The sequence below is a fragment of the Haematobia irritans genome, chromosome 5 (assembly GCF_050003625.1).
Source record: "Haematobia irritans isolate KBUSLIRL chromosome 5, ASM5000362v1, whole genome shotgun sequence".
Classification (NCBI taxonomy): Eukaryota; Metazoa; Arthropoda; class Insecta; order Diptera; family Muscidae; genus Haematobia; species Haematobia irritans.
In genome coordinates, this window is record NC_134401.1 from 115,088,540 (window position 1) to 115,160,628 (window position 72,089).

The 72,089-nt window shown below is 27.6% G+C and overlaps 1 protein-coding gene across 13 annotated transcripts; it reads left to right on the forward strand.

The window, feature by feature from the left end:
- The first annotated feature begins 24,474 nt into the window (after positions 1–24,474).
- Mef2 (myocyte enhancer factor 2) lies at positions 24,475–57,931 on the forward strand. 13 transcript variants are annotated; one of them, XM_075309612.1, is made up of 9 exons: positions 24,478–24,936; positions 28,842–29,045; positions 35,927–36,263; positions 40,110–40,208; positions 45,770–45,900; positions 46,008–46,168; positions 46,243–46,742; positions 51,488–51,556; positions 57,720–57,931. In XM_075309612.1, exons 1-9 carry the CDS (start codon positions 24,883–24,885, stop codon positions 57,929–57,931), a joined length of 1,767 nt encoding a protein of 588 aa, XP_075165727.1. In that variant the 5' UTR covers positions 24,478–24,882. The 13 variants fall into 13 exon arrangements, with proteins under 13 accessions (XP_075165735.1, XP_075165736.1, XP_075165727.1 ...); XM_075309617.1 differs by having other exon boundaries at positions 46,053–46,168; XM_075309613.1 differs by having other exon boundaries at positions 35,927–36,245.
- The last annotated feature ends 14,158 nt before the right edge of the window (positions 57,932–72,089 follow it).

The window sequence follows — 72,089 nt, forward strand, 5'->3', positions numbered from 1 at the left end:
CAACCATGGAGGAATTGGTTCATATCAGTCTATAATTATATATAGCCCCATATAAACCGGACCCCAGAATTGACCTCCGGTGTCTTTTGGAGAAGCATAATTCATCCGATCTGGTTGAAATTTGGTACGTGGTGGTAGTATATGATATTTAACAACCATGCCAAAAGTGGTCCATATCAGTGAATAATCATATATAGCCCCCATATAAACCGAGCCCGAGATTTGGTTTTGAAGCCTCTTGGAGGAGCAAATTTCATCCGAGTCCGTTGATATTTGGTACATTGTGCTAGTATATGGCCGTTAACAACCATGCCTAACTAGGTCCATATCGGTCTATAGTTATATATAGCCCTCAGATAAATCGATCCCCAATCACACAAAAATTGGTCCATTCAAGTTCATAATTGTATATAGCCCCCATATAAGCGACCCCCATATTTCAATTCTGGCTCTCTACGTTCTGTGCAAAAGTCCATGTCGATTCGTAATTATTTGTAGACTTACCTATACATAACTTTTTTGTCTAATATATACCACGTGGACCATGGACTAACTCACAATTTAGAAAACGATGTTAAGAAGTTTTAAGAAGTTGGGTTAATACCACAACCCAAGTAATTCGATAGTGGATGACAGTCTTTCGTAGAAGTTTCTACGCAATCCATGGTGGAGGGTACATAAGATTCGGCCTGGCCGAACTTACGGCTTGTTTTTTACTTGTTTTTTTTTTTTTTTTGCTAAAGTATATTCCTCATTGCTTCATTTGTTCTATTATGAAACTTCCTCTCCTCACTTTCCTCAAAATGTTATGATGATATATCTTTGGAAATAATTTAAGTATATATCATTCGAATACACCCTTAAATAATCTCAATTTTAATTGCTATGTAGACCTATATGAATTATGGTAATTACACTTTTTGATTTTACAATGAGTGATATATTTTAAGTAATAACTAACTCAATAATTACTATATAGCCTAAAAATATACCACACAATTTCATGTTTGTTAAGTGGCTATAAATTGTATTTGTATTAAAGGTTCATTTTCATGACAATTAGAAGATAGATAATCTGTGTGAAGTTCAATAGAACTGTTGTTGTTAATGAAAATATTTTGAATGGTTTCTTCTTGGAATTTAAACATTTTTATATTTCAATTAGAACGTATGTTATTGAAAGCAAGCAAGCTTAAAGTAGATTTCCATGAAGAAGAGAATAATTTCCAGTGTTACTTATTTAGTTAGTAGAAATTTTATTGTAGTTATTGTACACAGAAAAAAATTTCATGAAATTTTTTCCAATTAAAGTCTTAATTGAGTTCTTAAAAATATTCAATTAAAAATTTAATTGATTCAACAATTGATTTTAATTGAAACAAAAATCAATCACAAAAATTAATAGTATCAATTAATTTTTTGATTGGATCAATTAATTTTTTAATTGACTTTCAATGAATTTTTTAATTATTTATTTATTACAAGATTTACAATCATAATAAATTATGAAAATAAATATAAAACAAACAACCTTGACCTAATTTATGTGATTGAAGACATTTCAATTAAAAAATTAAATGGATCAATTAATTTCGTGATTAAATTAGAGTTTTTTTGTGTATCTTCCCAGCAAAAAAATTTGGAGGTTCTCCCAAAGGCACAACTTTAAAAGCACTTCCAGAAGATTCACTCCCAATGATGTTCTTTTTTTAACTACCCAGGAAATTCTTTTAATTCAATTTGTTATAACATAGTTTTTCCATATTTTTAATGGGTAATTTTAACTTTCTTTGTTTCAAATAGGTTAAAAACAGAGTAAGAATTCGTAAAATGGTACAAATCATTTAAATTTTGTCGAAATAAATGCTAAATCCAATCTGAAAAAATTTTTGAAAATATTTGAGGTCAAACGTTTACGACAAGCGTTAGAATCCATTAAAAATTATTAAAAAATTATAAAAATTATTTATTTGACAAAATATCACAGAATTTTTTAATTTACATCCAAAACATTGAATTCGGATCACACTTAAAGAAGTGATGCAAATTCAGTGCAACCGCTATGACAAGCCCATGTTAAATTCATCGCTTCTGTGTCAATTTTGCACCACTTCCGGATCCAAAAAGAACATTTTCATTACTTTTTTGGCGACGCTTTTTTTGCTGGGAATTGTTTAGTAAAACGAAGCTAATGTCAGCGCAAACATTACACTAAACACAAATTTCAGTTTTTAGGTAAAACTTTTTTTTGTAAATATGAAAGACAATATTCTTTCGCCTAAAGTTAAAATTAAATTTTACCTTCAGCCTACACAGAAAAAAATATCACCAAAATATTTTCAATTAAAAAGTTAATTGAAGTTAAAAAATTTTTCAATTAATAAATTAATTGATAGTTAATAAATTAATTAAGTCAAGGATTGAACATTTTTAAATTTTTAATTAAAAAATTAATTGATAAATTAACTTTTCAATCAAACTAGGAACACTAAGGCTATGGTCACACTAGGCAAATATTTGGCCAAAATTAGTGACAAAAAATTTCCAGAACTATTTTCCAAATATCTGGATATGAGTTATGGAAAATAATCCTGCCATGATATTATGTATATGCAATATGAGCCCAAAGATGTTTGCTGGTTTGTGTGTGGCGACGTATTCGTTTTTGATTTCTGTCAAATATTTGCCTAATGTCACCATAGCATAAGTCACTTAAAAAAGTGATGAAAATTTTTTTTTATTCTTTAATAAAAATTTATTTAAAACAATCGATTTTTTTATCAAACTAAAAACACGAAGTCAGTTAAGAAAGTAATTGAAAATAGCCACGTTTTTAATTCAAGAAATTGAGTTTTGCAATCAACATCAAATAAATATTTAATTTTAAACAATTAAAAAATTAATTGAAATTTTCAAATCAAATTAATTAATTTTTTATTTTATTTTTTAATCAAATATTTTTTTATGCCCAATTAAAACTCTGATTGATTCGAACATTTTCGTGATTAAAGACATTTCAAAGAAAATAATTTGACCAATTAATTTCGTGATTGAATCAGAAAAAAAAAATTTATGTGTACACACAAAAAAATTTGTTTTCTGATTCAATCATGAAATTAATTGATTCAATTAATTGTTTAATTGAAATGAAGACATTTCATCAGGAAAATGTGCGAATCAATCACAGTTTTAATTGGGAATAAAAAAATATTCGCTTAAAAAATTAATCGATTTGATTTAAAAATTTCTATACATTTTTTTATTGATTCAATTAAAAATTTTATTGATGTTGAATGCAAAAATCAATTATTTTTTTTTTGTAATTGATTCAGACATTTCATCAGGAAAATGTTAGAATCAATCACAGTTTTAATTGGGAATAAAAAAATATTCGATTAAAAAAATTAATTGATTTGTTTTAAAAATTTCTATACATTTTTTTATTGATTTAATTAAAAATTTTATTGATGTTGATTGCAAAAATCAATTAATTTTTTTAATTGATTCAGTCAAACACTGCACTTGCTTTTGCTATCATAGTCAGTCCTGCTATCCGTACAAATATTTACCCTGTCTCGTTTTCATGCTGAAACATTGATTGGCATATATGTAGAGCCTATGTCAACTGACATTCATCTAAAACCTAAGTATATGACCTTTTGTGTGCCCCTAAATATATTCCATATAAATTGAAGTCATTACCTAAAATAGTTGTTGTAATTATTTCTAAATGCCTCAATTCAAAAATATATACGGTTTGACAAAATACACGTCAGTGCCAAGCCATACACAAGTTATCAAAGTTCATTGGAAATTGTTAGCGGTGAACCCTCTAATAACTAAACAGTTTTTTACTATAGTCATTTTAGAAAATAATTTTCAGAGTATATTTTCAGGAGCAAAAATTTTAATTACATATTTCAATAAGACTATCAATTAAATGACTTCCTTTCTAAAGGTCGGTATCATATGAAATATATATATTTTTTTTATATTACAAAACTTTACTTCAAGAGAAGGGAAAAGGGTTTCAACATGTTTGGGGGGAAACGTAAATAATTTATTATATCATATGGGAATATTATCAATAAGTTGGCCTAGTTTTTTAAAGAAGAAATGTTTGAAAGTTATTTTTTATCCAAGAGCCTAAAGCTATATGTTGTTAACTAACAAGGGGTGTTCAAATAAATATTTTATTTTTTGACAATGTTGGGTTAGGCATTAGTTTTCTAATCCTATGTCACCCGATATTACTCTGTGCCAGTATTTCAACATGTATGCGTTTGGTATAAAATAAATGTATATAAATTTAAGTTATTATTGTAGTTGTTGTCATTATTTCCGGTATATGTTAATCCAAAAAACTTATACCGGTTGATAAAATATACGACAGCAGTATCATAAATAAAACATATACAAATTATTAAAGTTCATTGAAAGTTGTTACAGGTTGAACCCATCAATGATTTTATATAAAATCATAGTATAACATACTCTTCGGGGCAAATATACTAATTACACATTTCTATAAGACTATCAACTAAATTACAGTAGCATGTTTCTATATGAATATTCATTTTGGAAAGTATTTCTCATAGTATACTTTTCGGGGCAAACATTCTAATAACATACTTCAATAAGACTATCAACTAAATTACTCTCTTGCTAACGGTCGATATCATACGAAAAGAAGTTTAATGGTCAATTATGTTGGTAAACTTTATTTCAATCGGACAAGCAAATGTTTTAACGTGTTTGAGGCAAACATAAATAAATAATTAGAGCATAGGTTTGGGAGTCACTCGTGAAAGTATTTTTCAGACTATTCTTTCTGAGGCCAAGATTCTAATAGCATATTTCAATAAGACTATTAACTAAATTACTCTCTTCCTAACGGTCGATATCATCATACGAAATGATATTTAATAGTCAATTATGTTAGTAAGCTTTAATTCAATCAAAGCAAATTGCTGAACATGTTTGAGGGAAACATAAATAAATAATTGGAGCATATGTTTGGGAGTCAATAACAAATGTGTCGTGTTGAACTATCCAAATGATATCCCATGAAAATAACATCAACCAATTGTCCTAATTTTAAGGAAGAAATGTTTAAAGTCTATTGTATTTATTAAAGTAATAGTTTAAAAAAGGATTAAACTTCAAATAAAAAATAACAATTTTAGTTTGGAAAGTTTAGGTTATGTTGATGAGAATAGTCAGGGTTTTACAAAATATAGCAATTATTGAAGTTCAATGAAAGTTGAAACTAATAATAAAGAAAAACAACAGTTGCTTTTTTTTACATAAATATTCGTTTCAGAAAGTATTTTTCAGAGTATACTTTTTGGGGCAAGAATTCTAATTAGAGTAAAATTTTTCTACAGTGAACAAATTTCAGAAGCACTGCTTTTTCGTTCCCATTTTCTTGTATTTTGATAGAATTTCTTTATAATGGAGTTTCTATATAATGACCCAGCAAAAAAAAAGCGTCACCAAAAAAGTAATGAAAATTTTCTTTTTGGATCCGGAAGTGGTGCAAAAGTGACGCAGAAGCGATGAATTTAACATTTTAAATATCAAAACACTTGTGTTTTTTACAATGCGCGCACCAAAGTAAAGAAAACGTCAAATTTGCAATCGCAGTGCACAGATACCATAGACTTTTTTCTAATTATTTTTTCACACAGGGATGCAGAATTTTGTTCTCTTTCGAACGGTACCCATCATGGATGGGTATCTTCGATTTGAATTTTTGAATTAATCACACAAATCGGTATGAAATACCCCAATGTGCGTTGCACTGAATTTGTATCACTTCTTTAGGTGTGAACAGAATTCAATGTTTTGGATGTAAATTAAAAAATTCTATCATATTTTGTCAAATAAATATTTTTTTTATACTTTTTTTTTAATTTTTAATGGATTTTAACTAACGCTTGTCGGAAAGTTTTGACCTCAAATATTTTCAAAAATTTACAATTTTTCCAGATTGGATTTAACATTTTTGTCGACAAAATTTAAATGATTTGTACCATTTTATGAATTCTTACTCTGTTTTTAACCTATTTGAAACCAAAAAAGTTAAAATAATCCATTAAAAGTATGAAAAAACAAGTTATAAAAAATTGAATTAAAAGAACTTCCTGGGTAGTTAAAATGAAGAACATCATTAGGAGTGCATCTTCTGGATGTGCTTTTAAAGTTGTGCCTTTGGAAGAACTTTCAAATTTCTTTGCTGGGGAAGTAATTTTCTGGTCCCGTTAAGATTCATTATAGGGAAATTCGACTATATGTAATTCGGTAAGGCTTTCAATTGAATGAAATATTTCTTTCTAAAGGGATCTGGCCCTGGCCTCGTAATAATGCTGAGCCATTTCTCACGCTAGTCTTCAGCCTGGCAGACGTACTAAGAGCTTTCGTTTTTGCTACCAATCCCGAGTGATCATCTACGGTCCAACTGCTCCACAATCAATGATAACTGTTTTCATGGCAGAAGCTTTTTTCCATCCTCCACATAATATTAAATTAATCCTAATTTAGTATTTTGCTTTTCATGTAGATCGAACCAAAAAGGAGATCTATATTTTGCGAAAAAAAAAGAAATGACTAGGCAGAACAACCAGCACAGCCATAGGTCGACTCAAAACATGATTTTGAGTTAATCAGATCTGAAGCAAACAACCAAAAACTGATATAATGAAAGTTTGATTTTATCCTTTGAAAATAAGTTGAATTCAAGCTTTTTAATTTAAAAACTAGTCGAATTCAAGCATTATTCAAATGTGTTTATTTAGTGTGTACCTTTCGTACTAACCTCAAATACTCACACTAAGGGGTCATAGTAAACAATAATAACTGGCTACACACAAAAAAATAATGTTTGCCTTCAATCACATATTAATTGATCCAATTAATTTTTAATTGAATTGTCTTCAATCACAGAAATGATAGCATCAATAAAAAAATTAATTGAAAGTATTTAAGTTCAAATGAAATGTATCATGGAATTTATGTTCAATAAAGAGAAAAAAAAAATTAATTGATACTATTAATTTTTCTAATTGATTTTTGTTTCAATTAAAAGATTTGTTGAATCAATCAAATTTTGAATTGAATATTTTTTAAAAGTCAATTAAGACTTTAATTGGAAAAACGTTCGTGAAATTTTTTTCTGTGTATGAGCTCTGAAGAAAAACACCCACACTTAACAAAATGAACCTTTAGGACACCAATTTAGCACATATTTTGGCTCATGGTTATTATTTTTTATTACATTATTTATTTTTATTAAATTTGAGACAGTTTCTTTGATTTTAATTATTTTTTTTTTAACTAAAAAATGGGGAAAAAATTATACACAAATGAAGATTTATTCGTATTTCCCATATTTTAATTTTACCACAAATGCGCCTACTATGAGCTTCATATGGTGCTAAAGCCATTTTTGCAATTTTCAACTCACATTTTCCCCTTAAAACAACTATAAATAAAATTTCTTGAAATTTTCGAAAAATATTGACTTATTTGTTGGCGAGGCTTCTTCGTAATTTTAACAGTTAAGTTAAAATTAACTTAATTTTTCTAAAATTAAACAAAATTTTTCTGCCTGGTGGGTTCACTGTTTTTTAATTTCAAGAATGGTTTAGAGAAAGCTAGTATTCATGATTTGAAAATGAGTTGAATTCATTTTTTTTAATTTTAAGCTGAGTTGAATTCAAGCATTATTCAAATGTGATTATTTACTTGAATTTATCGAAAAATATTTACTTAATTTTGTGACGTTTGCGTGACGTCAGCGTTAGTAATACAGTTAAGATTTTCTAAAATTAACTTAAATATTATTTTTTTTGTTTTTTAATTAATCAAAAATTTTCCAGTCCAATAATGGCTTATAGAAATTATGTATTTTGCTTTGGAAATGAGTTGAATTCAAGTTTTATTCAAATGTAATATTTACTATACTTTTAAGCTTCAAATACACAGTCAGCGGCCAGAGTCACCTCGGCTAAATGGTATATGATAACCGGCAATCCTCTTCATGATATTAATCCCCCATTTTAGCCTTTTGTTTTTTATGAAGATCGAATCAAAAATGAGACTTCTATCATGTGACAAATAAATAGATGAATAGATAGTCATAGCTAGTTCGAAGTGGTTCTGAATCCATCACCTCTGAGGTAAACCACCAAAGAATATTTTAGGGAAAAATTAGGGAGCCACCGTGGTGCAATGGTTAGCATGCCCGCCTTGCATACACAAGGTCGTGGGTTCGATTCCTGCTTCGACCGAACACCAAAAAGTTTTTCATCGGTGGATTATCCCACCTCAGTAATGCTGGTGACATTTCTGAGGGTTTTAAAGCTTCTCTAAGTGGTTTCACTGCAATGTGGAACGCCGTTCGGACTCGGCCATAAAAAGGAGGTCCCTTGTCATTGAGCTTAACATGGAATCGGGCAGCACTCAATGATAAGAGAGAAGTTCACCAATGTGGTATCACAATAGACTGAATAGTCTAAGTGAGCCTGATACATCAGGCTGCCACCTAACCTAACCTAACCTAGGGAAAAATTGGAATTTTGGCCTTTGAAAATGAGTTGAATTCAAATAAGGCGAGATAAATTCAAGCATTAGGGAAATGTTTCCATTTGCTCCACTATTTATACCCTGCGCCACACTGTGGAACAGGGTATTATAAGTTAGTGCATATGTTTGCAACATCCAGAAGGAGACGAAATAGACACATGGTGTCTTTGGCAAAAATGCTCAGGGTGGACTCCTGAGTCGATATAGCAATATCCGTCTGTACGTGAACACATTTTTGTAATCAAAGTCTAGGTCGCAGTTTTAGTCCAATCAAACTCAGATTTGGCACAAGTATGTGTTTTGGCACAGAATAGATCCCTATTGATTTTGGAAGAAATCGGTTCAGATTTAGATATAGCTCCCATATATATCTTTCGCCCGATATGGACTAATACGGTCCCAGAAGCCAGAGTTTTACCCCAATTTCGTTGAAATTTTGCCCTAGGAGTACAATTAGTAGTGTAGTCATGTGTGCCAAATTTTATTGAAATCGGTTCAGATTTAGATATAGCTCCCATATATATCGTTCGCCCGATTTACACTCATATGACCACAGAGGCCAATTTTTAACTCCGATTTAGTTGCAATTTTACACACGGAGTAGAATTAGGATTGTAGCTATGCGTGCCAAATTTGGTTGAAATCGGTTCAGATTTAGATATATCTCCCATATATAGCTTTCGCCCGATTTACACTCATATGACCACAGAGGCCAGTTTTTAACTCCGATTTAGTTGAAATTTTGCACAGGGAGTAGAATTAGCATTGTTGCTATGCTTGCCAAATTTGGTTGAAATCGGTTCAGATTTAGATATAGCTCCCATATATATGTTTTTCTGATTTCGACAAAAATGGTTAAAACACCAAAATTTTCCTTGTAAAATCGCCACTGCTTAGTCGAAAAGTTGTAAAAATGACTCTAATTTCCCCGCCTGACTTTAGACTTTTCTTACTTGTTTTTTTTTTTTTGTAATTTAAATTTGTACTTTATTATTCCTTCCTATACTTTCTAAGCCATTACGACAGTTAAATGCGTTTTTTTTTTTATTTTCTTATAACAAAAAAAAACAATGAAAAATCAATACTGTGATTATTGTATCAAATATTTGTAATATATCTATAATGATAAAAACATACACACTCACATATGTTGATACAGGATAAAGACACACACTTAATAGATACAAAAGACAGCGACAATTTAAGTATGAAGTAAAAACGAATTATGGGTTGAATATCTATACAACATCTAATAGGTGGTGCAGCAAAAAGGACACCAAACTAAAAAGTAGTCATTAAAAATGAAGACAGTGTTTCCAAAATGAGTAAACATATTTGGTGTTTTCATTAAAATTTAATAGGCATTTATTTAAAATCGTTAATTAATTATGTAAATAAAACATTTATAGAACATCATGACCTTTATAAATAATTATTTTATATTCAATAATAATTAATATAATTAATTTGACAATTATAATAATCGCTTTCATTTAAAAATTATTATTAAATTAATTAATAAAAAATAATTAGTTCACAAATCGATATGATTCTTCATCAATTAATATATTTCTTAATAATTTCTCTTCGGTATATACTTTTAAATACTGTACTTGAAAGGACCTTATAACCTTCACCTTGAGCCGGAAAATTAATGTGTAATTTCCTCAAGTCAAGAGCAAATGCGTATGCATGTTTAAAAGAGGGGGGTAAATGTGACCCTTTTCCATATTCAACCACAAAATGAAATAGAAATTCATATGAAGGCTATAATTTATTCACGACCATTGGCTTTTACCACTCATCCTTATTGTTACAATGTCATAGAATTGCTGTGTTTTCGTTGCACGATAAAAAAAATTCCCTAGCATTCCGATTTAATAGTGTTTCATACTTTCTAGGGTTATAAATATAATATAAAAAAATGTTATATAGCTATTTATATAAATATTTGCAATTCAAATAGAACAAAAAAACAATATAATAAAATTAGACATGTCCTTCTAATAGAATATGGAATTTGAGAAATTTCATTCATCAAGGAGTTTTAGAGAAATATGTAGATGATAGAAATACATAATTTTTTTAGGAATTTGGGCTAGTTAATTTTTTTGCAATGATTAATTTATGTTTATTAAAATTGGTTTCTTATTATAACTAAATATAGAGCATATTTTTTGTTAGCTACACAAAAAACACAATTTTGTTTGAAAACTTTCAAATTTACACAGAAAAAAATTTTTACCTAAATATTCCCAATTAAAATTTTAATTGAATTTTCAAAAATATTCAATTAAAAATTTAATTAAATCAAAAATTTATTTTTAATTAAAACAAAAATCAAACACAAAAGTTGATAGTATCAATAACATTTTAATTGACTTTGGTGATTGGTACACACAGAAAAAAAATTTACCTAAATATTCCTATATTAAAATTCCTATATTAAAATTTTAATTGAATTTTCAAAAATATTCAATTAAAAATTTAATTAATTTAACAATTTATTTTTAATTAAAACAAAAATCAAACACAAAAGTTGATAGTATCAATAAAATTTTAATTGACTTTGGTGATTGGTACACAAAAAACAGTTTTTTCTGATTCAATTACGAAATTAGTTGATCCAATTATTTTTTTAATTGAAATGTCCACAATCGCAGAAATGATAGTGTCAATTCAAAAATTATTTGAAAGTCAATTAAAAAATTAATTGATAGTCAATTCAAAAATTATTTGAAAGTCAATTAAAAAATTAATTGAAAGTCAATTAAAAAATTAATTGAAGTCAATTAAAAAAATAATTGAAAGTCAATTAAAAACATAATTGAAAGTCAATTAAAAACATAATTGAAAGTCAATTAAAAACATAATTGAAAGTCAATTAAAAAATTAATTGATCCAATTAATTTTTGTGATTGATTTTTGTTTCAATGAAACAATTTGTTTAATCAATTAAATTTTTAATTGAATATTTTTTAAAACTCAATTAAGACTTTAATTGGAAAAATTTCGTGAATTTTTTTTTCTGTGTACTTTCATTTCTCATTTCAATTCATTAGCCCGATAAATTTCGTGATTGAATCCAAAACTTATTGTTTTGTGTAATTGAATTAAATTTAATCAAACTGAATTAATTTGAAATTCAACAATTTATTTTGAATTAAACCAAAAATCAAACACTAAAGTTGATAGTATCAATTAATTTTTAATTGACTTTGGTGATTGGTACACACAAAATAATTTTTTTCTGATTCAATCATGATCCAATTAATTTTTTTAATTTAATTGTTTTCAACCGCAGAAATGATAGTTTCAATTAAAAAATTAATTGAAAGTCAATTAAAAAATTAATCGAAAGTCAATTAAAAAATTAATTGAAAGTCAATTAAAAACATAATTGAAAGTCAATTAAAAACATAATTGAAAGTCAATTAAAAAATTAATTGATACTATTAATTTTTGTAATTGATTTTTGTTACAATTAAACAATTTGTTGAAACAATTAAATTTTTAATTGAATATTTTTTAAAACTCAATTAAGACTTTAATTGGAAAATTTTCGTGATTTTTTTTCTGTGTACTTTAATTTCTGTCATTAAAGACATTTCAATTAAAAATTCATTGGCCTGATAAATTTAGTGATTGAATCCAAAACTTATTTTTTTTTTGTGTATAGTTGAATTAAATTTATTCAAACTGTATTGATTTGAAATTCAACAATTTATTTTGAATTAAACCAAAAATCAAAAACTAAAGTTGATAGTATCAATTTAATTTTGGTGATTGGTACACACAAAATAATTTTTTTCTGATTCAATGATGATCCAATTATTTTTTTATTTTAATTGTCTTCACAGAAATGATAGTATCAATTAAAAAATTAATTGAAAGTCAATTAAAAAATTAATTGAAAGTCGATTAAAAAATTAATTGAAAGTCAATTAAAAAATTAATTGATCCAATTAATTTTTGTTTCAATTAAACAATTTGTTGAAACAATTAAATTTTTAATTGAATATTTTTTAAAACTCAATTAAGACTTTAATTGGAAAAATTTTCGTGATTTTTTTTTTCAGTGTACTTTCATTTCTGTCATTGAAGACATTTCATTTAAAAATTCATTGGCCCGATAAATTTCTTGATTGTATCCAAAACTTATTTTTTTGTTTGTGTATAGTTGAATTAAATTTAATCAAACTGAATTGATTTGAAAGAAAAATAATTAATGGTGGTCAAAAAAATTTCTTTTTAAAAATCAAACAAATTTTTAAAATAAAATTTGTAGAAATTAAAATTTTTAGATATATGTAATATTTGAATATTACGATAATTACGCTAATAATGATCCCTTTCACCGATTATGCGTACAATTTTATCAACTATAGGATATCATAAACTTGTTTTGGAATCAAGTATCGTTAAAAAGAAATATTATTTTACTTAGATGTAAAATAATATTTCTTTTTAATATTAGTAAATGTACATATTAGTATTTGTAAAATAAATAAAAAATCATCACATTTAGTGAAGGAAACACAGAAACAAATATCACCAAAATTTGTCCAATACATTTTTTTTATAGAATTTTAAAAAATATTCAATTAAAATTTTAATTGGTTCAACAAATTTTTTTAATTGAAACTAAAATAAATCGCCCAATTAACCAACTATAATATAATAAATCACAAACATTAACTGTATAAATTAATTTTTTAATTGACTTTGGTGATTGGCATTATCATTTGTGTGAGTGAAGACATTTCAATTAGGAATTAATTGGATCAATGAAGAAAAAAAAATATTTTTTTTTTGGCGGATCAATTAATTTCGTGATTGAAATAAAATATTTTTTTTTTTGTGAGAATTGGAAATAAGATTATTTTGTAGTATAAAAATAAAAAAAACATTTTTTTTTGTTAAGAGAAAAAATTAAAGGCACTAATCCTAATCGTCCAAGCGAATTGGGAAGAAGCTTTGCCATGTTTCCTTTTTTTCTCATAAATACTTCTAAAGATATCAGTCTGTCGAGAAAAAAAATCCTCGACCATTTCTAGAATAGTTTTCTAAGAGGTTTGCAACATTTTCATTGAGATTAACCTTTTGAAATTTCTTTAAATTGTATAAATGTTTTCACATTATGAATTCCTTGTTATGGTCATATTTAATTTACAATATATCTTACTAAAATGTTTCGCCTAAATGTAGGCAATACTTTCTATAAGTATCAGATTTGTCTTTTACTCCCAAGTGTAGGCAATAATTTATGTAATTAAATTTCTAATACATTTTTCACATAAAACATGCCTTATATCACTAGACTAGAGGTTCTCAAAAGGATTTCTCCAATGTTTTTCGAAATAAATGTCGTGCTATGGTAGTACTTCATGAGTTAAGAACTAGATGTATTAGTGATTACTAACTGGGTTTCCCTATGAGATAATACTTTCCTTCAAAGAGAAGGTGAAAATATGAATAGAAAATTAAGCTGATTAAAAAGTGAAACCGCCATCCTTATTGGCCTTAATGTAGGCAATAATTTGTGGTTTTCCGTATGACCCTAAATGTGGGCAATAATTTTTATATTTAAGAAAATTAACCCTCTAGTGCCCAAGACCAAGACATTTAATAAGGAAGCTTTTAGTAAAACACACCTTAAGACAATAAAAATGGGTAAAATAAAAAGAAAACTTAGTTAAAACTGTTCAAGAGGCTTTGCAGCATATACTGAATTTTATCGTATAAATTTTTCTTGTATAGTTTTCTTGCCTTCGTGTCGTTAACATTGAAAATTTAATCAGCTGGCAAAAAATTGGGGCATTAGAGGGTTAAACTGATTTAAAAAGTGAAACCGTCATCCTTATTGGCCTTAATGTAGGCAATAATCTATATGTGTATGCGGTTTTCCGTATAACCCTAAATGTAGGCAATAATTTTTTTTATATTTAAATTTGTAATAGTTTTCATTTTTTAAATAAAACGTGCCTAATATTACTATGAGCACAAGTTCTCCAAAAACAAATATTGTTCCATGATATTCGAAATCAATGACATACAACCGGCAGCAAGAAAACAAACAACTTAATGACGTATGAAGTAGATGTTATAGTGATTCATATTTGGGTTTCCCTATGAGTTAACAATTCTCTTCACAGAGAAAATGAAAATAAGAATAAAAAATTAAATTTATTTAAACAAATATTTATTTATATAAAAATTTCTTTCTCCAAAAACTCCATTCTTAAGCCTGATTTTTTTCTTTTTAATGGAATTTATTATTCATTTAACTTCTTAGAAAATTTGTTCCCATATTTTCAAATCTTCTTTCGTTATAACTGTAGTCAATATAGGCCATGTATTTTTTGGTTTTGTTATTACCAAGTGAAAACCTATTACCAATATGCTCATAGACGATTACATATGTTTAGTCAACATTACATTATTTAAATCCCTAAATGCTTCTTGACGTAAGAAAAAAATACCCCTCAACTACAAGTTATTCCTATGCATTGGTATTTTCAAATATGCATGTTACGATTTCTCTGTTTGCTGTGAAAACGTGATGTTGGTAATACATAAGTGATAATTAAATATACAAATATTTTATAGTATTGCCCAAAGGTATGCTACAATAGTTTAACTAATTAATACATGCGTACATGCCATGATAGTTGCATACACACACACAAATATTTTTTGACTTCAAACACGAAATGAATGGATCCACATTAATTTTTAATTGAAATGTCGTCAATCGAAGAAATTAAAAAAATTAATTGAAAGTTAATTAAAAAATTAATTGATACCATTAATTTTTTGTTTAATTTTTGTTTCAATTAAAAATTTTGTCGAGTATGAAATTTTTAATTTAATATTTTTAAAATTTTTTCTCTGTGTACAATGGTCAGTTCCTGACAATGTGTAGTCAGAGTTACATATGACGTGTGTTTCAGAAGCATAAACATTTTTAAAAGCAAAAGTGTTTTCTTAGTCCTTTGTAAATACATTTTAAATTAAATTTCCTAAAGATATGCTATGAATCTTCTTGCTATATAAAGATTTTTGCAGAAGATATGCTTACATAAATAATTATCGGATGGTCAGAGAGTCTATTTATTTTATTGGCAAATTATCTCAAAAAGGTTACAAAAAACGTTTCGCGTTCTCACAAAGAAAATCGGAACATAGCATTTATAGCATTTTTTGTTATTACGAGTTAATAATTTTAAATTAAAATAATATTCCTTCCACCCTTAATATATGCTTCTTATACTTATTTATTGTTAAACAATGAGAAATATGCAATATAAGAAATATTTACTTATTAGGAATTTGTTTTTTTTTTCTCAATACAAATCTAAGGAAAACTCATAAATATTTAATAAGAAGCAGTAATAAAGAAAAATATTTGAAACTAATAGGCTTTATGTTGCTATGTAGTACTATTGCTTTTAGACGAACAAAAGAATTTTAAAATTTGGGACTCTAGGTCGTATATTTGTTATTATTAATATTTTCGTATTAAAATGAATCATTCGCAAAGCTTTTGATGGTACATCAATTAATTAATATTTATCATACGCATAATTGTTTTGGAACAAAATATTTCCGTATTAAAATTAATCATTCGCAAAGCTTTAGATGGTACTGTAGTTAATTTACAATTTGGACTCTAGGTCGTATATTTGTTATTATTTTCGTATTAAAATTAATCATTCGCAAAGCTTTAGATGGTACTGTAGTTAATTTACAATTTGGACTCTAGGTCGTATATTTGTTATTATTTTCGTATTAAAATTAATCATTCGCAAAGCTTTTGATGTTACAGCAATTAACCAATATTTATCATACGCATAATTGTTTTGGAAAAAAATAATAATAAGGTAATAAAAACGAAATGAAAATTATTTTAAATTAAATCAAATTCAAAACATTATATTATATGAAATTCAAAAAAATTTCTTTAGTCCAGGCATATTGCTATTAATAACCTTTTGTATTTCGTGCCACAGAATTAAAATTTGGTCACCCTAGATCTCTCATATTAACTACCGGCAAAACAGAAAAATATTTACTAGGAAACAAAATTGAAGTAGCAGAAAATTAATAGAAATTTTATTGCGTAGGTCGTAGCAACAAAAAAGTTCAAATATATTTACTTTTTTTTTGTTTCTATTTTCTCCTGTTTCGTTTTCTTTGCTTCCCTTTCCGTTAGAGTTCGTATTCATTCCTTGTTGTGGGAAGCAGTCAATCAACATTTACAATATCCTGTTTTCCCATGGTACCATGAAAAAAATCTACAAAAATGAAATTCTATGTAAACATAGACTGACTTAAAAACACTGGGAAATGTAGAAGAAAAGGAAACGTAAACAGAACAAAATACATTTTTTTCAGAAGTCATATAAAAATAACTTGCAAAACTATATCAAAAGTTTTCAGTTTGTCTTTATCATTGAAATTGAAAAGTTTACCATACCATAGTTCTAATTTTCAAGAAAAACTTTAAGAGAAAAAGAGAATACAACAAAAAGCAAATGTTTTTTACACGTATTAGTATAAGAACATTAAGTCTACTAAAACTTTGTTTTCCTCATTTCATTCTCGGTGGGTGGGAAGTGAATTTTTGAGTACTTCACAACAGGACAGTTCGTGTGTAAAATCAAAGAAAAATATCCGTTTTCATATCCGTTTTGGATTCCTTAAGGGAAGGTCATGTTTACCACGGAAACGTCTTTAATACACTTTGCATATGTGTGCATGCATACACATTCTAACAAACGGAAAACATTTCAAGTCGGAAACGGCCAAGTTGAAGGACAATTTTCAATTTTGCTTGAGAATCAAGAAAATTCAACCTTATGGGGGATTAAGGTATAACTGACAAAAGCGATTTTTCGAACCATGTTTTTCTTCATAAAATTGACAAAATTTTCAACAGAACTAAAATTTTGACAAAATTTTCTATAGAAATAAAATTTTGACAACATTTTCTATAGAAATAAAATTTTGACAAAATTTTCTATAGAAATAATATTTTGAAAATGTATAGAAGAATATAGAAATTTGTCAAAACAAAATTCTGACACAATTTTCTATGGAAATATAATTTTGACAACATTTTCTATAGAAATAAAATTTGATAAAATTTTCTATATAAACTTTTGGCAAAATTTTCTAAAGCAATGAAATTTTGACAAAATTTACAGAAGAATATAGAAATTTGTCAAAATAAAATTTTGACGAAATTTTCTATAGAAATAAAATTTTGACAAAATTTTCTAAAGAACTAAATTTTGACACAATTTTCTATAGAAATAAAATTTTGACAAAATTTTCTATAGAAATAAAATTTTGACAAAATTTTCTATAGAAATAAAATTTTGACAAAATTTTCTATAGAAGTAAAATTTTGACAATATTTTCTATAGAAATTAAATTTTGATAAAATATTCTATAGAAATAAAATTTTGATAAAATATTCTATAGAAATAAAATTTTGACAAAATTTTCTATAGAAATAAAATTTTGACAAAATTTTCTATAGAAATAAAATTTTGGCAAAATTTTCCATAGAAATAAAATTTTAACAAAATTTTCTATAGAAATAAAATTTTGCCAAAATTTTCTATGGAAATAAAATTTTGACAAAATTTTCTATAGAAATAAAATTTTGACAAAATTTTCCATAGAAATAAAATTTAGACACAATTTTCTATAGAAATAAAATTTTGCCAAACTTTTCTATAGAAATAAAATTTTGACAAAATATTCTATAGAAATAAAATTTTGACAAAATTTTCTATAGAAATTAAATTTTTACACAATTTTCTATAGAAATACAATTTTGACAAAATTTTCTATAGAAATAAAATATTGACACAGCAATGAAATTTGGAAAAAAAATTTCTATAGAAATAAAATTTTGATAAAATTTACCATAGAAATAAAATTTTGACACAATTTTCTATAGAAATAAAATTTTGCCAAAATTTTCTATAGAAATAAAATTTTGACAAAATTTTCTTTAGAAATAAAATTTTAACAACATTTTCTACAGAAATAAAGTTTTGATAAAATTCTCTATAGAAATAAAATTTGATAAAATTTTCTTATAAACTGTTGACAAAATTTTCTAAAGCAATGAAATTTTGACAAAATTTTCTATAGAAATAAAATTTTGACAACATTTTCTATAGAAATAAAATTTGATAACATTTTCTATATAAATAAACTTTTGACAAAAGTTTCTAAAGCAATGAAATTTTGACAAAATATAGAAATTTGTCAAAAAAAATTTTGACAAAATTTTCTATCGAAATAACATTTTGACAAAATTTTCTATAGAAATAAAATTTTGACAAAATTTTCTATAGAAATAAAATTTTGACAAAATATTCTATAGAAATAAAATTTTGACGAAATTTTCTTTAGAAATAAAATGTTGACAAAATTTTCTATAGAAATAAAAATTTGCCAAAATTTTCTTTAGAAATAAAATTTTGCCAAAATTTTCTATAGCAAAAAAAATTTTGACAAAATTTTCTATAGAAATAAAATTTGATGAAATTTTCTATATAAACTGTTGACAAAATTTTCTAAAGCAATGAAATTTTGATAAAATTTATAGAAGAATATAGAAATTTGTCAAAATAAAATTTTGACGCAATTTTCTATAGAAATAAAATTTGGACAAAATTGTCTATAGAAATAAAATTTTGCCAAAATTTTCTTTAGAAGTAAAATTTTGACAAAATTTTCGTTAGAAATAAAATTTTGTCATATATTCGATAGAAATAAAATTTTGATAATATTTTCTATAGAAATAAAATTTTGACAAAATTTTCTATAGAAATAAAATTTTGACAAAATTTTCTATATAAATAAACTGTTGACAAAATTTTCTAAAGCAATAAAATTTTGACAAAATTTATAGAAGAATGTAGAAATTTGTCAAAACAAAATTTTGACAAAATTGTTTATAGAAACCAAATTTTGACAAAATTTTCCATAGAAATAAAATTTTGATAAAATTTTCTATAGAAATAAAATTTTGACAAAATTTTCTATAGAAATAAAATTTTGACGAAATTTTTCATAGAAATAAAATTTTGACAACATTTTCTACAGAAATAAAGTTTTGATAAAATTTTCTATAGAAATAAAATTTTGACAAAATTTTCTATATAAATAAAATTTTGACAAAATTTTCTATATAAATAAACTGTTGATAAAATGTTCTATATAAATAATCTTTTGACAAAATTTTCTAAAGCAATAAAATTTTGACAAAATTTATAGAAGAATATATAAATTTGTCAAAACAAAATTTTGACAAAATTGTCTATAGAAACAAAATTTGACAAAATTTTCTATAGAAATAAAATTTTGACAACATTTTCTATAGAAATAAAATTTTGACAAAATTGTCTATAGAAACAAAATTTTGACAAAAATTTTCTATAGAAATAAATTTTTTACAAAATTTTCTATAGAAATAAAATTTTGACAATATTTTCTATAGAAATAAAACTTTGACAAAATTTTCGGTAGAAATTAAATTTTGACAACATATTGTATAGAAATAAAATTGGTACAAACTTTTCTATAGAAATAAAGTTTTGACAAATTTTTCTATATACCCACATTTTCCTACATAAGTGCTCTTTTGTGAACTTGCCTAAAAATTGCTTTATTCTAACCCAGGGCATTAGCCAACTTGAATTTTAAGTCTATAGATTTTGTAGAAGTCTAACATTCTGTCCAGATCGGTTCAGATTGTTTTTTGAGACAAGACGTTAAGGTTTCAATACGTGAAATTTAATTATATTTATTGAATAAAATAAATTTTGATTATAAATAATTAAATAAGTCGAAATTATTTAAATCGAATTTTAATTTAATTTAGTGTAATTTATGTTTTAAATTTATTGTAATTGTATTGTGATAATTTTAATTTAAAATATGTTGATGGACCTTTTGTCTATTCAATGTATTTATTATTTTATTTCATATTTTTTGAATAAAATATATTTTTTATTATAAATAATTAAATAAGTCGAAATTATTTTAATGGAATTTAAATTTAATTTAGTGTAATTTATGTTTTTTTTAATTTATTGTAATTGAATGGAAATCGAATTTAAATTTAATTTAATGTAATTTATGTTTTTTCTTTTAATTTATTGTAATGAATGTAAACCCATTTTATGTAATTTATTTTAATTTAAAATATTTTGATAGACCTTTTGTGTATTCATCAATATATTATTTTATTTTATTTATGAATATTAATTTTCTTAAAATACATTTTATGTAATTTCGTTTGATTTTATTGTCTTTTATTTATGTCATACTGGATATTTGACGTTCTTAAATTCGTAGAACCGATTATTGAAGCTCTCAATAATCGGTGCTCCTATGCGTATGAACAACACTTATAAAAATATAAAAAGTATACGCCACTATAGGCCTAAATCTATTTATGTATGATTTCGCTTTTCGAACAAATTCAAATGTGTCACAAGTCGATATCGATGATATACCCATTGCATTTATTATTTAAGAAGTGTCCTTCTTCAAATGTCAAATGAATTGTACTCCTTTTCACACAAACTCGCCTCTAGCTTAAATTGAATTAAAGTTTTATTTATTTATTTATTTATTGGCTCTCCCGACAAAACATCTTCTTATCAAAGTTTCCTAATTTGAAAACCTATACACCAAATGATTTGAAGTGAAAGCATATTCCCAATTTCTTTCTCCATCCTCTTCTATAATGTCCATGATAAGCTATAAGTGACAACTCCACTCGATTTCCTCTACTCTACTCTACGTATTCATATGACAAAGGTCCTATTTAGGTCAATTACACGTTTCGTTGCCCTCCATTGTATCCTTGTTCGGATAACTGTATAAATAAATAATGCGATTTTGTCTATTGACAATGAAAGCATGATGAAAATGTGTGGCTAGAAGGGAGGCGGGGGACCAATGGTTTTGAGGTACTATGGGATTCGTGTTGCTATGGGAGGAGGTATTGCGTTGTGCCACAGAAAAGAATACTAATGGCAGTTTCTATGCTGGTCCCTTTGATATTGAATGAAAGTGATGACAACGCTTAGAGTATGGATAATAATATGAAGTTCATTGAACTTATTTATTCAAGCATAAACTTTGTAACATTCAATAATGGTTGAAAAAAAAAAACAACCTAATGCTTATTAAGTAACTAACCTAGGGAATACGAGGAATATGAGGATTTTTTATAGGATTTTTCTGAATTTAAAACTTTAAATTGTTAAGGTGAATTTTCTTATTATGCGGTTAGATTAAATTATATATACCCATAATGTTATATACACAGAAAAAAATTTTACGAAAATTTTTCCTATTAAAATCTTAATTGAGTTTAAAAAAATATATTTAATTAAAAATTTTATTGATTCAACAAATTTTTTAATTGAAATAAAAATCAATCACACAAATTAATAGTTTCAATTAAGTTTTTAATTGGATCAATTAATTTTTTAATTGACTGTTAATTAATCTTTTAATTGATACTATCATTTCTGTGATTAAAGACATTTCAATTAAAAAAATAATTGAATCAATTACTTTCAGAAAAATATTTTTTTGTGTGTATAAAACTTAAAGTGGAAGTTTAAAGACAATTGACTGAGTAATTAGAAAACTATAACCGTATTTGAAAATTTGAACGATGAATATCTGTGAGATCTTTAATTTGATTTTGTGACAATTTCATCTTAAATCACAAGCTTTGGCCTTCGTATCAAAAAATCATCAAAATCATACTTCGTTAAAATTGTTTACAAATAGGGGTCTCAAAAATTGTCCAATTTAATGAGTTTCAACAAACGGTGGACAAACTGCAAAGGCTTGATATTAGCCCTTTCAGTACTGAATGTAAACTTCTGTCAAAAATAGTAACTTGTCTGTTAGATAATAGCATATCGAAACAATGTTATTTTGAACGGCTCTGACATGTAATTTTGAGGGGCTCTAAAATATTTCGCATCCATAGAAAAATGTATCCCCAAGTATTTGGCTTTAAAACGGTCTTTATGTCATAGAAAACCCAAAAGAGTATTTTATATAATGTCATATTAAATCCTAATTTTATTTAGCACAAAAATATACTTCTAGTTTTCATTGGGAGGAGTAAGTGCATTCCGATTTAGCTTAGAACAAGAAGGTACAATATATTTTAATTTCAGATTTGACTGAAATCTGTCTTAAAATTCCTCTGAAATTCGATATGTAATGTTTGATGGTGTTTTTTGTTTTTTTTAGGGTTATAGAGTATACGATTTTACAATTCGTAAGATTTTCTGTGAATGGATCTAATTTTGTTTATTAATTTTTATTTTATTAATATCAGTTATACGCACCAATGGTCATACATGCACATGATTGCGTATAATTGATATTGATATAGAGTGCTCTTCACTCAAGTATTACAGAGTGTTTTTTAATATAAATCGATATGGATGAATGAAATAATTTCAGTTCCAACGATTTATATTTATTACAAAATTTTTTATTTGTGATACCAAATGTCGATCTCCATTCAATTCGATCAAATTGAAAAATTCTAAAACCATTCAAGAAATATTGCGAATTTTTCAAAATATTTTAATTCAAACTTTTCAGACAAGCGTTAGAATGCATTAAACATCATAAAAAATTATAAAAATTATTTATTTGTCAAAATATGACATTTTTTAATTCACATCCACAATACTGAATTCGAATCACACAGTAGGTTCGGTTAGGTGGCAACCCGATGTATCAGGCTCACTTAGACTATTCAGTCCATTGTGATACCACATTGGTGAACTTCTCTCTTATCACTGAGTGCTGCCCGATTCCATGTTAAGCTCAATGGCAAGGGACCTCCTTTTTATAACCGTGTCCGAACGGCGTTCCACATTGCAGTGAAACCACTTAGAGAAGCTTTGAAACCCTCAGAAATGTCACCAGCATTACTGAGGTGGGATAATCCACCGCTGAAAAACTTTTTGGTGTTTGGTCGAAGCAGGAATCGAACCTACAACCTTGTGTATGCAAGGCGGGCATGCTAACCATTGCACCACGATGGCTCCCATCACACAGTAATAAGTGATGCAAATTCTGTGCAACGGCTGTTGAAATGGTGGACATCCGTCCTATGACAAGCCCATGTTAAATTCATCGCTTCTGGGTCAATTTTACACTACTTACGGATCCAAAAAGAACATTTTCACTACTTTTTTGGCGACGCTTGTTTTACAGGAGTATTATATTTGTCAATTTTTATTAATATCAATTATACGCAACAATGACCTTGTAAATGTGAGTGCGTATAATTGTTATTAATGCAAATTATACGCAACCATGGCTTTATAAACATGCGTGCGTATAATTGATATTTATATGTAGGGCACTATCATGTATTAGAGCATTTGCTTAAATTTATATTGTTTTTATATTTTATTTCTTAAAATCATATTTTTTAGACGAATGTTATGTTTCTGCCTTTAAAAAAATATAAGAAATCATACAAATCTGTATAATTTTGCCTTTCGAATGTATTAAGCAGAGCTGTTTATTATGGAGAAATTTGGCGAGAAAAATACGTCATCATAAAATTCAGTTGTGATGTATATAAAATAATAAAATCAAACAATATATTTCAAAGTAATTATATTTAAAAAAAATGTTCTTATATTATAAGCTTCTAATTGTATTATCTAAAAAAAATTTGTATGTTTACATTTTTAATAATTCCACTTTTATTCTTTATTTTTCTTTACAGAAACTTGTTTTGTGAGGGGAGAAAATCCTGTGTTTTTTTTTCATATTTTATGTGAAAAAAATATAATAAAGCCACACAAATACCGTCCACTAAATTTTCTAAAGTATACATACAAAGTCAAAGACATGGAAATCATAGGATGATTATGCACTTTAAGAAAAATAAATCTCTACAATATAGTGTTACAAAGAGATTTAAATGCCTTCAATAAAATTTCAGCATAGCAGAAATATACTTTGACCAGTGTCAATATCAAGCAAGATCTAAAACCGGACACACACTCTACAAAAAAAAAAAACAATTTCTCTTTGCTACTCGATAACAATATATGAGCTGTAAATTATTTTTGAAATAAGCTTTATGTATAAAAAAGGATATATTTCACAACAACAAGGCGACCAAAGACAAACAAGGCAATTGAATTAATTTTGGAAATTTATACATAATTTCTGTGGATTGTTGCCGTTACAACTTTAAACATGGGTAGAAAGAAAATTCAGATATCACGTATAACGGATGAAAGGAACCGACAGGTAAGATTATTGATATAATTAAGGGTTGAGGAATAATATTTAACAGCTAAATGAGATAATTATTCAGTCTTGTGTTTTTTTATGTTTTAAAATTAATATCAAAATGAGCAAAAGCCTTCAAGTACAACATATTTTTTTTAAAGAATGTCATTTCCCAAGAAATCATTTTTTCCATAAGAACGAGATTTCAAATACTATTTGTGTACGATATATCCACAAAACGTCTATGTTTTTTATGTTTTAAAGGATATATCGAAATGAAGAAAATCCTACAAGTACAGCATCTGTATTGAAATATAATATCATTTCTTAAGAAATCATTTTTTCCATAAAAACGAGATTTCAAATACCATTTGTTGACGATATATGTTATTCCAAAGAAATCTCGAAAAATAGCATTTCAAGCCTAGTGCAAGCATATTATTAAATTAAGTATTTATTCATATCAATTATATGCTGTTGTCGTTGTCTTTCTGTTTGAGATGGGTGTGTATCCTTTATATAAATAAAATTTCACCTACATTCCTATTAGTATCAATTATACGCAACCATGATAAGGTTAATTGATAATAGTGAGGAAATTTTATAGATAATCAATGTCAGTTGTCAATATGGTTAACAATTAAATTTATCCATTGATAATTTATCTTTCATTTATGTATTGAAGCCTATTGATAAAATGTCTTATAAAATTTCAATTTAGTTTTTCTATTTTTATGCTTATAATTAATATTTATTTTTATTTCTAGTGGAGAATATAAAAAAAATTAAAATACCTAAAAATATAGAATAAATTGAAAATGTCTTGAGAAGAACTAGCATAGAATGGTATTATTTTTTTTTTTCAAATTAAAAACTTTTTAAAGTTTTTGTTTTAAGAAAAAATATTTTTCTGAAATGTATTCTTTGTTTTTTGGTTTGTATATAATTTCGCTTAATTTATTTGAAAATTATATAAGCTTTTACTCCCATTAATTGATTTAAAATAAAAACAATAACATACGTATATACCAGTGTTACCAGGTGATTTTCGTATCTTAAGAAAAAATCCCCAAATTTGTATAGTTAAAAAAAAATAAACAAAAAATCAACTTAACAACAAATATATATTTATATGATATATATAACCAATAACTCAATGTAAACATGCTTTAAATCTAATTAAAAATCCATTTTTATACCCACCACCATAGAATGGTGACGGGGGTATAATAAGTTTGTCATTCCGTTTGTAACACATCGAAATATCGATTTCCGACTATATATATAGTATATATAGTATATATATATATATATATATATATATATATATATATATATATATATATATATATATATATATATATATATATATATATATATATATATATATATATATATATATATATATATATATATATATATATATATATATATATATATATATATATATATATATATATATATATATATATATATATATATATATATATATATATATATATATATATATATATATATATATATATATATATATATATATATATATATATATATATATATATATATATATATATATATATATATATATATATATATATATATATATATATATATATATATTCTTGATCAGGGAGAAATTCTAAGACGATATAAGCATGTTCGTCTGTCTGTCTGTTGAAATCACAGTCTGTCTGTCTGTTGGGATCTTTGGCTTATAAAAACTGTAGTTTTTTATCCAATTTGCCTGAAATTGGAAATCTAGAGGTATTTTAGGACCATCAAAAAGTGTACCAAAAATGGTGCCTATCGGTCCATGTTTTGGTATAGCCCCCATATGGACCGATTTACCGATTTTGCTTCTTGGGCGTCTAGAAAGTGTATTTTCTGTCCGATTTACATGAAATTGGAAATCTAGAGGTATTCTAGGACCATAAAGAGGTGTGCCGAAAATGGGGTGTATCGGTGCATGCTTTGATATAGCCCCCATATAGACCGATCTCCCGATTTTACTTCTTGGTCTTCTAGAATCCGTAATTTTCACCCAATTTGCCTCAAATCGGAAATCTAGAGGTATTCAAGGACCTTAAGGAGGTGTGCCGAAAATGGTGAGTATCGGTCCATGTGTTGATATAGCCCCCAAATAGACCGATCTCCCGATTTTACTTGTTGGTCTTCTAGAATCCGTAATTTTTACCCAATTTGCCTCAAATCGGAAATCTAGAGGTATTCAAGGACCTGAAGGAGGTGTGCCGAAAATGGTGAGTATCGGTCCATGTGTTGATATAGCCCCCAAATAGACCGATCTCCCGATTTTACTTCTTGGGCTTCTAGAATCCGTAATTTTTACCCAATTTGCCTCAAATCGGAAATCTAGAGGTATTCAAGGACCTTAAGGAGGTGTGCCGAAAATGGTGAGTATCGGTCCATGTCTTGATATAGCCCCCAAATAGACCGATCTCCCAATTTTACTTCTTGGGCTTCTAGAATCCGTAATTTTTATCCAATTTGCCTGAAATATGAAATCTAGGGGTATTTTAGGACCATAAAAAGGTGTGTCGAAAATGGTGAGTACCGGTCAATGTTTTGATGTAGCCCCCATATAGACCGATCTCCCCATTTTCTTCTTGGGCTTCTAGAATCCGTAGTTTTTATCCAATTTGCCTGAAATTGGAAATGTAGAGGTATTCTAGGAAAATAAAGAGATGTGCCGAAAATGGTGATTATCGCACAGAGCTTTGATATAGCCCCCATATAGACCGATCTCTCGATTTTTCTTCTTGGGCTTCTAGAATCCGTAGTTTTTATCCAATTTGCCTGAAATTGGAAATGTAGAGGTATTCTGGCACCATAAAAAGGTGTGCCGAATATATTGTGTATCGGTACAGTTTTTGATATAGCCCCCTTATAAACCCGCCCTCTGATTTGGGATCTAGATTATAGAGCTACAATTAGATATGTTATGCTGAATACTGTGTGTATCCCTCCATGTTTTGGTATAGCCCCCATTAGACCGATCTCCCGATTTAACTCCTAGGGTTTCTAGAAATTGTAGTTTTTATCCGATTTACCACAAATTGAAAATATACTGGCATTTTAGACCCACAAAAAGTGTATATGATTTAGTTTTATCGGTCCATTTGGTAAGGCCTCCATATAGATCGATTTAAGATCTAGAGGGTACAGAAGGTGCACTGATCATGAAAATTACTTGAAACTGAATGTAAAATTTCCAGATTTTCCTTCTCGTAATCAGTTAAATAATTTGGGTAAAAATCTATAGATTTTAGATTTCAAATCAGGCCTTATTTCATTATTTTCATGCACACTTACAAGAGATGTTTATGATTCCTCTAAAACTCAAACAAGAAATGGTTCTTATAAATCCAGAATCTGATCTAGTCTTCATAGGTAAAATCTTTACATTTATTTGTGGGAAGCATACTGGTTGAACTGATATGCTTGGGAAAATATATGTCATCAAACCCCCAGTGAAATTTTCAAAGGAAACTATTATATTTGATTCATGGTGGAGGGTATTTAAGATTCGGCCCGGCCGAACTTACTACTGCATATACTTGTCAAAATGTAAAAATAAACCATAATAATAAAAAAATGTATACATTGTTCGCCTAAAAAGTGTAGTGAACAAATTTCTAAAAGTAAATAATTTACTCGTTTCACTTGTAATAAACTTTGAATCTGGCAAGACTGTTATTTACAAATTTCTATTAATATCAATTATACGCAATGAAGACCATACCTATATAGACTTGGTTGCGTATACTTCATATTATTATAAAGGGCTAAGTATTGTCAAATTAATTTTGCGAATATATATAGATAGATATCTTCTAATCTAAAAATTTCTTGTAAGATTATAATAATGCAATATTTCTAATAATTTACATTATCTCTACTTCCAGGTTACCTTCAATAAACGTAAATTCGGTGTTATGAAAAAAGCTTATGAATTATCAGTTTTATGCGATTGTGAAATAGCATTGATCATCTTTTCATCGAGTAATAAATTATATCAATATGCCAGCACAGATATGGACAAAGTCCTTCTTAAATATACAGAATATAATGAACCCCATGAATCTTTAACCAACAAAAATATCATTGAGGTAAGGACGCTAAAAACATTAATAGTGTGGACAAATGTCCATTTATTTGAATGTCGTTTTTTAGTTTTATGTCATGGCTTACAATATTAAAAATTTTGCCAGTGTGTATGCACGTGCTTTTATTTTTAGAACTAACAAAATAATAACTAAAAGAAGTTTGTATTTGAATCATAAAGGAAATAACAAAAATATTTTTAAAGATTTAAGTATCAATAGCAAAATCTTATCATGTGACGAACTATTAAATTGATATTCGATATATACATGCCGTGAAACATGAGGAAACTACAACCGAAGGACAATGGACCAAAAATATTAAGAGGTGTTTTCCAGGCATATGAATTCAATCTTTTTAAAAATTGTTGAAATTTTTTAATTAGACTTTTTTTGTGACATTTATTTTTTTCTAAATTTCGCTCATTATAACTTTTAAGAGGTCCTCCATGTTTCAAGTAAAAATTATATGCATATGAATTCAATCTTTTTAAAAATTGTTGAAATTTTTTAATTAGACTTTTTTTGTGACATTTATTTTTTTTCTAAATTTCGCTCATTATAACTTTTAAGAGGTCCTCCATGTTTCAAGTAAAAATTATAAGTTTAGTGTTCAAATATTACCTAAAAAGGCAAGGACCCCTCCTGTCTAAATAACAATATAAAAAATCGAAGAACTTAATTTGATTTTTTCTATTTATAGGAGAACCATTATAAGAGAAAAAAGTCAGTTAAAATTTCATAATTTTTTATTTAAAAAAAGATATATATATATATATATTATTATATTGGCGATACTTTAATTTTGTGTATAAATGGCCATAGCTTCCAACCACGGTTGCCAAAGTTGGAAGAATCAAATCAAAATTTTATTTCTTGGATGTGATCACGTATAAAATTCCTTTTCACTCTAGAATGCATATTTAAGGATATATGGCAAAAAGAAGCTTTTCATATAAAAATTTTGATTTTTTTGGGTGATCACAAATTATCGTGCTTTTTCGTTTAGGACGCATATTTTTCATAGAAAAATTTTTTTCATATAAAATTTGAATTTGTTAGGAATTTTCATCAAAATTTTGTTTGTTTGGGGATCATCAGAATTAATGTCCTTTTCGCTCTAGGACGCATATTTGAGGCGATATATGGCCTCAATAAAAATTTATATATTAAAATTTACATTTTTTTTGAGGATTTTCAAGAAAATTTTGATTTTTTTGGGGGTGATCACGATTTCGTTCTAGAACGTAGGGCGGAGATATGGCCAAAATATGTTTTTTTGAGGATTTTATTGCAAATTTTGATATTTGAAAATTTGGTAGATTTTAAAAATGTGGTAGATTTTTTTGTACTCATGTGTGCTTTCAAAGCAGTTTCGACCAAATACCTAAAAGGTTTTCAGTGGTACACAAAAAAAAATTGTATAAATAATATAAAATCTTAGTTTTCAAATTAATTTTAATTTTCCAATAAAAAATCGTAATTGAATTTGAAAATATTTTCACTTTAATACTTAATTATTTTTATTTAGCTATCCCCAGACTCAAGCAGCTCCCATTGATAAAATAGAAATTCACAAAACACTGCCTAAAGTGTTTCCTTTTAGTTTCTGCGTCATTAAAATTTACTAATACTTTTTTGCAAAACCACTGTTCTCCCCATATAGAGGAGCTTGTTTTTTGTATATCATGACATTGTCGTTGAACCTTTTTGAATAATTCATGAAGTGTTTGTTTTTTTTTTTTTGTCGCTTTTGCATGATGAGATATTCTAGTTCAAAGTTTTGGGTGCTTTTATTGTGGGGTTGGTATGCCTTAGAATCTATGGCATAGAACTTGAACTTGTAAATTTCTATGCATGTGCATAGATATGCGTGTCTATATTCTAATAAAATTTTGATAATGTATGAGTGTAGAGTATTTCGAAAATATATAATGGCAGACAATGCTTCCTTTATGGGTGTCCCTTTTGTATTATTTGCTTTTTGTTTTTTGTTGTTCCTTGTTATTGTTTATAATTTTAATTTTTTATCTTCAGCTCAATTGGGTACAATTTGCATTATATGCTTTGTGGTAGCAAAACAAAACCATATCCAAACAATTTAATGGAATTTGACACTTCTGACAAGTTTAATAATGGATTTAATTTCAATAATCAATTGTCTCCCTTCGTTATCATCAGATTAAAAACGAATGCACAAATCAATGAAATGAAAAAAAGGAAACTTAATATATCATCTATTAAATGGAATTCCAGTAATTACATTTTTTTACTTATAAGGTTTTTTCAAACCTAAAATCGTGGGCGTTTTAGTTCCTTTTTCTTCATTCTTTCGTAAATTGCATTTTTAGGCTCCTTAATGGCTCTTAAATGGAACCTTACCGCCTCTTTAATGCTTGTTACTTTAAGGACTATACGAAAATATAAATAAAAAAATTTTAATTATTGGAATTATGTTTTAACCCATTTTCTATTTCGATTGAAATATAATTTTGAAACAATTTTTTATAAAAATAAAATATTGGGAAAATCTTCTATAGAAATATTTTGACTAAATTGTCGATTGAAACAAAACTTTTGAGAATATTTTTTTATAGAATTAAAATTTTGACAAAATTTTCTATAGAAATAAAATTTTGACAAAGTTTTCTATATAACTAAAATTTTAACAAAATTTCCAATAGAAATAAAATTTTGACAAAAAATTTTACAAAATTTTCTATGGAAATAAAATTTAACAAAATTTTCTATAGAAATAAAATTTTAACAAAATTTTCTATAAAAATAAATTTTTGACAAAATTTTCTATAGAAATAAATTTTTGACAAAATTTACTACAGAAATAAAATTTTGACAAAATTTGCTATAGAAATAAAATTTTGAGACAATTTTCTACAGAAATAAAATTTTGACAAAATTTTCTATAGAAATAAAATTTTGACAAAATTTTCTATAGAAATTAAATTTTTACAAAATTTTCTACAGAAATACATTTTTGACTAAATTTACTATAGAAATAAAATTTTGACAAAATTTTCTGTAGAAATAAAATTTTGACAAAATTTTCTATAGAAATAAAATTTTGAGAAAATTTTCTACAGAAATACATTTTTGAGAAAATTTTCTAAGAAATAAAATTGTGAGAAAATCTTCTATATAAATAAAATGTTGACAAGATTTTCTGTAGAAATAAAATTTTGAGAAAATTTTCAATATAAATAAAAAACATTTCAGAAATACATTTTTGATACAATTTTCTAAGAAATAGAATTTTGAGAAAATTTTCTATAGAAATAAAATTTTGAGAAAATTTTCTATAGAAATAAAATTTTGACAAAATTTTCTATAGAAACAAAATTTTGACAAAATTTTGTATAGAAATAAAATTTTGACAACATTTTCTATAGAAAACAAATTTTTAACAAAATTTTCTATAGAAATAAAATTTTAACACAATTTTCTATACAAATAAATTTTTGACAAAATTTTCTATAGAAATACATTTTTGACAAAATTTACTATAGAAATAAAATTTTGACAAAATTTTCTATAGAAATAAAATTTTAACAAAATTTTCTATTGAAATAAAATTTTAACAAAATTTTCTATTGAAATAAAATTTTGACAAAATTTTCTATAGAAACAAAATTTTGACAAAATTTTGTATAGAAATAAAATTTTGACAACATTTTCTATAGAAATAAAATTTTAACAAAATTTTCTATAGAAATAAAATTTTAACACAATTTACTATACAAATAAATTTTTGACAAAATTTTCTATAGAAATACATTTTTGACAAAATTTACTATAGAAATAAAATTTTGACAAAATTTTCTATAGAAATAAAATTTTCACAAAATTTTCTATTGAAATAAAATTTTAACAAAATTTTCTATTGAAATAAAATTTTGACAAAATTTTCTATAGAAATAAAATTTTGACAAAATTTTCTATAGAAATAAAATTTTGACAAATTTCTATAGAAATAAAATTTGACAAAATTTTCTATAGAATTAATTATGAAATAAAATTTTGACAAAAAATTTTACAAAATTTTCTATAGAAATAAAATTTTGAGAAATTTTTCTATAGAAATAAAATGTTGACAAAATTTTCTCTAGAAATAAAATTTTAACAAATTTTTCTATCGAAATAAAATTTTAACACAATTTTCTATACAAATAAATTTTTGACAAAATTTTCTATAGAAATAAAATTTTGACAAAATTTTCTATAGAAATAAAATTTTAACAAAATTTTCTATAGAAATAAAATTTTGACAAAATTTTCCATAGAAATAAAATTTTGACAAAATTTCCTATAGAAATAAAATTTTGACAAAATTTTCTACAGAAATAAAATTTTGACAAAATTTTCTATAGAAATAAAATTTTTACAAAATTTCCCAAAGAAATAAAATTTTACAAAATTTTCTTCAGAAATACATTTTTGAGAAAATTTTCTATAGAAATAAAATTTTTACAAAATTTTCTATAGAAATAAAATTTTGACAAATTTCTATAGAAATAAAATTTTGACAAAATTTTCTACAGAAATAAAATTTTTACAAAATTTTCTATAGAAATAAAATTTTTACAAAATTTCCCAAAGAAATAAAATTTTGACAAAATTTTCTATACAAATAAGATTTTGACAAAATTTTCTATAGAAATAAAATTTTGTCAAATTTCTATAGAAATCCAATTTTGACAAAATTTTCTACAGAAATAAAATTTTTACAAAATTTTCTGTAGAAATAAAATTTTGACAAAATTTTCTACAGAAATACAATTTTTACAAAATTTTCTATAGAAATAAAATTTTTACAAAATTTCCCAAAGAAATAAAATTTTGACAAAATTTTCTATAGAAATAAGATTTTGACAAAATTTTCTATAGAAATAAAATTTTGACAAATTTCTATAGAAATCAAATTTTGACAAAATTTTCCACAGAAATGAAATTTTTACAAAATTTTCTATAGAAATAAAACTTTGACAACATTTTCTTTAGCAATAAAATTTTGAGAAAATTTTCTACAGAAATAAAATTTTTGAGAAAATTTTCTAAGAAATAAAATTTTTAGAAAATTTTCTGTAGAAATAAAATTCTGAGAAAATTTTCTATAGAAATAAAATTTTGAGAAAATGTTTCAATAAAAATAAATAAAATTTTGACAAAATTTTCTATAGAAATAAAATGTTGACAACATTTTCTATAGAAATAAAATTTTGAGAAAATTTTGTTCAGAAATACATTTTTGAGAAAATTTTCTAAGAAATAAAATTTTGAGAAAATTTTCTATAGAAATAAAATTTTTACAAAATTTTCTATAGAAATAAAATTTTGAGAAAATTTTCTATGGAAATAAAATTTTGACAAATTTCTATAGAAATAAAATTTTGACAAAATTTTCTACAGAAATAAAATTTTTACAAAATTTTCTATAGAAATAAATTTTTTACAAAATTTTCCAAAGAAATAAAATTTTGACAAAATTTTCTATAGAAATAAAATTTTGACAAAATTTTCTATAGAAAAAAAATTTTGTCAAATTTCTATAGAAATAAAATTTTGACAAAATTTTCTACAGAAATAAAATTTTTACAAAATTTTCTATAGAAATAAAATTTTTACAAAATTTTCTATAGAAATAAAATTTTGACAAAACTTTCAATAAAAATAAATAAAATTTTGATAAAATTTTGACAAAATTTTCTATAGAAATAAAATTTTAACAAAATTTTCTATAGAAATAAATTGACAACTTTTTCGATAGAAGCAAAATTTTGATAAAATTTTAGATAGAACTACAATTTTGACAAAATTTTTGATAGAAATAAAATTTTGACCAAATTTTCTATAGAAATAAAATTTCGATGAAACATTAGTCGGAAACAAAATGTTGAGAAAATTTTGTATAGAAATAAAATTTTGACAACATTTTCTATAGAAATAAAATTTTGATTTTCGATAGAATCAACATTTTGACCAATTTTTCGATAGATATATAATTTTGATAAAATTGTGTCATTATGTCAATGGAGTGAATAGGCTTAGTGAGCCTAATAATTAATCGGACTGCCAATTTTTTGCAATTATGTTTAAACCACTTTTCTATATTTAAAATCGAATCGAAACTAATTAATTCAATGTATATAGAAATCTTTTTTATTAGTTTCGATAACAAATCCCATTTTCGGATATAATCCACATAATGGAGTTTACGAGTCGAATTCTATATTTGTGAGGTATTTTCCCATAATTCTATTTTTTATCACATGTACCGACTAAAGGTATGCAAAGAAAATTTCATATCATTTTCAGTGGCCCATGATACGACTTTTTTATGGAAGATTAATTGCATATCAAAATCAAGAAGTGTTTAAACCAGTGTTAGCATTCTGCTTCTTTCGATCCTTGTATTTTCGTTGGATTAATTTCATTAGATTCGGCGAATTTAAAAGCTTCAAGATTTTTAAAATCTTGATTTTTAATATTTTATTTTTTTTTACAGTAGATATTTAAAATTTAAAATAAAATTTATTTATTTTATTAAATTATTTATTACATTAACAATAAAATTATAAATATAATTGTAAGCTTTGACTGTTAGGGTCTTAAGCTTGTTATTTTATTTTAATTGCGTCTTCAAAGGTTTGTTATGTGTTTATGTGTTTTGGATGTCTATGAATAACACTCTCTATGATTGAACCTAATCGCACTTAACCCAACGTTTTTAACCCAGCTCCACAACTCTCTGTTCAAATAGTTTGGCCTTTTGTTCTGCAGAGAAAACAAGTATCCTTTACGATTTTCAATTTTCTTTTTGAATACAAACATATTACAAACAATTTCTAATAATATTTATATCATATTTATAGATTCTCTCTTCTCCATTTCAGAAGGAGAACAAAAATGGTGTCATGTCTCCCGATTCACCGGAACAGGAAGCCGATTACACCCTAACGCCACGCACCGAAGCCAAATACAATAAAATCGATGAAGACTTTCAGTTGCTGATGCATCGTACCCAGATGGCGGGTGGAGCCTCCTCTGGCCGCAATATGTCCAATGCCAATTACACATTACCCGTATCGGTGCCGGTGCCAGGCTCCTATGGTGATAATATGCTGCAAACAAGTCCACAAATGTCCCACACAAATATTAGTCCACGACCATCGAGTTCGGAAACGGATTCAGGTGGGATGTCGTTGATAAGTTAGTAGAGTGTTGAAAACGAGCACACACATTTATTTTCTCTTTTGTTGTTATTTGTTATTCTTGTTTGTTCCTTATTTTTCTAAAATTTTTATTTTATTATTTAACCATTTTTGCTTTATTGTTTTGGGGTCTTGCAAAAAAAAAAAATATTTTTTTTCTATATTTTTTGTTATGTAAATGAAATTGGATCATTTTATAAAATATTTTTTGTGAAAGAAGTTGGAATACAAAAATTTAATATTTCGACTTTTTTGAAAAACGTCTCAAATCAACGTTTGGCGATGGCCAAAAGCGATAAATTGTCTTCTGATGTTTGCCAACACATGTCAAACGACTTTTAACTGAGAAGGTGAAAAAAGTCGAATTTGCCCTAATAACATTTTGGCAACTTTTCTATAGCAAAAAATTTTTTCAAAAATTTTCAATAGCAACAAAATTTAACAAAAAAAAAATTTGAGAAAATTTTCTATAGAAATAAAATTTTGTGAAAATTTTCTATGGAAATAAAATTTTGAGAAAATTTTCTATAGAAATACAATTTTGGGAAAATTTTCTATATTAAATTTTGGCAACATATTCGATAGAAATAAAATTTTGAGAAAATTTTCTATAGAAATAAGATTTTGAGAAAATTTTCTTAGAAACAAAATTTTGAAAAAATTTTCTATAGAAATAAAATTTTGACAAAATTTTCTATAGAAATAAAATTTTGACAAAATTTTCTATAGAAATAAAATTTTCACAAAATTTTCTATAGAAATAAAATTTTGACAAAATTTTCTACAGAAATAAAATTTTGACAAAATTTTCTATAGAAATAAAATTTTGACAAAATTTTCTATACAAATAAAATTTTGACAAAAATTTCCTATAGAAATGACATTTTGATAAAATTTTCTATAGAAATAAAATTTTGCAAAATTTTTTTATAGAAATAAAATGTTGACAAAATTTTCAATAGAAATAAAATGTTGACAAAATTTTCAATAGAAATAAAATTTTGACAAAAATTTCTATATATATAACATTTTTGATAAAATTTTAGATAGAAATAAACTTTTTCGAAAATTTTCTATAGAAATAAAATTTTGTCAAAATTTTCTAAAGAAATAACATTTTAACAAAATTTTCTAAAGAAATAACATTTTAACAAAATTTTCTATAGAAACCCCATTTTGGCACAATTTTCTATATAAATAAAATTTTGAGAAAATTTTCTATAGAATTAAAATGTTTACAAAATTTTCTATAGAAATAAAATGTTGATAAAATCTTCGATACAAATAAAATTTTGACAAAATTTTATACGAATAAAATGTTGACAACATTTTCTATACAAATAAAATTTTGACAAAGTTTTCTATACAAATACAATTTTGACAAAAATTTCCTATAGAAATAACATTTTGATAAAATTTTCTATAGAAATAAAATTTTGACAAAATTTTCTATAGAAATAAAATTTTTACAAAATTTTCTACAGAAATAACATTTTGACAAAATTTTCTATAGCAATACATTTTTGCCAAAATTTTCCATAGAAATAAAATTTTGACAAAATTTTCTATAAAAATAAAATTTTGACAAAATTTTCCATAAAAATAAAATTTTGGCAAAATTTTCTATAGAAATACAATTTTCAGAAAATTTTCTACAGAAATAAAATTTTCAGAAAATTTTCTACAGAAATAAAATTTTCAGAAAATTTTATATAGAAATAAAATTTTGAGAAAATTTTCTAAGAAATAAAATTTTGAGAAAATTTTCTATAGAAATAAAATTTTGAGAAAATTTTTTATATAAATAAAATTTATATATATATATAAATAAGATTTTGACAAAATTTTCTATAGAAATAAAATTTTGAAAAAATTTTTTATAGAAATAAAATTTTGACAAAATTTTCTATAAAAATAAAATTTTGACAAAATTTTCTATAGAAATAAAATTTTGAAAAATTTTTCTATAGAAATAACATTTTGATAAAATTTTCTACAGAAATAAAATGTTGATAAAATTTTAGATAGAAATAAACTTTTGACAAAATGTTCTATAGAAATAAAATTTTGTCACAATTTTCTATAGAAACACATTTTGGCAAAATTTTCTATAGAAACCCCGTTTTGGCACAATTTTCTATATAAATAAAATTTTGAGAAAATTTTCTATAGAAATAAAATTTTCAGAAAATCTTCTATTGAAATAAAATTTTGAGAAAATTTTGTAAGAAATAAAATTTTGAGAAAATTTTCTATAGAAATAAAATTTTGAGAAAATGTTCTATAGAAATTGACAAATTTTTCTATACAAATAAAATTTTGACAAAAATTTCCTATGGAAATAACACTTTGATAAAATTTTCCATAGAAATAAAATTTTGCAAAAATTTTTTGTAGAAATAAAATGTTGACAAAATTTTCAATAGAAATAAAATGTTGACAAAATTTTCAACAGAAATAAAATTTTGACAAAATTTTCAATATAAATAAAATTTTGAAAAAATTTTCTATAGAAATAAAATTTTTACAAAATTTTCTATAGAAATAAAATTTTTACAAAATTTTCTATAGAAATAACATTTTGACAAAATTTTCTATGGCAATAAATTTTTGCCAAAATTTTCTTAGAAATAAAAATTTGACAAAATTTTCTATAGAAATATAATTTTAACTAAATTTTCTATAGAAGTAAAATGTTGACAAAATTTTCTATAGAAATAAATTTTGACAAAATTATTTATAGAAATAAAATTTTAACAAAATTTTCTATAGAAAACCCATTTTGGCAAAATTTTCTATACAAATAAAATTTTAACAAAATTTTCTATTGAAATTAAATTTTGATTAAATTTTCTATAGAAATAATATTTTGACAAAATTTTCTATAGAAATAAAATTTTAACGAAATTTTCTATACAAAATAAAATTTTGAGAAAATTTTCTGTAGAAATAAAATTTTGGAAAAATTTTCCATAGATAAAAAATTTTGAAAAAAATAGTATAGAAATAAAATTAAAACAAAAAAAAAATCTATAGAATTTTCTATAGAAGTAAAATTTCCTATAGAAATAAAGAATAAAATTCTCAGCTGACCACTTTGGCAAGTAAACCCGAGCTTTCACATATTTTGGACTAAGCTATAATAACCTGATCCACAATGAAAAAATATATTTATGGTAAAAAAAAGTAATGTCCCGTCCCAACAATAAATATCATTTACATAAAACTTTCTGCAAAATATTGCTTTACGAAACCCTATATATTTCTTAATAGAAAAAACTTTAAAAATTCCATAAAAATAATTCGAAAAATATTATGTTTGCATGTATTTTTGTAATATTTTTGTTATAATTAATTTTTATAATTTTTTAACTCATTCCATTCGATTCCAGCTATGTGTTTGCACGTTTGTTTTTATGAAAAAAAGAAATATATTTCATAAGAATTATTTTTCTGATTTTATTTAATTTAATTTTAAATTAAAAAAAAATATTTTTTTTATATTTTCTCTTCCTTTTATTCAAAAATCTACAACAACAACAAACAACCATAAAACATGATTCACCATCAACCATCATTTACAACATCATCATAAACAAAACATCAATATTCAATCATCGTTATAATCAACCATGTGTATTGCCATCACCATCAACATTTGAAACAAAAATTGGCCATTGAAAACAAAACCCCCACACAATCTCAACAAAAATAAATATTTTAACCTAATATTCTGGTGGACTGACAACAATTATCTCATCATGATAACGAATAAAAAATATATAAATCTAAATACATTGACATGATTGTATACAACAATACTATTATTACTTAACATCTATAGTATATCCATCTGGTTCAATGTTGGAGATGTCTAATGGTTATCCTCATTCACATTCGCCGCTTGTTGGTTCTCCCAGTCCGGGACCGAGTCCTGGTATAGGTGGGCGTTTTTATTCAATTTTATATTACTTACTAACATTGTTTTTTAAATAATAATTAGAAAAGTAGTTGGTATGAGCATTTAAAAATTAAAAATTATGCTATGTAGATTTTGCGATGTCCCAGAAATTCTAAAATATAATTGCCCATAACAATTTCTACTAAAAAAATAAGAAAATATGCTTCGGTATGGTTTAGTATATTTTAGTTTTAAAAGTTAAATACTATAGTGCTTGGGATCATTTCAAAAAAAAAAATTATTAATTAATATTAATAAGAGTTTCGTATAGTTTTTTTTTTATTATTATGGCTTAAACTTTAGCAATTGCTATAAATTTACTAATTTTTGCTTCAATTATAGTATAACAAATAACCGGCTTATTTTGTGAACTTTTAATATTTTAAAGCATGTTTTTTTCGAAATAACTTTATTTAAATGTTTTCAATTAATTTGTTAATTAGATCAATTTTTTTTAATTCAAAAGACTTTAATAAAAAAATTTATGATATTTTTTCTACCATTTTAACCCAATATTGTCTAATAATTGAAATGAGTAGATCGTCCAATAAAGGGAACTGATGTGGATGTGGAAATCCGAAACAGCTGTCTTCCCAACCATTTTGGACAACATTTTTGCTCTTCCATAACATCATAAAAAAATGAGTAATGATAGGCTCATATATATGAGCCATAATATCATTACATGTACTAGAGTACAATAATGTACTTCGTACAACACTCTCGAATGCGCGCATCATAGCTGATCAATGCATTTTGAGTATCAAATAATTTTGTTAATTGGACTAATTAATTTTTTAATTGACTTCGTGAGATTGATACTATAATTTCTATGATTGTAGACATTTCAATTAAAAATTAATCGGAACAATTTATTTTGTGATTGAAATAATTTTTTTTTTAATTGTTTTTTTTTTTTGTGCACTTGACCAAAATGTCCGATATAAAGATAAAAACTTATCCTTTTTTAGATTTGTATAACAAACAAGAAAAAATAATAGAAGGAGCAAAACAAAAATACGACACAGAGAATGCAGATACCTTTTTCGAAAAAGGTCGAAATTCTGTATTTTTGAAATTCCATATTTTAAATTTTCATTTAAGTCTATGTGCCCTAGGTGCACAATTTTTATACCCTCCACCATAGGATGGGGGGTATATTAACTTTGTCATTCCGTTTGTAACACATCGAAATATTGTTCTAAGACCCCATAAAGTATATATATTCTGGGTGGTGATGAAATTCTGAGTCGATCTGAGCATGTCCGTCCGTCCGTCCGTCTGTTGAAATCACGCTAACTTCCGAACGAAACAAGCTATCGACTTGAAACTTGGCACAAGTAGTTGTTATTGATGTAGGTCGGATGGTATTGCAAATGGGCCATATCGGTCCACTTTTACGTATAGCCTCCATATAAACGGACCCCCAAATTTGGCTTGCGAGGCCTCTAAGAGAAGCAAATTTCATCCGATCCGGCTGAAATTTGGTACATGGTGTTAGTATATGGTCTCTAACAACCATGCAAAAATTGGTCCACATCGGTCCATAATTATATATAGCCCCCAAATAAACCGATCCCCCGATTTGGCTTGCGAGGCCTCTAAGAGAAGCAAATTTCATCCGATCCGGCTGAAATTTGGTACATGGTGTTAGTATATGGTCTCTAACAACCATGCAAAAACTGGTCCACATCGGTCCATAATTATATATAGCCCCCATATAAACCGATCCCCCGATTTGGCTTGCGAGGCCTCTAAGAGAAGCAAATTTCATCCGATCCGGCTGAAATTTGGTACATAGTGTTAGTATATGGTCTCTAACAACCATGCAAAAATTGGTCTACATCGGTCCATAATTATATATAGCCCCCATATAAACCGATCCCCCGATTTGGCTTGCGAGGCCTCTAAGAGAAGCAAATTTCATCCGATCCGGCTGAAATTTGGTACGTGGGGTTAATATATGGCCTCAAACTCCCATGCAAAAATTGGTCGAAATCGGTCCATAATTATATATAGCCCCCATATAAACCGATCCCCAGATTTGACCTCCGGAGCCCCTTGGAAGAGCAAACTTCATCCGAATCGGTTGAAATTTGGTACGTGATGTTAGTATATGGTATCCAACAACCATGCAGGAATTGGTTCATATCAGTCCATAATTATATATAGCACCCATATAAACCGATCCCCAGATTTGACCTCCGGTGCCTTTTGGAGAAGCAAAATTCATCCGATCTGGTTGAAATTTTGTACGTGGTGGTAGTATATGATATTTAACAACCATGCCAAAAGTGGTCCATATCAGTCCATAATCATATATAGCCCCCATATAAACCGATCCCGAGATTTGGTTTTGGAGCCTCTTGGAGGAGCAAATTTCATCCGAGTTAGTTGAAATTTGGTACATTGTGCTAGTATATGGCCGTTAACAACCATGCCTAACTAGGTGCATATCGGTCTATAGTTATATATAGCCCTCAGATTAATCGATCCCCAATCACACAAAAATTGGTCCATATCAATAATTGTATATAGCCCCCATATAAGCGACCCCCATATTGCAATTCTGGCTCCCTACGTACCGTGCAAAAGTCCATATCGATTCGTAATTATTTGTAGACTTACCTACACATACTTTTTTTTGTCTAATGTATAACACGTATGGACTAACACACAATTTAGAAAACGAATTAAGATACCACAACCCAAGTAATTCGATTGACGCAATCCATGGTGGAGGGTACATAAGACGGCCGTTTATACTTGTTTCTTCTGAAATGCTTATACACACAAGCATTTTTTTTATTCAATCACGAAATTAATAGATCCAATTAATTTTTTAATTGAAATGTCTTTAATCACAGAAATGATAGTATCAGTTAAACAATTATTTGACAGTCAATTAAAAAATTAATTGATACTATTATTTTTGTGATTAATTTTTGTTTCAATTAAAAAAAAATTGTTGAATCAATTAATTTTTCAATTGAATAAGTTTTACAACTCAATTAAAATTGTAATTGGAACATTTTTTCATGAAATTTTTTTTCTGTGTAGAATTGTAATTTTAAGGAATAGTCATAAGGAAAGAAAACAAAAGCAGTCCTTCTGAGTCCAAATTACTAGCTGGAAAAAAAATAAATTGTAAGGCCCATATCTCACGAAATATTAGAGGTATTCGCATACGATCTCCATGATCGATTCATAATTGCTGATTTGGCAGCTTAACGAACGACCAGGTGACAAACATTCAACGACTATAGGTCAGCGCCTGGACCCACTAGGAACCCATAAACAAGCAAACTTGGAGAAAAACCCTCAGCTTTATAATCAATCTGAATTATAATAAACAAGTATATACAGCAGTAAGTTCGGCCGGGCCGAATCTTAAATACCCACCACCATGAATCAAATATAATAGTTTACTTTGAAAACTCATCCTCGTAGCAGGTTACTTGATAATATATAGCATTTTAGGGGGTTTGATGACAAATCTTCTCCCAAGCAAATCAGTTCAACCAGTACGCTTCCCGAAGAAAAAAATTAAAGATTCTACCTATGAAGACCAGCTCAGATTCTGGATTTATGAAAACCAATTTTGTTTGAGTTTTAGAGAAATCATAAACATATCGTGTATATGATGAAATAACGCCTTGATATGAAGTCCTAGAAATAAATTCGGGAGTAAGGTCTAACATATATGGGACCTATACCAAAACATGGACCAATACTCACCACCTCTTAATGTTCCTCAAATACCTCTAGAATTCCAATTTCAGACGAATTGGTGAATACTACGAATTCTAGAAGCCCAAGAAGTAAAATCGAGTTATCAGTCTATATAAGGGCTATACCAACACATTGACCGATACGGACAATTTTCGACACACCTTTTTATGGCCCTAAGATACGTCTATATTTCTAATTTCCGACAATTTGGATAAAAACTACGGATTCTAGAAGCCCAAGAAATAAAGTCGGGAAATCGCTCTATATGGGGGCTATACCAAAATATGGACCAATAGGCACCATTTGCGACACACCTATTTGTGATCTTAAAATACCAGTAGATTTTTAATTTCAAGCAAATTGGCTAGAAAATATAGTCTCTAGACGCCCAAGAAGTAAAACCGAGAGATCGGTTTATATGGGGGCTATAGCAAAACATGGACCGATACGGACCATTTTCGACACACCTCTTTAAGGTCCCCAAATACCTCTAAATTTCCAATTTCAGGCAAATCGGATAGTAAATACAGTTTCTAGAAGCCCAAGAAGCAAAATCGGGAGATATGTCTATATGGGGGCTATACCAAAACATGGTCCGATGGGCACCATTTTCGGCACACCTCTTTATGGTTCTCAAGTACCTCTAGATTTTCAATTTCAGGCTAATTGGACAAAAACTACGTTTTTTATAAGCCCAAGACCCCAGATCGAGAAATCGGTTTATATGGGGACTATATCAAAACTTGGACCGATATAGCCCATCTTCGAACTTGACCTGCCTGCAACCAAAAAACGAATCTGTGCCAAATTTCAGGACGATAGCGCAATTATTGAAGGCTGTAGCGTGATTACAACAGACAGACAGACAGACGGGCATGCTTATATCGTCTTAAAATTTCTCCCTGATCAAGAATATATATACTTTATATAGTCGGAAGTCGATATTTCGATGTGTTACACACGGAATTTATACCATTCTATGGTGGTGGGTATAAAAAACGATTTGATACCACTGTGCGCTGTTTGAACTCACTACACAATCCACCAAACACAAGACGCAAATTTCCGTGCTGTATTGCTCTTCTTCCATTTGTTTGAAATACGTGGACCCTCTGACTTCCACAAAACTAAACTGTGGATAGAATATCCACATTAGCCATTTGCCTGAGTAGATAGAGCTACACATATATAATATTTGCCACAGTTCGATAGGTTCAATCCCAGCCCAGAAAAAATATATTTGTCGAATTTTCGACTTTCCACAAAAATTCGTCATTAGGTTTTTACAATTATATAGTGGACTTTCAAATTAACGATCTTCGACTTGTTGGGGATGTTTCAGCATGAAACGAATTATATCACATTCCTCGTTCAATTCAAATATGAGTTTTCGACTTGTTCATTAATGTTCGATTAATCGAATTTGGTGGCAATAAAAAGGCGATCATTGGTTTTATAAAAGTCGATTTTGAAGATTACAAAAAAAAAATGGACTTCAACATTTTTTTAACAAAAAGTCGGTTGTTCGAAAAGATGAACACTTAAAATGAGTATAGCCAAAGATTTGTTAATTCAATAAATTTCAAAATCATTCTAACACTAACATTATTACAACTAATATTAACTATAGTTTTTTTTTTTATATTAAACATTTTTGCATGATTCGATTATACTTTGAATCCATATAACCTTTTTCCTAATATTAAATTATGTATTCAATTGAAAAAAATGCTAAAATATAAAGAAATAAATTTTGTTTTATATTTTTATATTTATATCCATTTTGTCTTTTTCATATAATTTTTTTTTAGCTCATCATCTAACGCATAAACAACATTCGCCAGGCAGTCAAAATGGTCGAGCTTCCAATTTGCGGGTAGTCATACCGGCACCTACAATTGCTCAAAACATGTCCACCGCCGATGAATTAGCCTATACAGATGTAAGTATTTTCTTAGAGCTTAAAATGGAGCCAATTATAACTCCCTTTGAGTACTTATTAATTTTGAGTTTTTAATTAAATTAAATAATTTTAAAAAAAATTTATAGCGTCACAATCAAACAACTTTAAATACTCCCGTTATGACATTACAGACACCCATACCAACGTTACAGGGTTATCCATTTGTACCGCAAGATTTCTCTATGAGCTCCGATGTGATGAGTTTACCCACATGGAGTACTCATCAAGGACTGGTACATCAGACGGGGTAAGTGGATATTGAAAACACAAATACTAAATAAAGTTATATTTTTTTTATAACATTTTCATTTTCTATTTCAGTCTCTCCCATTTAAGTGTTTCAAATACCACACCACCTCCCGCCACATCACCAGTCAATATTAAAGTCAAATCCGAGCCACAATCTCCACCCCGTGATCTCTCCGGTGGCCATCAACATAGTAATGGCTCCAATTTAGGCTCTTCAAATAGTGCCGGTGGAGGTGGTGGTGGCAATGGTGGCAGTGGTGGTGGTGGAGGTAGTTCGACTAGTCACTCCAGTTTAAATGCCAATAATATAAATAATTCGTTGTCTCTAAATTCCGGCGGTTTGAGTGTTAGCAGTGCAGTAGGAGTTATAGCTGGTTCTAGTCCTGGAGGTGCCGGAGGCGGGGGTGGCGGCGGCGGTATATTAAGTGGTGGTGCTTCAAATTCTTCCTCAACATCCAATGGCTCGGCCAATGATCAGGCGACCAATTTAAGTGTGCTAAATCATAGTCAACAGCATTTGGTCATGGCTGGTTCAAGACCATCATCAACGGGTCATCTGACACCGACACCGGGTATGTAAATTTGTTTTTATAAAATTAACTTTATTGGCTTTTTAGTGTTTGTGTTATTGTTTCAATAATTATTAAACATTTTTAAATTGGATATTTTCGAGGTGAAAAAAAAACTCCTATCATAGAATAGGATAGGAAATTTACAAATGCAATTTCCATTTAAAATTATCTAAGAAATTTTTTTCAATTTATAAATAGAAAAATTAAATTACCCATAACTCACAACCAGTGTTATCGTTGTGACACTATAGTGGCAAATTTGCCACTTTTTTCAAGAGTTGATACTTTTGTGCCACTAAATATGATACTTGGTATTATCAGTGTATACTTTTATCGCCTAAAAGTATACATGAAACATGTTCGATAGTAGATACATCGGGTTAATCTTCTGAATATTAAATATTGAATTCGACATCAAGATATATTTTTAAATAAAAATATGCTAAATTACGATAAATAAAGCAAATTAAATTACATGAAAATAAATTTAATTTAATTAAATTAAATTAAAATAAAATAAATTGGGTGAATTAAGTTATAGTAAATAAAAAAATAATAACTAATTAGATATTTTTCTTTTAGTTTAAATTAATTTAATATTAAGCAAAATTTATATAGATTAAATTTTAATAGATTTAAAGTCGGTTAATTTTAATTTAGTTCATAAAAATTAAATTAAATACGCTCAAAAAATATCTACAAACACAGCAGTCAGTGTCCGTAGTTATATTTTTGTAACTCTTGGACTAGCGAACAATGTTCAAAGTATTTTTATATTTTTAAATTTTCACCCAAAATAGTTATACAGTTTACATAAATTTTATGTCCTTTAGTATTCTTAAAGGCATGAAAAATTAATTTAAGCTAAAAAGATTGAAATTAATAAAAAACAAGTATACACGGCCGTAAGTTCGGCCAGGCCGAAGCTTATGTACCTTCCACCATGGATTGCGTAGAAACTTCTACTGAAGACTGTCATCCACAATCGAATTACTTGGGTTGCGGTAACACTTGCCGATGGCAAGGTATCTTAAAACTTCCTACCACCATCTTCTAAATTACAAGGTAGTCCATACGTAGTATATATTAAACTAAAAAAGGCCGGTTAAATACGTATATAATTAAGTTTAAAGTTTCTATAGAAATAAAATTTAGACAAAATAAAATTTTGGTAGATTATTTTTGGCTCGAGTGGCAACCATGATTATGAACCGATATGGACCAATTTTTGTGTGATTGGGGATCGGCTATATATAACTATAGACCGATATGGACCAATTTTGGCATGGATATTAGCGGCCTTATACTAACACCACGTTGCAAATTTCAACCGGATCGGATGAATTTTGCTCCTGCAAGAGGCTCCGGAGATCAAATCTGGGGAACAGTTTATATGGGGCCTATATATAATTATGGACCGATATGGACGAATTTTTGCGTGTTTGTTGGAGACCACATTGTAACACCATGTTCCAAATTTCAACCGGATCGGATGAATTTTGCTCCTCCAAGAGGCTCCGGAGGACAAATCTGGGAATCGATTTATATGGGGGCTATATATAATTATGGACCGATGTGGACCAATTTTTGCATGGTCATTAGAGAACATATACCAACACCATGTACCAAATTTCAGCCGGATCGGATGAAATTTTCGTTTCTTAGAGGCTCCGCAAGTCAAATCGGGGGATCGGTTTATATGGGGGCTATATATAATTATGGACCGATGTGGACCAATTTTTGCATGGTCATTAGAGAACATATACTAATACCATGTACCAAATTTCAGCCGGATCGGATGAAATTTGCTTCTCTTAGAGGCCTCGCAAGCCAAATTTAGGGGTCCGTTTATATGGGGGCTATACGTAAAAGTTGACCGATATGGCCCATTGGCAATACTATCCGACCTACATCAATAACAACTACTTGTGCCAAGTTTCAAGTCGATAGCTTGTTTCGTTCGGAAGTTAGCGTGATTTCAACAGACGGACGGACGGACATGCTCAGATCGAATCAGAATTTCACCACGACCCAGAATATATATACTTTATGGGGTCTTAGAGCAATATTTCGATGTGTTACAAACGGAATGACAAAGTTAATATACCCCCCATCCTATGGTGAAGGGTATAAAAAGTGTTGTTCCACCAAGACAACGCACCGTGCCACAAGTCATTGAGAACGATGGCAAAAATTCATGAATTGGGCTTCGAATTGCTTCCCCCAACCACCGTATTCTCCAGATCTGGCCCCCAGCGACATTTTCTTGTTCTCAAACCTCAAAAGGATGCTCGCAGGGAAAAAATTTGGCTGCAATGAAGAGGTGATCGCCGAAACTGAGGCCTATTTTTAGGCAAAACCGAAGGAGTACTATCAAAATGGTATCAAAAAATTGGAAGGTCGTTATAATCGCTGTATCGCTCTTAAAGGGAACTATGTTGAATAATAAAAACGAATTTTGACAAAAAAATTTGTTTTTCTTTGTTAGACCGGGGACTTATCAGCCAACCTGTTATACCCAGCGCAAAAAGCGTCGCCAAAAAAGTAATGAAAATGTTCTTTTTGGATCCGGAAGTGGTGCAAAATTTACGCAGAAGCGATGAATTTAACATGGGCTTGTCATAGGATGGAAGTCCTCCATTTCAACAGCCGGTGCACTGAATTTGCATCACTTCTTTAGGTGTGATCCGAATTCAATGTTTTGGATGTAAATTAAAAAATTGTGTAATATTTTGTCAAATAAAAAATTTTTTATAATTTTTTGGATTCTAACGCTTGTCTTAAACGTTTGACCATAAAAATTTTCAAAAATTAATAATTTTTTCAGATTGGATTTAGCGTTTTTTTGAAAAAAAATTTAAATAATTTATACCATATTATTAATTCTTAGTCTGTTTTTAACCAATTTGAAACAAAAAAAGTTAAAATTACCCATTAAAAATATGAAAAAAAGCGTGTTATAAAAAACTGAATGAAAAGAACTTCCTGTGTATTTAAAGTAAAGAACATCATTGGGAGTACATCTTCTAGAAGTGCTTTTAAAGTTGTACCTTAGGAAGAACTTTTTTTATTTAATGAAATATGAAAATGAAATAAATAAAATCAAGTTAAAATATCACTAAAAATCTAAATAATTCAAATCTAATTCAATCATTAAAAGTAATTTAATGGAGACACATCAAATTAAATAAAAATTTGTTAAAATACGATAAATAAAGCAAATTAAATTGCATAATTGTATTATTTAATTAATTTGATATATTACTGCATTTTGCGATAATTTTAATAGATTTAAATTCAGTCAATTTCAATTTAATTCCTTAAAATTAAATTAATTCTAAAAATGTAATTCTTGGACTAGCGCTATTCAAAGTATTTTTATATTTTTAAATTTTACCCCAAAATATTTTTTAAAAACAAATATAGTTTCTTGAATATTTCTGTTCTTTCTTTAAATTGTTATATTAATTTAAGCTATTTTTTAATGAAATTAATAAAAAAAATAAATTTAAATTGACTGAAATAAATCAAATTGGATTATACAAAATTGAAAGTAATTTAGTGGGAACAAATTTAAATATATTTTAATTTTTTTATGAAATTAATAATAAAATTAAGTTAAAATATACTGTAGTAGATGTCAGACATCAAGATACATTTTGTCAAATTAAATTACATGAAAATAAACTAAACTTAATTAAATTAAACTAAACTAAATTAGGTGAATTAAGTTATATTAAATAACAAAAAAAAAATAATTAATTTGATATATTATTTTGGTATAAATTAGTTTGCATTAGTTACATTTAATTTTAAGCAAATTTTTTTTTAGATTAATTCATAACATTTAAATTTAATTCATACAAATTAAATTAAATGCACTGAAAAAAAGCCTGCTAAAAACAGCAGTCACTCTCCATTTTAATATTTTTTAATTATTGGACTAGCAAACAACAATTCGTAGTATTCTTATATTTTTATATGCTACCCAAAAGCCTTTTAAGAAAAAAATATAATTTATTATATATTCCTGACCTCTACAATTCTTAAAATCTTCAAAAAAAAATGTTTTTTCTTCATGCATTAACCTTAAGTTGAAAAAAATCGTACTATTGTTTCAAACAAATTTAAATATGTTTCAGGGTAATCGAGTTTCAAAAAAAGGAGACAAGCATTGCTATTATAGCAAACAGTGACTGCTTTCAATATGTTTTTAATGTCTTAGCAGTTTTACTGATGTGCCTACTAGTTTTAGTTTTTCACCCATCGAATAACCACCTAAAACTTCTCCATTTCAATATTAAAAAAAAAATATCATTGAAGCCAATCAAAATGTCAAACAATTAAATGATCATTTCGAAAATATCCATAATTTTAATACCATTTATAATGCATGTTAAATTATTCTATTTTATTTTTATAATATTTGTATTACGTTTAAAAATTTTTTTTTTTTTTTTTGATAACCAAAATATAAATATGGGATGAAAGCAATTAGATATTTAATTGATTTCACCACACGCCTAAAAATTTATTTATATATTTAAACTACAGCAATTAAATGTAGTTTAATCGATTTTTTCGATTTGTTTCGTAAATAAATGTTTAAAAAATATATACTATGTATGTATGTACTTAAATATATAAATGCTTGCTAAAATGTCTATATGTTTTATGTGCTGCCATAAAAAATAACATTTAACCATAACAACAACAACAAAAATCAATTAATTCCTTTCTTATAGGCATAGATAAATATGAAGGTTATCCCTATCGGTCACAACTGGGTCCGAATTCTAGATTATGGAATTTTGGTAAATTGGCTTCCTATAATGCAAAAAATATTTATATATGTACCCCCACCCCTAAATACAATAATCCCCCCAACTTCAATATCTATACATTTGATCTTTTGTAGAGAATCGAAAAAATAAACGAACGTGAGCTCTTGGACAATATAAATAAAGAAGCTTATTTTGTATTACCCATGGGCATTTATCAAAATTATTTGAAAAACAAAAGAAACTATGGCAATTTTTCCATGTTAAACTTTGTTTGACATTTTCAAATTTTTGTATCAATCATATCTCATATTTCTATTTTAAATTCTACTACAAAATCCAAAATTTCCATTAAATACCAAAATTTTTATCCATTTCTCTATCATCAAATTTTATACCACTTTTTTTGGTTAGCATTTTTTGATATTCATTCCATTTATCATTCACCTAATTATTTTAAACATATTTCAAAGTTAGACATAAATAAAAAATATATAGTATATCATGTAATAAAACAATGTATTCTCTAGTATTCAAAATTGACCCAGTTTATGATGACCTTTCTTCAAAAATTTACAGTTTTTTTTTAACGTTTACTTTATTATATTTATTTATTTATTTATTATTATTATTATTTATTTTTTTTTTTGTAATAAGTGAAACTATGGAATCACTACATAAATTTAGTCATCAATAAACAGTTCAGACATACATTATTTCGTTGGCAGAAATGCAAAAGAACGTAACTACAATTTTCATTTTTTACAGGAGAAGGTAAAAACGTTATAAAATCTGCAAAAATAATGTTTATGTAACCATTGTTTTTAAATACTGATTAAAACACTCCGACTTTATTTTTGATCGTAGCCACCTAAAAGTTTGTGAGACCATGGCTGTTGATAAAACACGCCAAATGTAGTTCAAAAACCATTTTTCGAATTTTTGTTAGTTACGTTCTTTTGCATTTCTGCTAACGATTTGTTCTTAAAACATTATAAAGTTAATGAAATACGAGGACATATTTAATGGATATATAGACAAATCCGCGTTTCCATATTTAGGGCCGGTACTAAGTTCATGTTTCTTTGGTGGAAGCTATATTAATTTTTCACAACTGGAAATTGAAATATAATAATAATAAAAATTCGGATATTCTTTGCAAAACCTAATATACCTTAGAGGGAATGAATTTTTTTTTGAAAATAACATAGTAAAGAAAAAATATTCATGGTTATATTTCTCATTTTCTCCACTGAAATACGAACTTAGTACCGGCTTTTATGCAAAAAAAATATACATAATGTGTGTCTTAGTGACCATGCAGTGTTGCCAGTAGTTTTCCAATTGTCCCCAAATTAGGACGCCTTCGACACCGTAAATCCCAAATTCAAACCGAAAATCCCCAGATAATCTTTAAAAAAATTATACTTATAGAATTTTAAATTTATACATTGAATTTTGAGTTTCACGTTGAAGGAACAATTACACTAGTTTACAAAAAAACACTTGATGAGGGGTAACTTTTCTTATGTATTTCGATCTGCTGATTTCGATAATTTTTTTTAAGTTTTTGAGATATCCCGTTATTTTTAGTTTTTCGCTCGAGTTAGAAATGTCCGATTATATCGTTGGTACTTAAATGAAAGGTATTAAGATGACGAATAATCGTTTTTAAAAAATTAAAAATTGTTTTCTCTCTATGGTCGTACACACAAAAACAATTTTTTCTGATTCAATCACGAAATTAATTGATCCAATTAATTTTTTAATTGAAATGTCTTCAATTACAGAAATTATGGTATCAATTAAAAAATTAATTGATACTATTAATTTGTGCGATTGATTTTTATTTCAATTAAAAAAATCGTTGAATCAATTAAATTTTTAATTGAATATTTTTTAAAACTTAATTAAGATTTTAATTGGAAAAATTTTCGTGAAATTTTTTCTGTGTAAGTAATAAGACTAGAAGAAAAACGACCGAAAAATGACAAAGTTATAAGCAATTGAGTGAACAAATCCGATGTCAAATCATGCAAATATGAGCAACTCAACCACACAAAAATTCCTCTCGGCCACAGAGAAATGCATTTTTGTGTGGGTGAGTGGGTTATATTTGCATGATTTGACATCATTCAATTTCTTATAACTTTGCATTTTTCGGTCGTTTTTCTTCTAGTTGGTCTTATTACTTACGTTAGAGTATCATCTATACGACTATGAAGAGAAACCCGACGTTTTTTTATACTTTTCTGGCGGAAAAGGCCCATTGTAAAATACGATTTTTTGAAAATTTGGCTATTTCGCATCGATATTTTTTGAACCACTTAACTTATCACACTCACTTATCCAATTATACACGATTATTCGTCATCTTAATACCTTTCATATGAGTACCAACAACGATATAATCGGACATTTCTAACTCGAGATATAATTTGTTTACTGAAAAACTAAAAATAACGGGATATCTCAAAAACTGTTCCATAAAAAATGTTTAAACATTTTTTTTTCCAATTCAGCAGATCAAAATACATAAGAAATGTCGTCTCTCAGCAAGTGTACATTTTCAGTGCAAACCAGTGTTATTAAGCATAATTTTTTTCTACCTGTTGTTGAAGACAATTTCGAAGAAAATAGTTTTTCAAAAAGATACACAAAATTTCGGTAAAATTTATTTTTTTTTTTATTATGAGAAAATCGAATTTGGTATAATTGTGTACATAGATAGTGCACAAATTTACCATTTTCGTTGACTTTTTTGGATTGGACAAAAATGCTAAAGCTTCAGATTTTTATGTTAGCCTGATATCAATGCAGGCTGGTTCAATGTCCAAATCATTTACACTAGAAATTATTACAATATTTATTCGAGTTTATTGGACAGGAAGATTAAGGAAATTGACATTATAAGTTACTGAAAAGAAAATGCCAGATACCCATCCATAGTCTTTATCGAGATCTTGCCGGGTGAGAAGATTTAATTTGGTTCTTTTATGTTAATTTCTTATGAAATTTACATACGAGAATTATTCTTCTCAAATTTAACCATTTTTTTAACCGCACTGTGAATCATCTTTTCGTACAACTTACAATCCCTTAATCTTACTATACCCTCCACCATAGGATGGGGGGTATATTAAATTTGTCATTCCGTTTGTAACACATCGAAATATTGCTCTAAGACCCCATAAAGTATATATATTCTGGGTCGTGGTGAAATTCTGAGTCGATCTAAGCATGTCCGTCCGTCCGTCTTTTGAAATCACGCTAACTTCCGAACGAAACAAGCTATCGACTTGAAGCTTGGCACAAGTAGTTGTTATTGATGTAGGTCGGATGGTATTGCAAATGGTATTGCATATCGGTCCACTTTTAATTTGGTTCGTAGAGCCTCTACAAGAAGCATATTTCATCCGACCCGGCTGAAATTTGGTACATGGTGTTGGTATATGGTCTCTAACAACCATGCAAAAATTGGTCCACATCGGTCCTTAATTATATATAGCCCCCATATAAACCGATTGCCAGATTTGGCTTGCGGAGCCTCAAAGAGAAGCAAATTTCATCCGTTCCTGCTGAAATTTGGTACATGGTGTTGGTATATGGTTTTCTAACAACCATGCAAAAATTGGTCCACATCGACCAATAATTATATATAGCCTCCATATAAACCGATCCCCAGATTTGGCTTGCGGAGCCTCAAAGAGAAGCAAATTTCATCCGATCCGGCTGAAATTTGGTACACGGTTTTGGTATATGGTCTCTAACAACCATGCAAAAATTGGTCTACATCGGTCCATAACTATATATATAGCCCCCATCCCCAAACACACAAAAATTGGTCCATATCGGTTCATAATCATGGTTGCCACTCGAGCCAAACCTAATGTACCAAAATTTTGTTGCTATAGAAAATTTTGCCAAAATTTTATTTCTATAGAAAATTTTGTCAAACTGAGTTATATACATATTTAATCGGTCTTTTTTAATTTAATATATAATACGTATGGACTTTACTTACAATTTAGAAGACGGTGTTAGGAGGTTTTAAGATAGCTTGTCATGGGCAAGCGTTTCCGCAACCCAAGTAATTCGATTGTGGATGACAGTGTTTAGAAGAAGTTTCTACGCAATCCATGGTGGAGGGTACATAAAATTCGGCCTGGCCGAACTTACGGCCGTATATACTTTTTTTAGATTTCGATTTGTTACTACTCTAATGTACCAACAAATCGAAATCTATTTTTAAAGACATTGCTGAATTCACCTGATTGGCGAACGATCACACAATGCCTTGTTTCTAGTCAACAATAATTACTGTGATAACTATATGAAACTGGTTTTTAAGGACACAAAAACAATTCTAACGACAATATTAGTCATGTTTTTTCCTTATTTTTATGTTAGATTTTTGTTTATAAATTCAGCTGTTTTTAGGATTTCTGTCGGACGAAAGACTTAGTGCAACTTAGAGAAGCTGGTTGTTAGTAATACCAACAAACCCCTGCCCCCTTCAAATTTCTAGGAATTCTCCATCTTATACCCAACTCACAAATTTCGTCCCCATTCTCAAAAAAAAAAAAAAAACTCCCCAATTCTGGGAATACTGTAAGCGCGTTCTCTATTAATTACCTTTAAATAGTTTCCCCAACAAACCCCTGCCCCCCTCAAATTTCTAGAAATTCTCCATCATATACCCAACTCACAAATTTCTTCCGCATTCACCAAAAATATCCCCCATTACTGGCAATACTGTAAGCGCATTCTCTGTAAATTACCTTTAAATAGTTTTATAAAATAAAGGGGTTTTTTAAATTCTCCAACAAACCCCTGCCCCCCTCAAATTTCTAGAAATTCTCCATCATATACCCAACTCACAAATTTCTTCCGCATTCACCAAAAATATCCCCCATTACTGGCAATACTGTAAGCGCATTCTCTGTAAATTACCTTTAAATAGTTTTATGAAATAAATGGGTTTTTTAAATTCTCCAACAAACCGTTGCCCCTTCAAATTCCTAGAAATTCTCCATTATATCCCCAATTCATAAATTTCTTCCTCTTTCACCAAAAAGATTCCCAATACTGGCAATACTGTAATCGAGTTCTATATTAATTATCTTCAAATTATTTTTTTAATTTTGTCTTCCCCTGACCCCTTAAAATTCCTATAAATTCTCCATCATATCCCCAACTCATAAATTTCTTCCACATTCACCAAAAAGATCCCCAATACTGTAATCGCGTTCTCTATTAATTATCTTCAAATTATTTTTTAAATTTTGTCTTCCCCTGACCCCTTCAAATTCCTAGAAATTCTCCATCATATCCCCAACTCATAAATTTCTTCCACATTCACCAAAAAGATCCCCAATACTGTAATCGCGTTCTCTATTAATTATCTTCAAATTATTTTTTAAATTTTGTCTTCCCCTGACCCCTTCAAATTCCTAGAAATTCTCCATCATATCCCCAACTCAAAAATTTCTTCCACATTCGCCAAAAAGATCCCCAATACTGTAATCGCGTTCTCTATTAATTATCTTAAAATTATTTTTTAAATTTTGTCTTCCCCTGACCCCTTCAAATTCCTAGAAATTCTCTAGCATATCCCCAACTCATAAATTTCTTCCACATTCACCAAAAAGATCCCCCAATACTGGCAATACTGTAATCGCGTTCTCTATTAATTATCTTCAAATTATTTTTTAAACTCTGTCTTCCCCCTTACATTTTAAAACTTTTTCGAAACAATATTTTAGGATAATTTAAGTTTATTTTTTAATATTATTTATTATTTTTTTACTTTTCTTTTCTACATTTTTCACCCATTTCGCTTTTAATAAAACCAAAACCAAAGCTTTATTTGATTTGCATGCTATTTTACAAATAAACCAAAAAAAAAAATACTCCTACTTTTAACTACAATTTGCATTGTAATATAATACAACTCTGAGAGAAATGTAACTGTCCTATGGCATTTTCTCTCTCAGAGTTGTATAACGGTTGCCATAATAATTATCTTTACTTTTCAATTACCTCTCTCACACTCCGTACAATGTTCAATGCCGTTTAAGCAACAAATTAAAAAAAAAAAACAAACATAAGCATAACCAAAAGCGAAAGATGAAATGTATAGAAACTCAATATTAATCTTCTCTCTGTAATGCAGAATTTATATTTATTAATGCAGGTGCTGTGACGCCGAGTAATATACCCTCTCCCGATATGCGCCTAAATGATATGCACAAAGCGGCGGTTAGTCAGCAACAACAACAACAACAGCAGCAACAACAACAACATCAGCAACAACATCAACAACAACAACAGCATTTGAGTGATTATGAGAGTGGTCCGAATCAGGCACACAAGCGCCCTAGAATATCGGGAGGATGGACAACATAGCCAAATGAAAATAATAACAATAATAACAACAACAACACTAAAACATTAGTAGACAATTATGAACACAATCAGCACCAGCAACATTTTCATAGCAATGATGCTAATAGCAGCAGTAGCAATAGCCACAGCAGCCGTAGCAGCCATAGCAGTAACAGCATTAATACAAATCAACGACATTCTTCGTCACAATTTAGCCAATATCATCATTTGCATCAGCAACAACAACAACAACACAACCAACAATCATTTAGCCATAAAACACAAGAACCAAATGATTTGTATAACTATAATATGAGTAGCTCAACATTGGCAACATCATCAAATAATACCAATAGTAAAACTTTGCCAAGGGTAACGGCGTTAGATATAGCAGAGACGACGGCCGCACAGCAAGTAATGCAAGACCACCTAAATAGTTTCAATGATACCCACCAAATTATACAACAACAACAACAGCAAGATCATCATAATAATCGGATTACACGATCACTTCAATCGTGTAAAAACAATTTAAATTTATTGAGTACAGCTGGGTCTTCAGCACCTGTAACACCGTCAACATCTCCCTTACCAACGCCTTCATCCGCCCTTAATGTCAACTCATCAATGGGTATGGATAATAATAACAATAATATGTTAATGTTTCAACAACAATTGAAACAATTTTAAAAAAGTAAAACGGTAATACGTTCACATACATAGATACATATGTGACGATTTTGTTCTTTCTTTTAATATGGATATTATAAATAAATATGAGAATTATATATTGCCATTCATCTATGCCTATGAATAATCCAGTCAAGTCAATATTACATAGTCAGACTTTGTCAATAATTCAATTAATAATATATATAAAACTAATTCATTTTTTTTTTTCACTGGTTTACAAAATATGATTTGAAGTCAGCTTTTCAGAGAATAAAATTAATGAAAAAATGTAATAGTTAATATTAGAGGTTTGCATCGAATAACTTTTCACTACATTCGCTGCAATTCGCTGTCGAATATAGTACATACACTGTCTTTCTCTCAGAGCGCAAGTAGTGAAGTGAAGAGAACACTTGCTTGTCAAATACCACCAAGTACTTATCCGAAACAATATGTGTTCCGAAAAAAAGAAACAATTAAAATGTAAGTACTTGAGAAAAAGTACAACATGGATTCTCTTCACTTCACGTGGTACAACAAGTATTTCTGAGTTATGTGCGAAGCAAAACTTTCCATTATTATTAATCATAGATATGTATGTATGTCACATATTTCTTTATGTATGTCACACACTTACCTTAACGTTTGCCGTTCTTTATCCGAAAACATATATTATGGAGAGTAACTGTTTCTTGTATTTCTGAAACTGCCCGTGGTACATGGAGTACTCTATGAAGTTTTGTTATCGCAACATACTCGACGTGATCTCTCCGGGTACACTTCAATAAGAGAGAAAGAGGAATATGTGTTTGTTAGTAGTCAAGACATCAGAGTAGCAACAAGAAGTTACTCGTGGCTTTTGGTGTTCATTAAAATGTGTACCAATTGTTTTGCGACTCTCTCAAATAGATGTACTCATTTAGCAAGTACACGTGTATTCTGCATTTACAAATGGAATTGTGCAGACCTCTAGTTAATATCTCATGTGACTCTAAACAATATGGATTAAGATAGACAGGAGAAAGGCGTCAGCTGATTCCTTTGCCTGGCGTTGTCAATCGCCCAATGCTATAAACCCTCTTATGACCCATGTGTTGTGGTTAGTTGATAAAAAATTATTCAGTGCTTATCACAGAGAATGTAAAACAAAACATGAAAAATCAATACGGTAAAATTCGGTGTTTGCTGTAAGGCCTTTTTTTATAGTTCTACCAAAGTTTTTGTTGTACTAAAGTAATTTGAATTGCCTTAAGGAGAGTTTCCCTATAATCTTGTAGTTTTAATGAAGACCGCTTATAGGCAAGATTGGGAATTATAGGGCTAAGTTTGCCACAGACTTCTTAATAAATACGCAACAAATGTTATTATTTAAATATCCTCAATTTTTATTTAATCACCCTTATTCCTGAAGTCGCCCACGCTCTCGCCGTCGCTTTTTGTCGTCTGTCACTTTTAAGTCGTCTCGTCATTCATTTGGTATTCCTGTGATGTGGCGACGGCGAGACGACGATTACTTTTTGTACCAATTACAATACTTGGTAATAATAGGCCGATATCACTAGAAAACAATCAGCTGATGTGCAAAAAATTAATTTTAATTTTTCCGGTTTAAAATATTTTCATTTCTGACGTAATTCTATGTCGGAAAATCAAGAAAAAAATATTTAATTTGACGCGGGAAAAAATGTGGATATATATTCAAGAACAGCTAAGCTTCCAAAACTGTAAAAATGGCGACGACGCTGAGATCAATGGCACAAGGATCATTGTCAAAGAAAACGATCAGCAGATGTGCAAAACTGAATTTTAATTATTTTTCAATTGTTCGATTAATAAACCCCCAGCAAAAAAAAATTGGAAGTCCTTCCAAAGGCACAACTTTAAAAACACTTCCAAAATATGTACTCCCAAAGATGTTCTTTATTTCAACTACACAGGAAGTTCTTTTAATTCAATAATTTATAACTAGATTTTTTTCTTATTTTTAATGGGCAAATTTAATTTTTTTTTGTTTCAAAAACGTTAAAAACAGAGTAAGCTTTAATAAAAGGGTACAAATTATTGCAATTTTGTCGAAAAAAATTCTAAGTCCATTCAAGAAATATTGCGAATTTTTCAAAATATTTGAGGTCAAACGTTTCCGACAAGCTTTAGAATCCATTAAAAATTATAAAAAATTATAAAAATTATTTATTTGACAAAATATCACAGAATTTTTTAATTTACATCCTAAATATTGAATTCGGATCATACCTGAAGAAGTGATGCAAGTTCAGGGCAACGGCTGTTGAAATGGAGGACTTCCGTCCTATGACAAGCCCATATTAAATTCATCGCTTCTGCGTCCACTTCCGGATTTGCACCACTTCCGGATCCAAAAAGAACATTTTCATTACTTATGGAATTTGGAACAAATTGCCACTAATGGACTTATCACAGGACTGGTAGCATTGCTCCATTTTGTCACAATTTTCATATAATAAATTTTCATATAATTTATCGATTCTATACTCTCTTGATATTTAAATCTCATTTGGATCTACACATACAGAATAATTTATTGATTAACATATTCCAAAATTTGTTTCCTGCTGTTGCCAATCGGATAGTCAAAATGAATCAGGATCCTAAGAGTTTATCTCAGATAGGTTCATGACGACCTGTCTTTGATTTAGTCCCACTAAGTTGTCCCATGATATATAAAGTGTAAATTTACCTCGTCAATGATAATCTCATGGTACAGAGAACTGCAACCGGTGGCTTTTTTTCGTATTGCAATCTTACCCACAAAATGTCGGTGGCAGTGAGTAAGACACCAAATACCATGCAATCTTTTACATTGATACAAATGCGAGAATAAAAACACCACTAGTATATAACAATGTTCGTATGCAGTGTCTTGCAATCTTATACCAATCGGCATCGTAGCAACGCTCGGTAAACACAAAACGAGTGTGGCACTTAAGTGTGATAGCACTCAACAACAACAATTACCAGCAGTTGGCATTAGCTCTAGAGAATTGAGAGAGTACCAAATAGGAGAATACCAAACTGCTGAGATATGGGTAACAAATTTGAGGGATTGCTTTACTACGGTGTTTTCGAGAGACCAACACTCATACTAACAAACATCGTCAGTCGTCGCTTGCATTGGATATTGGTGGTTGAAATTTTTTTTACCAATTGGTGTTTTAAGATTGCAAATATTGGTGTTTACTAAATACACTGGTCGGTTGCGGTAGATCGCAGCCGTTCTCTGTCATGGTAACCCAGAAAAAAAAATTGGAAGTACTTCTGAAGGCACAACTTTAAAAGCACTTCCAAAAATGTCCTCCCGCAGATGTTCTTTATTATAACTACTCAGGAAGTTTTGTTAATTCAATTTTTTGTAACTCACTTTTTTCATACCCATCAAAAAAAATTGGAAGTACTTCTGAAAGCACAACTTTAAAAGCACTTCCAAAAATATCCTCCCGCAAATCTTCTTTATTTTAACTACTGAGGAAGTTCTTTTAATTCAATTTTTTGTAACTCGCTTTTTGTCATATTTTTAAAAAGAAATTTTATTTTTTTTTGTTTCAAATAGTTTAAAAACCGAATAAGGATTAATAAAATGGTACAAATTATTTAAATTTTTTTGGGATAAAATCCTACATCAATTCTAGAAAAATTACGAATTTTTGAAAATATTTGATGTCAAACATATCAGACAAACGGTAGAATGCTTTAAAAATCATAAAGGTTGAATTACACACTATGCGTTAATCCGTGCGTTGATTGAAGGGTGGATTTTTTCTGTTTACGGCAGTCTATTCGAGTTATTGATTGCAAAGAAAAATTTCAACTCTTCCAATCATCGGACGCATTGTACGCATTGAACGCATGGTATGTAATTCAACCTTAAAAAAATTCTAAAAATTATTTATTTGGCAAATTATTGCCAAATTGTCTATTTTACATACAAAACACTGAACTCCTATCACACCTTACGAAGTGATGTAAATTCAGTGCAACGGCATTTGAAATGGTGGACATCCACACTATGACAAGCCCTTGTTAAATTCATAGCTTCTGCGCCAATTTTGCACCACTTCCAGATCCAAAAAGAACATTTTCACTACTTTTTTGGTGATGATTTTTTTGCTCGGAAAGTGACTGATCCCAGGGACTAGTTTTGCACCGGTCTTGATCCATTTACAATAACAATCTAGTATGAAGGTTTTTTTCCTGTCAATTCAACATATATCTAGTACACAGTAGTAAACATCTATAAAATTCAATTAAAAATTAATTGATTCAATTAATTTCGTGATTGAAACCGAAAAGTAAATTCTTTACCACCGCCGTCAAAATGAGTCGACTTCATTCTCAGGTAGTATCTTTCTGAAGGTTATTTGATATGATATGTTTATGGTGGACCGCAGGGCAAGTTTTAAGAATTTTCCTATAACTAAAAACAATTTAAAAATAAAATTAAAATTCTTATCAATTACACACAAAAAAAAAATGTTTTTGGTTCAATCACGAAATTTATTGATCCAATTAATTTTGTAATTGAAATGTCTTCAATCACAGAAATGATAGTATCAATTAAAAAACTAATTGAATGTCAATTAAAAAATTAATTGATCCAATTAAAAAATTAATTGATACTATTAATTTTTGTGATTGATTTTTGTTTCAATTAAAAAATTTGTTGAATCAATTAAATTTTTAATTGAATATTTTTTAAAACTCAATTAAAATTTTAATTGGAAAAATTTTCGTGAAATTTTTTTCTGTGTACAATACGCAGTCTCTGAAAGTAATTTTTTGTTTTTGAAAGTATATATTCAACTACAAAAACAAATCAATTTTTGTAAATCATTGGAAAAATGAAAAACTTTTGTTAATAAAAAACAAAAATAAACCAAATTTACAACATTGTGTCATATATACATACAAAAAAAAAAATACAAATATAAATCATACATTTTTCTATCATAAATGTCAATAAAAGTAAATAGAGAAGTATAAAACGAAACCACAAAAATTGTATAATACAAAAATCAATATAAATAATACATAATGTGAAAACGGCCCATTAAAAAAATTAAATTTGTATAAAGGGCAAATATTCGTTTACAAAGTCAATGAGAAATATTGTAGGAATCTTTGTTGGATCATTTTGTATAATATGACTTACCCATAATGGGCAACTCAAATTGTTAGATTGGCTAGAGCATTTGAAGGAAGTTGCCAACTTAAACATATTTTCTCTTTCTCTCTCTCTCCGATAACAACAATGAGAAAAAGACTTCTAGTTGGCAACTTGTTTCCTATTGCCAATCTAAGCTACTAAATTTCCTAAAGAGCAAAAACAAAAATGCCATCTATTGGCATTTTTACAAATGAATATAAAATTGATTTTGATCGGCATTAATTCCTTGTTAGTTTTAAATAGATATACAGAAAAAAGAAATAAAACCCAATGTGGACAATTCCTCTTAGTTTTTTTTAAATACAATAAAAAACTACAAATTAAATATTTCTTTCAAAGAAATTTTCGCAAATGTTAATAACTAAACACACACACGCAAAACTCACCCACATCATTTGTAATACATATATAGTATATAGATAAAAAAAAATAATAATGTATAACTAAAAGTATACATTAATAAAGATATTCAAAACAACAAAATGTAAATATAATATTTTTTAACATAAAAGAAAAAAGTCCCTTCTTTGAATTAAGAATTAAGATTAAATAGTTCTTAGATAAAAAAAGATAAAATAAATATACGTAATTTATAACAACTATAAAAAAAATAACAAACAAAAGAAACCACATACAAAATATATAGTCATAATTTTAAATAGAATAGAACATTAATTAATTAAGATGAAGAAAAAATATGAAATTAATTAGTTAAAAACAATAATAATAATAAAAATAATCATGAAAATCCTCCCATAAATATACGGAAATATCCAAGCATTGCAAATATCCCTTACTCTAACAAAAAAAAAAAAAACAAAAATATTACAAAAATAACCAAATCTCTTTAAGAGTCTTAGGTAATTTTTCCAAAACCCTTAATCAAAGGAAAAACACGAACCATGTCAATATTTTGTGCAATTTTTATGAAGGCAATACACACACACAAACATATAAATTGTTATTATAATTTTTATTACAAGTAATAATGTTTTATTATTATCAATAGCTTCTAATATTTTATTGTTTCAAAAAGAAAACCCCGGAAAATAAATTTTCAAAATAAAACAAAACATTATTCATTTTGTAATAATAATTATAAATAAAATTAATACAAATACATAGTTGTTCTATTGTTTATAAAAAAAAAACAAAGGATATTTTTACTATTACTGTTTCATTTTTATTAATTATTTTTTTATCAATTTAACTACAAGTCATACTTTTAGTAATACCACACGAATGTGTATTTTTTCTTATAATTTTATTAAAAACATCTCAAGACTTTAATTTTATAATTAAAATTTTAACTACCATATTATTTTTATTCTAAATTATAATAATTTTAAATTATTATATACATATATCCATGCAAAGTTGGGTTATCACACTTATGCATAAGAAACTGAAATAATTTAAGGATTTTGGGCAAACAAATAATTGAATGTGTCAAAATAAAAAAACAAATAGAAAACCATAAACATACATTTCATTAAAAATCTTTTGAAATCTAGTTATTGTGTTTATGGCTTAGTTTATATTTCATTCAACTAATATTATTTCTTATCTTTAATGAATTTTTTTATTTCTGTTATTATTTTTTTTCCTTAAGTTATATCGTCTATAGAGATCATTATGCATAACCCTTTATTATTAGTTTCTTTTTTATTTAGTGAAAGAAAATTTATAAGTTTTTTTAAATAAATAATTTTTATTCGAAAATATATATATTTTTTATATTATTCATTTTGAATTATTTTGTTTTGGGAGGTCAATGCTAAAGTATTTAAAGAATAAATCGGGTATGGTTTTTGAAAAATAAAAAAAACAAGTCAAATAGGTCTTGAGTTCGGCCGGGCCAAAGATCATACATGATCACACACGACTTTTAATCATTATACTCTGGTGTAGAAAACCTTTAATAATTTAAAGATAAAACCCCATTTTAGCAATAGAGACTTCACTCCCCCAACAAAAACTGAGAAAGTAGTTGAGGTGAAAAAGTGCTCACCAACTACATTTATGCCAAACCCGCTGTAATGCCGGGAATAATGATTTACCATTATGGTCATTACCTAAAGGGTCGTCAGGTGGTTGTACCAGGAACACGATTGCCACTCGAGACAAAAATAATCTACAAATATTCTATTTCTATAGAAAATTTTGTCAACATTTTTTTCTATAGAAAATTTTGTCAAAATTTTATTTCTATAGAAAATTTTGTAAAATTTTTATTTCTATAGAAAATTTTGTAAAATTTTTATTTCTATAGAAAATTTTGTCAAAATTTTATTTCTTTAGAAAATGTTGACAAAATTTTATTTCTATAGAAAATTTTGTCAAAATTTTATTTCTATAGAAAATTTTGTCAAAATTTTATTTCTATAAAAATTTTTGTCAAAATTTTATTTCTATAGAAAATTTTGTCACAATTTTTTTTATAGAAAATTTTGTCAACATATTATTTCTACATAAAATTTTGTCAAAATTTTATTTCTATAGACAATTTTGTCAAAATTTTATTTCTATCGAAAATTTTGTCAAAATTTTATTTCTATCGAAAATTTTGTCAAAATTTTATTTCTATAGAAAATTTTGTCAAAAGTTTATTTCTATAGAAAATTTTGTCATAATTTTATTTCTATAGAAAATTTTGTCAAAATTTTCATTTCTATAGAAAATTTTGTAAAATTTTTATTTCTATAGAAAATTTTGTAAAAATTTTATTTCTATAGAAAATTTTGTCAAAATTTTATTTCTTTAGAAAATTTTGTCAAAATTTTATTTCTATAGAAAATTTTGTCAAAATTTTTTTCTATAGAAAATTTTGTCAAAATTTTATTTCTATAGAAAATTTTGTAAAATTTTTATTTCTATAGAAAATTTTGTAAAATTTTTATTTCTATAGAAAATTTTGTCAAAATTTTATTTCTTTAGAAAATGTTGACAAAATTTTATTTCTATAGAAAATTTTGTCAAAATTTTATTTCTATAGAAAATGTTGTCAAAATTTTATTTCTATAAAAATTTTTGTCAAAATTTTATTTCTATAGAAAATTTTGTCACAATTTTTTTTCTATAGAAAATTTTGTCAACATATTATTTCTATATAAAATTTTGTCAAAATTTTATTTCTATAGACAAATTTGTCAAAATTTTATTTCTATCGAAAATTTTGTCAAAATTTTATTTCTATCGAAAATTTTGTCAAAATTTTATTTCTATAGAAAATTTTGTCAAAAGTTTATTTCTATAGAAAATTTTGTCATAATTTTATTTCTATAGAAAATTTTGTCAAAATTTTCATTTCTATAGAAAATTTTGTAAAATTTTTATTTCTATAGAAAATTTTGTAAAAATTTTATTTCTATAGAAAATTTTGTCAAAATTTTATTTCTTTAGAAAATTTTGTCAAAATTTTATTTCTATAGAAAATTTTGTCAAAACTTTATTTCTATAGAAAATTTTGTCAAAACTTTATTTCTATAGAAAATTTTGTCAAAATTTTATTTCTATAGAAAATTTTGTCAAAATTTTATTTCTATAGAAAATTTTGTCAAAATTTTATTTCTATAGAAAATTTTGTCAAAATGTTATTTCTATAGAAAATTTTGTCAAAATTTTATTTCTATAGAAAATGTTGTCAAAATTTTATTTCTATAGAAAATTTTGTCAAAATTTTATTTCTATAGAAATTTTTGTCAACATATTATTTCTATAGAAAATTTTGTCATAATATTATTTCTATAGAAAATTTTGTCAAAATTTTATTTCTAAAGAAAATTTTATTTCTATAGAAAATTTTATTTCTATAGAAATTTTTATTTCTATAGAAATTTTTGTACCTCTTAGTTGGAGAGGAAAATTTTGCAATATGTACCAAACAGTAAAAAAATCTACTATTTGTGGTAGAATTCTACCAACTGTGGCAAGCGTGACCAGGAGTCGTTCGTAAATAGTAAGTCCTCTCAAAAAAAAAATTTCACATTTTCTCAGTTTTGGTCGACATTTTTGAGGCTTTGAATCTATGATTAAATACAATATGAGTAAGTACTGAGATACACTCTCTCGTTAGTACCCATATTGATTCTCTGATTTGGTTATTACCCTGTCTTCATTTGAGTTCATCGATGCGTATACGTTATGTCATATTTGGATGACGTTTATCATACGACACCTGGTATTCAAACTATTATATTACACATTTTTTAGTTGTTTAATACGTTTTAAGGTCGATAATAAAAACCGCCCAAAAATAAACAAGTATGTAAGGCATTTTTGCATGGATGTTGGGGGGCAAATATTGAAGTCACCATGAAGTACCAATTTCAACCGGATCGAAAGATTTGTTGCTTTTTCAAGCAAGGCTGTGGAGTAGAGCCAACTTCGACTCCGACTCCAGCATTTTTCACCAGCCTCGACTCCGGAGTCGACTCCGGGTAATATAACTAAATCGCATTTTAATAACATTCATTTGTAATTATAAGGTTTATCCTCCATAAAAAATGGACCGATATAAATTATCTTATTTCTAGCTCTAAATGACACCATTTGCATACCGACAAACGTTAGAATTTTAGAAGTCTTAAAGAAATTTAGACTCATTTTTACTAGCAGTGTGCTCTGTCCCCATTGTGTGCCCAATTTTTACTAGCAGTGTGCTGTGTGTAAAAAAAAATATTGGAAATATTTAAATCTATAGCCTTTTTATATTATGTAAGGGGCTTTGTCTAAATCGGAGCCAATTTGGCACACATTGCCAATTACATCGGAGAGAAATTTTGACCTGGGTCTATATCAGGCAAAAATTGTATAAAGCTGAACCGACTTTGACCAAATTTGGCATACGTAGTAAGAATCCCAGCAAAAAAAATTGGATGTTGTTCCACAAACATTTCTTTTAAAGCCCATCCCAGAATCCCCCATCGAGTTTTTTTAACTTCCGATGCAGTCCTTTTGGACAAGTGCACAAACATTTCTTCTAAAGCGCATCTTGGGATCCCCCACGATCCTTGTGGACAAGTATTAGAAAGAACGCAATCAGGCTATTTTAAGTGCAAATTTTGGACAATTAAATTTTACAAAAAAATAGAAAACTAATAAAAAAATAGAAAATTAATAAAAAAGTAAAAAAATAATAAAAAAAAATTAATTTCATCCCCGCTGGGATTTGAACCTGTGCCGTTTAACTTTTTCGATTCCATGGAAGTTCATTTGAGAAGGTTTTGCAAATTACGAGAATTTTTTTTGATGATTTTTAATGGAAAAATATATTTATATGAAAATATATACCGAAAATAAAAAATAAAAACGATGAATGACATAAAAAATAATTTTTTAGAAAAATATTTGATAAAAAAAATTGCCGCTGGTGAGACTTGAACCTGCGTTTTTTATTTTTACGTTCATACTAATAAAGAACATCTCGAGAAGCAACTAGAATGTTATTCCTTGGTGTCGTATTACGATCATATCACAACCATTTGAATTGACCTTTCGACGCTTTATGTTCAATGGCGTTTGTGGCTGAGTGTGCTAAGGCGTTCTGTTATGGTGCCAGCAAACACAGGTTCAACCCCTGGTCGGAGCGAAAAAGTTTTTCAAATTGTAAAAATTAGATAATAGGAAAATAATTGTGTAATAAAACATATGGATGAAAAAAAAAGTTAAATTGGTTGAAAAAAAAATTTTTTTTTTCGCTTTTTAAATTTCTTCATTCAAATTAACTTCCAGGGCACAACTTCTAAAGCAATGCAAAGGATCCAAAAAGGGAGTACTTCCGTCCTATGACAAGCCCATGTAAAATGGATTGGAGATGATCCAAGTTTGCTCTACTTCCGGATCACAGATTGGGGATCCAAAATACTTTTTTGGAAACTCTTTTTTTGCTGGGATGTTAATACTGCTCCCTGAACACAATTGGAGTAAAACTTTGCTCTTTGGGACCATATGAGTGTAAATCGGATGAAATATATATAGGAGCTATATCTAAATCTAAACCGATTTCTTCCAAACTCAATAGGGTTCTATTTTGATAAAAAAGAAATGTGTTCACAGACAGACGGACATTGCAAATTCGACTCAGAAGCATGGTTGCCACAGTTGGTATGATTCTACCAAAAATGGTGGATTGGTAGAATTTTTGATTATTATTATCATATATGGGATAAAAATTGCTATTCCTATGAAGTAAAATCGAAAGATTTGTATACCTATTGGTAAATCGGTTGGTAACTACCACTTCTACGTCATTAAGGAGTCAATCCGGCAGATTGATATATGTTGGAACTAAAGCAAAATATTTTGAGCGATACAAAACAGTTTAGGCATATCTATTTTCGAGGGCCAAAGTAACACCAGAATTTTACTTTCAAAAATATCGGATGAAAAATTCGGTTTCTATGGGTTCAAGAAATAAAATCGGGAAATCGGTCTATATAGATGCTATATCAAAACCCAATATGAACCATATTTATGACCAAAATAACATTCGATTTCAAACTTCAAGTATATAATCGGATGAAAATGAAAATATTTGATATCCGTCTTCTTACCTATGGTGGTGTATATAAATCTATCGTATAACACAACGTCTCCCACTGACCAGATAGTCATTCGAATTTTAGATTTTTTATTATATCATCATATTTGTTTTATTTTATTTATTTAAATTTTGTGTTTAAATTTTATTCATTCATTTCAGTTGTATTTTGTTATAGAAAACATGTATATAAAACCAAAAAATAAAAAAAAATATATATATAAATGTTATACTCGTATCTTAGTATGTAAGCTGCCCATAGGTTTCCACATAAAAATGACTGCACTTTTCAATTGAAATACAACCATCTATGATAGGGTTCTCTAGCGATCGTCTTCAATTATAGATAATAACGCCTTGGCGGTACAAAATCACACATTTATCAGGAAAATATTCGAGACGTGACAAAGACGGCTTAAATATGCCAAAAAAATATGATTTGAAAATAAAAAATAAAATGACACTAAAACTAGAATTCACTAAAAAAGGTGGCATACTTATTTTCAACAAATGGCACAAATTTTTATATAAAAAAGCTATGAATAATTGTTGCAACTTAGCAAGAAAATGGCACAAATATTTAAAACGTATAGCCCTTAGTGGCACAGCAAAAAGAGATGCTAAAGTGTGAAAGGAGTGGCAAAATAGTATCAGTGGTTGGCAGAGACATGTTTCGATCTGAATGGTCTTTGGCATTCTCAGAGAGAATAAAAACACAAGAGAACGCCACTATGTAGCGAAACTGCGTCAGTATGTTAGGTGGCAGTCATGAGGAAAATTTCTCTAATATCATGCAGATTTTGTCGGCGCTTCTCTCAAATAACAGGTTGGCTGATAAGTCCACGGTCTAACAAAGAAAAACACATTTTTTTTGTCAAAATTCGTTTTTATTATTCAACATAGTTCCCTTCAAGAGCGATACAACGATTATAACGACCTTCCAATTTTTTGATACCATTTTGGTAGTACTCCTTCGGTTTTGCCTCAAAATACTCAGTTTCGGCGATCTCCTCTTCGTTGCAACCAAATTTTTTCCCTGCGAGCATCCTTTTGAGGTCTGAGAACAAGAAAAAGTCGCTGGGGGCCAGATCTTTGGAATACGGTGGGTAGGGAAGCAATTCGAAGCCCAATTCATGAATTTTTGCCATCGTTCTCAATGACTTGTGGCACGGTGCGTTGTCTTGGTGGAACTACACTTTTTTCTTCTTCATATGGGGCCGTTTTGCCGCGATTTCGACCTTCAAACGCTCCAATAACGCCATATAATAGTCACTGTTGATGGTTTTTCCCTTCTCAAGATAATCGATAAAAATTATTCCATGCGCTTCCCAAAAAACAGAGGCCATTACTTTGCCAGCGGACTTTTCAGTCTTTCCACGCTTCGGAGACGTTTCACCAGTCGCTGTCCACTAAGCCGACTGTCGATTGGACTCAGGAGTGTAGTGATGGAGCCATGTTGCATCCATTGTCACATATCGATGGAAAAACTATTACGAGGTAACAGCTGCAAACACCGCTCAGAATCATCAACACGTTGTTGTTTTTGGTCAAATGTGAGCTCGCGCGGCACCCATTTTGCACAGAGCTTCCGCATATCCAAATATTGATGAATGATATGACCAACACGTTCTTTTGATATCTTTAAGGCCTCTGCTATCTCGATCAACTTCATTTTACGGTCATTCAAAATCATTTTGTGGATTTTTTTGATATTTTCGTCGGTAACCAGCTCCTTCGGGCGTCCACTACGTTCACCGTCCTCTGTG

Coding starts and splice junctions, on each gene's coding strand:
- Mef2 (XM_075309612.1), top strand. CDS start 24,883: ATGGGTAGAAAGAAAATTCAGATATCACGTATAACGGATGAAAGGAAC. Junction 45,901..46,007: donor ATGAATTAGCCTATACAGAT/GTAAGTATTTTC, acceptor AAAAATTTATAG/CGTCACAATCAAACAACTTT. Junction 46,169..46,242: donor GGACTGGTACATCAGACGGG/GTAAGTGGATAT, acceptor TTTCTATTTCAG/TCTCTCCCATTTAAGTGTTT.